This window comes from Diceros bicornis (genome assembly GCF_020826845.1).
Source record: "Diceros bicornis minor isolate mBicDic1 chromosome 1 unlocalized genomic scaffold, mDicBic1.mat.cur SUPER_1_unloc_3, whole genome shotgun sequence".
Classification (NCBI taxonomy): domain Eukaryota; kingdom Metazoa; phylum Chordata; class Mammalia; order Perissodactyla; family Rhinocerotidae; genus Diceros; species Diceros bicornis.
The window spans coordinates 2,109,270-2,181,358 of record NW_026690856.1 but is presented as its reverse complement, the minus strand read 5'-3'; the positions used below and the strand labels follow the sequence as shown (position 1 = coordinate 2,181,358).

At 39.4% G+C, this 72,089-nt stretch overlaps 1 long non-coding RNA gene across 2 annotated transcripts; it reads left to right on the top strand.

The window, feature by feature from the left end:
• The first annotated feature begins 23,739 nt into the window (after positions 1–23,739).
• Positions 23,740–51,900, top strand: LOC131401568 (uncharacterized). Of its 2 annotated transcripts, none has more exons than XR_009217756.1 (3): positions 23,740–23,775; positions 49,609–49,794; positions 51,685–51,900. It is a non-coding gene; the product is annotated as an uncharacterized LOC131401568 (long non-coding RNA). The 2 variants fall into 2 exon arrangements; XR_009217755.1 differs by lacking the exon at positions 23,740–23,775 and adding an exon at positions 23,831–23,884.
• Positions 51,901–72,089: the final 20,189 nt, after the last annotated feature.

Here is a 72,089-nt window from a genome sequence, read left to right as displayed (position 1 = left end):
TACATAAATAATCCATAACCAATGTATAAATCAAAATTGGGGTGAATTTATTATGAGCTAACTTTTGAGGACCATGGCCCTGGGCCTTCCTTCTATAAGGAAGGAAGGGCACTGAAGAAGTGGGGTGTACAGAGTGGTTATATACCGTCAAAGAACAAGTATCACATAAGATTGTAATGTCCCTTTTACAATAGCCACAAGATCGCCCTGCTACGTTGCCCTGCCAGAATAGCTATAGATGGAAACAGCGTGGAGCAGGTCTGCTGTCTCGTTGGGCATGGCTGGTGTCAGGTCTGTTGTCTGGAGCTGGGTGGTCACAGAATGAGTGCAGCAGTAAAATCCAAGCCTAGGGAGAAAGGCTTATCCTTAAGGCAATGTCAATGAGGGGGAAGTTGCATCCTTATGTTAAGGGCATTTACTCTTCTCTTTGAGACATGGCAAAGCAGATACACAATGCAGGCGACAGGCCCTTTTGGAAAAACAAACTCAGTCCGAATTAGATTTACCCCAAATGACTTCCTCATGTGCTCCAATATATCCTTTTGCTTGCCATTTATTTATCAAGCTCAGGGTGTGTCTTTCAAACAGAAAGCATCGAGAATAGCATGAAATAGTCACTTACCAACAGATGTCACTGTGGCGACAGAATATTAACAAGTGGCCTTCAAATATAATCTTTTTCCCAAATACTATATTTCACTGAGTTAATCCAAAAGGGATTCTTCTCACTTATACTGACAAATCTCCACTCTGAACTTAGCACTAGAGGTAGCCAATTTTGAATAAAGACCTTTAACATCAAAGCCAGCCAATAGATCCTATTAAAGCAAATCCAAACTCAGGAAAACTTTTGTTTTCAGTCACATGCAAACTCTCTCCAACTCAAGATAAAGTCCTGGTTTTGTGCAGATGGAGAAAAGCTTCTCTTCCTCTTTTTCTATTCAGATAGTGCAGGGAAGAGCCCAAAGTGTCTCCTGGTGGAACACTAACAGTTCTTTACGTTAGAAATGCATGCAGTGTTTCCTAGCTTCTTTTCTACGGGCCGAGACCTGACCTGCCCAGAGTAGCAAACTTCTAGGCTCCAATAGTAAATAAGACTGTGTGCAGTTTACCACAACAATGAACTACAAAGATGTATCAGGAAATATTTTGAACACCCACACCTAAGCTCTCAGTTTCCCTCTGTATAATTCCATGGCTACCTGAACTGAATTCATTCTCCATCCCCATCCCTTTTGTGATAGTTTTTATCTCCTTGAATCAGCATGTTATAACATCTAAGAGAAATTTATCAAAATACTCTGTTCAAAATAGCTAACTGAAGTATATGAATTGTAGAGTGTCAAGATTTTAAGATGAAAGTGATGTACGGAGTAACTGTAGTACCAAATAAAAAGAAAATGAATGAGAACAATAAGACAAGGAAGAAAAAATGCTAAGGAGAAGGAATATAATAGAGTAAAAGTAAGAAAGGGAGAAAAAGAAGAAAGTTGGTGTAAGAAAGAGAAAGAGTCAGGAGAAGCATGAGAAATGACAAAAAAGGGCACAAGCAGAGGGAAGACACCATGCTCAGAGCGAATGACAAGTCAACTGGCTTCTGAGCAGGGCTCAGGTCTAGAGTCATTGGGCAGCGCTTGAAAACTCCACTCAGTTCTAACATCCAGAGAATGACTACTGCTCATCCAAACACTGATGACACTGATTACCATCACTCTCCTCTCCCAGGACCTGCTGGAGCTTTGGGAACTGCTTCTCTCAGCAGCTCTGGGACTGACAGAGTCCCCATTAAATATTCATGAAGTAGGATTTTTTTTTTAATTACTTTTTTTTTAATTTTATTTATTTATTTGTTTCCCCCAAAGGTCCAATAGATAGTTGTATGTCATAGCTGAACATCCTTCTAGTTGTTGTATGTAAGATGCGGCCTCAGCATGGCCGGAGAAGCCAGTGCATCGGTTCGCGCCCAGGATCTGAACCAGGGCCGCTAACAGTGGAGTGCGATCACCTAACCGCTAAGCCATGGGGCCTGCCCAGGATGGTTGTTTTGAAAGAGTAACTCAGAGAGAGAGCTCTCAAGGGTACATATAATCCTGCCAAATCCTACACTCACCCATCTGAAGAATTAAGAAACTAAACTTTTTTTTTTAATTACTGTGAAGAAAAGTAGGAGAAAACTTTCTTGGCAAAACTTTAAATGTTCCATCTTTTTTGAAGTTACCTCACAAAATTCTGAGCATAATCTAAAATTCTGGGCTCCCTACAGTTCCAAATATGTTTCAGAAATAATCTCTTTATCATCACAATGTAAGCCTATGCCTTATAAAACAAAATAAACTTGAATGAGTTTTATCTTGGAGAGAGAGGGCAGCAAGAAAAAGAGTAAGATGTGCCTCTCTGCTATGAAGGAAAATAAATAAAATCACCAAAATATATAAAATATGCCTCTAAAACTGAATGAAGAGGTCTCTAAAGAGTTTTACATTTTAAGTAAAAATGCACCTATATAAAATTACACATCAGTTTGACTAAAATCTAGTCAACTTAATAGAAGAAGAATTCATTCAGTTTCATTTAAATAGCATGACTTATGATTAGCTGCATAATAAATGGTAGATATTTTAATTCTGTTATACCATGTCCTTCCACCAATGAAGGTTGGCTTAAACCTGTCATTTTCCTAAAAAGGGCCAACCAGATATTCTGCTTATTTGATTACTTAATAGTATGGATCTGCTCCTCATTGCCAACGAAGGATGTCTACAAACTGGCTTTAGCTTGCATATGTAATGGGAAACGCAGGCTGAGTTTACAAAAAGAAAAATTGAAAATGGAGCATTGCCTTGAGGAGACGTGATCAATCTGTTCAAGAACATTTTCTCACTTGATCAAGTGAAGAGCTGAGAGAGAATGCTGTTGGCCTCTTCCTTGGCCCCTTATAGAAATCTGCATTACCTCAATTGAACATGTCCTAAAATGTTTGAATTAAACTTGGAAATGAGTTGATGATACCGTATTTACATTATGTGACACAGAATCTCTTTCATTAGGTACCATTCAAAACACTTTTTGGGACATTAGAGACCAGAAAAGTTTTGCTTCTCTGAGAGACTGTTGCTTTTAATCTCATAGACATGAGATGATAGAGAATTGTTCCCATTACCCTTTCTACTTTAAACCTGAGGGATACATTTCCAACTATCTTTAAAAACTTCAGGTCCTTCCGAGCCGGCCCCAGGGCTTTGTGGTTAAGTGCATGCGCTCCGCTACTTGCGGCCCGGGTTCGGATCCCGGGCGCGCACCGAAGCACCGCTTCTCCCGCCATGCTGAGGTCGCGTCCCATATACAGCAACTAGAAGGATGTGCATCTATGACATACAATTATCTACTGGGGTGTTGGGGGAAAAAATAAATAAAAAGAAGGAAAAAAAACAAAGAAACCTGCAGGTCTTTCTGAAACACTTTTCAGTGTGCTGGCTTACTTCAGCTTCATTGCATTGTTCCATTCTAAACTCCTTTCAGTTTGATCTATTTTCCTTTGTAATCCTTTTGTATATCTAGGTATTTAAAAGCTGCTCAAATCTATATTGGAGAAATATTGGGTTATAGTACTTTCAGACAGCATGTAAACCCAATTTTTAAGGTTTATACACAAAATGTTTCTGCCATGTTTCTACCAGCTCTCCTTCCATATATTTTCCTCCAGGACTTCCTGTGACCAAATTGCCTTTCTAAAAATCAGTTCTCTGTTCATTCTCTTGGCCAGTGACATTTTCATAGAAACATAAAGGACTGGATTTTCCAAAGATGCAACAAGAATGATCAAGTCCTGATTCACACTTAGATATCCTGCTCCTGTTCTCCATGAATTTTAAAACTAAAGTTAATTATCTCTTTCATTTTATCTAAATCTATTGAGTAACTTTGGCACAGAGTCCCTAAACTGATCCACAGTCTGCTTTAGCAGTCACAAAACTCTCTTTCAAATGCTTGCATTCATGTGCTGAGTAGGTATTTTATTTATTTAGATCTTATTCAACAAATGAGCTTCATTTATTTACTCAAATACTTAAGTATATACTATGTGCCCAAAGGTCTTGAAATGTTGTCAGTCTGCAAGTAAGACAGATATGTATAAACAGATAAATTACACTACAGAAATAATTTGAAGGAAAGAGATATGAAGAAAATGCCATGGGACTCCAGGAAAAGAGCCACCATGGGTTGACATACAACTAAGATATATAGCAATGTACTGGTGCTTTGAGGAAAAAAACAACCACCATGGGGAGGTGGAAAGGTTTTGTACCATCTAGGTAAAGGAAAAGGAAGGGAGAGAAGATAAAGAGAAAACAAGATAAACGGAAATGTTTTCTTCTTCTTAATGTTTCTGCTACCAACTTTTGGAGCACACTGCTTGCAGATGTCCTTTCTAGCCAGTCTTATCTTTCAGCATGCTTCTATAGACTTAAAAATTAGATTGTACCAAGCTGAGCTCCTCCCTGGAGACAATGCCAACTATGTAGGGAGCCAGGAGGGGAGCAAAAGACTCACAGGAATCTGCAGCCCTTCTGAAATTCGCTGGTGGGGAGGGGCACCAAGGCTTCACCTTGGCCTCTGTCTCGAAGTTCATACAAAGGAGGGTCAGTTCCTTCCTTGATCTATGAAGATGGAGATAAACCTCTTTCACAGAAGAGATTATGGAAAAATTAAAGTGAGAGCCATGAAAAAGGCAGAGGAGGTAGCACCATGAATCTGAAGTAATTGGACGTGTGAATTAGTAACCAGTAGGAAGAAGAGCTGAAGACAAAAAAATAAAGGCAAAAAACCAGTACTCAATTTTCTAAGATGGAAATGCAAGTCTTTCTTCTTCAAAAAGAAAAGAGTCATTGAACCCTTTCCTTTAAAATAAAATCGAAAGTGGTCACATGTTGCAAATAATGATTTTAACCATGATGTCACTACACAATAATGGGTAACAATCAGTTGTTAAATGCACTGCAAATAGTTCAAACTTAACAATTATGTTATCAAAGTTTGCAATTGATGTATATATTTTAGTAAATAGTAGACTGTGTGCAAATTTGTCACTATATTATTGACAATGTCACTCTTACTACTGAAAACATGACTAGGAGGGAGAAGATAGTGTGACCTCAGATTGCTAGAGTCACAGTAAGAAAAGTCAAGAAAGTGCCATCAGGTCATTTGGACAAAAGGATGCTGTATGGCTGTTGGGTTTATAACAGATCAACTGGAGAAAAACAAGTCACTACATTAAACTATTTTCTACCTACCTCCATCACCCTCTCCAAGAACACATATTTTAAAATGAGACAAGTTATTATATTAAAAATTACTTGTTCTGTCATTTTGAAAACTACATCAAAAAATGGAGAAAAAACTGGGTTACAAACATCCTGGTATCAATTCCAACTACCATCTTTCACCAAACTAAAACTCTAATTATGACTAATTCACTTGCAATCTAGTGCTCCTCCAATACATAATATCAACAACTTAAAATGTTTCATAAATTTTTTAAAATTGCCCTAGAATTTAAACGATAATATAAACATATCTCTTAGAAAAATTGAGAAAGATAAAGACACTAGGACAGGAAAAGATGAAAATATTACCCTAATCGATGATGTAAAACACAAGATATGCACAACTGTTAAAAAGAATTCTCTATGAAATCGATCAATTCTACTATCTCTACACGTGGCTATTTCCTATCAGTAATTTGATGCATAAACAAATAGAATAGTGTATTTAATGGGATCAATTCTTTTAGTTGTGTGCTTTTCCTTGTAAAACTACATATGCTTTTATGTTCTTCCTTTATTTTCAGGTGGTGTCATATTAGAACACCCTCATCTGTGAAGATCTTTGCATTAAGGAACTCTACCTTGGCCCTTGATCAACTGTACTCTGCTTTATGATAAACTCAGAGACCTACATAGGACAATGTTTCCTACATCTTATCTCCCATGAGTTGTTCATGTCAGGGAGTATAGTCCACCAAGTAAACACCAAGCAGTGTTTCAAAAGCATCGGATACTAAAAGGAGGACATGCGGGGTTGGGTGTGGGCCCCCATTCAGTGCCTAGTGCAAAGAAGAAAGAGGTCAATGCATCCCTCCAGAGACTGGAATAAAACAGGAGTTTATAAGCACGAGGCTCCCTTTGCAAGCCTTTAAGCAGGGACCTAGAATAAAACTGTTGACACTGTGGATCATTGTTGGTTTTACAGGGAACTCATGAGGAATATAAGGAGATAAAATAATGATAATTATAATAACAGCAGCAAACACTTCTACTGAACCAGGCACGGCAATCTGAATGTTACTTCTGTGCTTGAACATACATGAACTCTTATATCCCTCAAAATATCCTGATGTAGTAGATGTTGTTCTTCTCACCACTTTACAGATGAAGAGACTGGGTACAGTGGCTAGAAAACTCAGCCACGTTACAAAGCTGATAAATGGCAGAGCCCAAGCTCAGTGCTCTTATGTTATGCTCTTTGACTACAACTCCAAGTTAAGTCTCTAATGACTATATTTCTCTCTATAATCCAATGGGGGAAACATCAAAATTCTTAAGTCTAACACCCATGCTACCATTTAAGAAAAGTTGGTGAAGGAGACATTTCTGAATAGTAACAATGCCCTTCTATTAACTCTTCACTTATAGATCAGACATCAATAGTCCTGCTCAGTCCACCAAGAAGAAACTGGGACTTTATTTAGCCAAAAAGAAGAAAAAACAAATAATAAAACAACCAAATTCCTTTATACATCATTACACAAATGTGATTCTTAATTCCGTGTGACAAATATAAAGTGCTTTCCTGGTTTACGGCTCCATATAAAGCTGATGTTAATCTCATGCTATCTTCCCAGCTAATAACACAAAATACTTTAAAACAACAAAAGGCACAAAGACAAAAAACAACCCCAAATAAAATTAAATATTACATCTGAATGCTGTACAATTTTTTAAAGATTACTTAAAAGTTAGATTTAGTAAAATTTTTATCTCTATCTTGCCTCTCCCAGTTATCTCTGAAGGTAAAGAAAAGGACTAAGAGAGGCACAAGGAAGCCAGTTAGGGAAGCGAGTCAGCGGGAAGAGGTAAGGTGGCCGCCCCTCTGCAGACGACAGACAGAAATCTCCCCTGGGAGCCGTCTCAGGCCTCACAAGATGTGGAGCTTTGACCTCGGGCAGTGGCTACAGCTGGACGCCAGCAGCAGTGCTTCTCAGACTTCAGTCTACACTGTAATAACTGGACAAGTCTAGTGTCCCCTTCCCTGGAATTCTAACTGAGCAGCATTGAACTTGGGACATGAGAATTTTCCATTTAACAAGCCTACTAGTGATTTTCCTTGAGTTATCTGCAGATTATGATCAAAGGCATACCTTGAAGAGAAGCACAAACTCACAACACAGTATGCACTGCACAGATACTTTGTGTCACACACTCTCAGACCATTCCCTGCTCCAGGGGTCCCACATGCCTCAGCATCCTTGGGCCTGTGTTCTTCATCAGGAGGTTCCAATGGTGGCAAAACAGACAGGACTCACCTGGGAAACTGCCCCTCTGTGAAATTCAGTGAGTGTGTGGGCTGCCTGCAGCCCAGGTGTAAAGTGGGTCTTGCTATATTGAAAAATAAATTTCTTTTTAATTTTATTGAGGTCATATAGCTTATAAGTGTAAATTTCAGGTCTACATTACTATATTTCAGTTCTGTATAGACTGGATCATGTTCACCACCAATAGTCTTTTTTCATCTATCACCATACATATGTGCCCCTTTACACCTTTCTCTCTTTCCCTCTGGTAACCACAATCTCTACTCCTTATCTATGTGTTTGTTTATTTTCCACATATGAGTGAAATAAATCAGTATTTTTCTTTCGCTATCTGACTTGTTTTGCTTAGTATAATACCGTCAATGTCCATTCATACTGTCACAAATGGCATGAGGTTGTCTTCTTTATGGCTGAGTAGTATTCCACGGTATATATGTATATATATCACATCTTTATTATTTCATCCATTGATAAGTACTTGAGTTGCTACACAGTGTTGGCTATTGTGAATAACGCTGTGAAGAATATAAGGGTGCATACATTTTTTTGAATTACTGACTTCATATTCTTTGGATAAATATGCAGAGGTAGAATAGCTGGATCTTATGGTATTTTTATTTTTAATTTTTTGAGAAATCTCCATCATTTTTCCCTAGTGGCTGCAGCAGTTTGCGTTCCCACCAGCAATGTATGAGGGTTCCCTTTTCTCCACATCCTCTCCAACACTTATTATTGCCTTTTTAATAATAGCCATTCTGATGGGTGTGAGGTGATATCTCATTGTAGTTTTGATTTGCATTTCCCTAATAATTAGTGATGTTAAACATCTTTCATGTGCCTGTTGGCCACCTGTATAACTTCTTCGGAAAAATGTATTTTCATATCCTCTGCCCATGTTTTGATCAGGTCGTTCATTTTTTTGTTGTGGAGTTGTATGTGTTCTTTATATATTTTGGAAATTAGCCCCTTGTCAGACTTATGATTTGCAAATATTTTCTCCCAGTTGGTAGGTTGTCTTTTCATTTTGTTGACAGTTTCCTTTGCTGTGCAGAAACGTTTTAGTCTGATGTAGTCCCACTTGCTTATTTTTTTCTTTTATTTCCCTTACCTGACAAGAGACAAAGACAGACATTATATAAAGATAAAAGGGACATTCCACCAAGAAGACATAACACATTAATATACATGCACCTAACACAGGAGCAACAAACTATATAAAGCAACTATTAACAGACTTAAAGGAAGAAATTGACAGCAAGACAATAATTTTAGGAGATTTCAACACCTCACCTACATCAATGGATTGATCATCCAGACAGAAAGCCAACAAGGAAACAGTGGCGTTAAATGAAACATCAGACAAGATGGTCTTAATAGATATATAGAGAACATTTCATCCCCAAACAGCAGAATACACATTGTTCTCAAGTTCACATGGAACATTCTCAAAGATAGACATATGTTGGGAAACAAAGCAAGCCTCAATAATTCTAAGAAGACTGAAATCATATCACGCATTTTTCTGACCACAATTGTGTGAAACTAGAAATCAACTACAAGAAACAGTTGGAAAAGTCACAAATATTTGGACACTAAACAACATGCTACTGAACAACTATTGGATCAATGAATAAAGCAAAGGAGAAAACAAAATATTAGTAGAGAAAAATGAAAATAAAAAACAACATATGAAAACTTATGAGATGCAGGAAAAATAGTACTAAGAGTGAAATTTATAGCAATAGAAGCCTACGTCAAGGAATGAGAAAAATCCCAAATAAACAATCTAACATGGTACCTAAAAGAACTAGAAAAAGAAGAATAAACAAAGCCTAAAGTCAGTAGAAGGACAGAAATAACAAAAATCAGAGCAGAAATAGATGAAAGAGAGGCTAGAAAAAGAATAGAAACGTTCAATGAAACTAAGAGCTGTTTCTGTGAGAAGATAAGTCTCTTTCTTTAGAGGTAGAGATGGCATATGGGCAGAGATTATAAGATCAGAAAATCCAGACACTCAATCGGAGAACTCCCTGAAATTTAAGCATCTTTTAAGCAACTTTTTAGCATCTTTAATACATTCGAATATGCTGTACCTTTAACATCTGTTTGAATACGTGTGGCCAAGTCAAAGGACAGCCTATACTAGGCACCACAGGATGATAATAGCCTCCCTGCCTTCAACAACAAAAGGTCCAGGAAACTGACTTATCTTGGGTCCAAGTTGGGAACTATTTGGGAGAAATATAGTGAAAAATTAAATAAACCAGACAAGAATATAAGAATTAGACAGGGATCTGATGGTAAAGAATACTTTTCCCAGCTACAGACCAATAGAATCTTGACAGAATGAGAAGGCTCATAACTACACCTGGCACCATGAAGTAAAGTGGAAATCTCACAAGGGAGGCCACTTTGAGGCCTATAAACACCTTGCAAAACTACTCATTAGGATTTCAGAACAACAACATGTTTAGGATGTGTGTGCTCAATATATGCATGTCCCGGGTTCTCCTCATGATATTTTACTTACTTCTATGTATATTTCCCTAAACCTTTGTTGATTATAAAGCAAAACGAAGAGAATAACTGTGTGGCAGAGGGAAAGAGCAAATTAAAAACAAAAAACATACTGTAGTCATCGTGTTGAGACTATAAAGCAAACTGAATTAACTGATGGACAGGAGATGCTCTTTCTGAAATTTTTTTAACTAATTAAAAAACTCATAAAATATTCTTCAGCATTGACGGTAATATACAATGCATAGATCAGTTAGTTCAAGCTTTACCTTCAGGGAGAGTCATTGACCATAATAGAGAATTCAGATTCCAGGAGTCAGCTAGTCTTATATCAGAAAGTGTCACATTTCAGACCTGGCTGTGCATTTCAGCTATTCACGTCTCTTTAAGCTAGTCATATCTTGATAAGCACCAGAGGCTTTGCTACTTGGCTTACTGAATATCAGAAATAGCTTTTCACTGGTGAAATGAGTGGTTCGTTTAATTAGCATGAATTTAGAAATGAGCTCTCATTGGTGAAACTGAAGGGATTCCATATATGTGGATTGGCCGAAACATCAGAGAATATCCTCATACTTAGAGGAAGAAGGTAAGAGTCGAGCAAGAGAGGATGTCAGGTGTGATGTCCTGACAGTGCTGCACCAGCTGCTGGTTTAGGAAAATGTCTCCTTGCCTGTTGCCAGCCTTTAGGCACAGGATCCTGCCTCCTTCACATCTGTATCATGTGAAACTTTCATGGAAGGTGTAGCCGGGCATCTATCCGGGTAGCGAGCTGCACATCCCCCGATTAAGGGACTCTTGCCTAGAGTGCTTCATCATCCTAACACAATGCCACTCAGTCTTGGACTTCACTGGCTCCATATAAAACAGGCAACACCAATAGCCAAAGGGATAAATGGTTTCACTTAGGATTCCATGTTCATCCCAATACAATGTATGCTATAAGCACTCTATACAACCCCATAAATCTATATATATATGGAAAGTTCAGTTGGTCCTCCAGGCTTTCAGCCACACCCCAGGACTCTCACATATTGCAGTGCTGTGATGTAATCTCAAAACCTCTCCTTCACCTCATGGATCCAGTAGCAGAATATAAGGAAAACACATTTTCTTTCATGGATTTTTAGTGTCTACACATGCCATCTCTTCAACCAGACTATCACTTATGTTTTTCTACATGCCTCTCGTCCACCCCCCAAATTCGTCTCTCCCTGTTTCCTGAGTCAAGCTCCACTCCACTAGAAGGCCCTCCCTGGTCCTCCCCTCACAGAGTCTCATCAATCACTAAAGTCAGGTTGAAGCCCCAGCTCACGTGGACCACTCCGGAATCAGCACACAGACACGGCACGCCTGCACCCCTCGTTTTGACAATAATGTTATGCTGTCTGGAAGGGTGGCGGCTTAACACTTTCCTGAGTGTATTTCATCTTCCCTCAAATGCACTGAAAGTCTCTTCAGCACGAGAAGTGTGCACACTTGTCCTGTCAATCCACCCACTCTTGACAATGTCATGATGACTGCATAACAGTCACTTAATGTCTATTGAATGAACACGCTTCTCAGGTAGAAAAATAAATGAAATGGCTTGTCAATATGAGCAGCAGTCGTAGCTGGTAATATCATTTTCCTCATTTGCTTAAAAGGTACCAAAAGACACCGACAAAATTTGTGAGTTTCATTTGAAAAGCCGAGGTAACAAGTTATCAGTTATATCGAAACCTAATGGCAATTACAGAAGATAAATAAAAATAGGGAGTAGACAAAAATCCTAGGATATCATCAATACTGGGGCCCAGACAGATCTCCTAACTTTACAAGTCCTCAGCGTTCTCACCAGGAAATCAGGAATGATACCTGCCTTGGCCCTGTTCATAGGCAGGTGTGACGCAGGAGCAACTACTATGCGGAAAGAGCTAAGACAATGACAGCTGTTATTCAGAAATAACCCACCAGGAGTACCACTTGTTTTGAGATTTTAAAAATCTATGTTTAGTTATAATAATCACACATTATTTCCTGTGTTTAAAAAATCCTCTTCAGGGTCGGCCCCGGGGCTTAGCGGTTAAGTGCACGTGCTCCACTACTGGCGGCCCGGGGTCAGATCCCGGGCGGGCACCGACACACCGCTTGTCCGGCCATGCTGAGGCTGCGTCCCACATACAGCATCTAGAAGGATGTGCAACTATGACATACAAATATCTACTGGGGCTTTGGGGAAAAAAAAGGAGGAGGATTGGCAATAGATGTTAGCTGAGAGCCGGTCTTCCTCAGCAAAAAGAGGAGGATTAGCATGGATGTTTGCTCAGGGCTGATCTTCCTCACAAAAAAAAAAAAAATTTTTAAATCCTCTTCAGAAGAATTCAACGTCATCACCATATGTCCACATCAAGGTCTCTCCAGAACCAGTGCTCAATCTTTGCTTTATTATGAGATGCTAGTTGAGCAAACTTGAGTCTCCAGAGCTTTCTTGACATTTGTGCTGATTGTCGCTGTTTTGCATTCAATTAATAACTTTGCTGTGGCATTTCCTCGACCATCGAGGCATGTCTTTTTCTCTGCTGTATTTCTGTTTAGCATTTCAGAAAGGTAGTTATTTTCCAAGTAGGGTTATATGCTCCCTGTCTCCAGGCACCATATGGTATGACCCCTGTTTTCCCCAGGATATTACATATTCTATATACATAACAGACACACAATGAGTACTAAGGAACTGATAAATAAATGGCAAGCAATAGGATATATTGGAACACATGAGGAAGCCATTTGGGGTAAAACTAATTTGGCCAGAGTTTGTTTTTCCAAAATGGGCTGTCTCCTGCATTGTGTATCTGCTTTCCCGTGTCCCAAAGAGAAGAGTAAATGCCCTTAAGATAAGGATGCAACTTCCCCCTCATTGACATTACCTTAAGGATGAGCATTTCTCCCTAAGCTAGGATTTGGTTGCTGCAGTCATCCTGTGACCACCCAGTTAGAGACAACAGACCCGACCTAGCTAAGCCCATCTAGATAGCGGACCTGCTCCCTGCTGTGTCCATCAATAGCTATTCTGACCAGGTAATCTGACAGGGTGATCTTGTCTCTATAGTGAAAGGGACAATACAATCCTATGTGATACATGCTCTTTGATGGTATATAACCACTCTGTACACCCCACTTCTTTGGTGCCCTTCCTTCCTTAGGGAAGGAAAGCCCAGGGGCACAGTCCTCAAATCTTGGCTCATAATAAACTCACTCCAATTTTGATTTATAGATTGATTATTGATTATTGACGTAGACATTTGTTGGTGTAGTCATGGCAGGATTTCAGAGAAACCCACCAGAGACCACCTGGAATCTACACTGAACTGGCATTGGGTACTAATAGGGGCCCATTGTGCCCCCCAGATCACTGCATTTTTCAGGTGATCCCTGTGAGTTCTCCTGAAACCCGGACCTCCTTATTGTAAGTCAACAGTTCAGAGTTTATTTGAGCTGTTTTCCAGTCTTAAAGCTAGGTGTCTTAAGGCGGTACCGGTACATACCCTGGGTCAGAGAAACCTAGGGGAGCATTCTTAGGAAAGAGAAACCCAGGGGGTATTTCCTAGACCAGAGGAGCCTAGAGGGCACTTTTGGAGTGAATGAGGCAGGCTGAACTTTTTAATTTGGCTTAAAATTGGAAAGAATTGTGTTTATAAGGTCTGAACAAAACTGCTTGATAGAGAAATGAGAGACTGAATCTGTTCAGCTGCAAAAAAAGGGACATTGCTCCTCCCAGCCTTTTGTGCATTCTGAGACCTGAAGTTGTAAAACTTCTAGAAGAAAACATAGGGAAGAGGCTCCTCGACATTGGTCTTGGGAATGATTTTGTGGATATCCCACCAAAACTGCAAACAACAATATAAAAAATCGACAAATGGTACTACATCAAACTTAAAAACTTCTGCCCAGCAAAAGAAACAACGAAGAAAATCAAAAGGCTGGGAGAAAAATTTTACAAACCACGTATCAGATAAAGGGTTAAATATCCAAAATTTATAAAAAACTTTTACAACCCATAAGAAAATGTATAAAGAACTCATACAACCCAATAAGAAAAAAGCAATCCAATCGAAAAATGGGCAAAAGACTAAGTAGACATCTGTCCAAAGAAGACATCCAAACGGCCAACACATGCATGAGAAGGAGATCAACGTCACTAATCATCAGGGAAATGCAAATCAAGACCACAGAGAGCTATCACCTCACACGTGTAAGGATGGTGATCATCAGAGACAAGAGATACTAAGTGTTGACAAGGATGTGAAGAAAAGGGAACTCTTGTGCGTTGTTCATGGGAATTTAAATTGGTGCGGCCACTATGGAAAAGACAGTGGAGGTTCCTGAAAAAATTAAAAATAGATACACTTCAGTGTATTTATCCGAAGAAAATGAAAACACTAACTTGAAAAGATATATGCACCCCTGTGATTATTACAATATTATTTATATAGCTAAGATATGGAAACAACCTAAATGTCCATCAATAGATGAGTGGATAAAGAAAATGTAGTATGGGCTGGCCTGGTGGCATAGTGGTTAAGTGCATGTGTTCTGCTGTGGTAACCTGGGGTTCAGATCCTGGGAGTGCACTGCCTCACCACTTGTCAGGCCATGTTGTGACGGAGTCCCATATAAAGTGGAGGAAGATGGGCACGGATGTTAGCACAGGGCCAGTCTTCCTCAACAAAAAGAGGAGGATTGGCACATGTTAGCACAGGGCTGATCTTCCTCACAAAGAAAAGGAAAGAAAATGTGGTACATATTTACAATGGAATATTATTTAGCAATAAGAAAGAAAAAATCTTGCCATTTGCAATGTCATGTATGGACCTTGAGGTCATTATGCTAAGTGAAATTACTGAGACAGAGAAAGACAAATACCATTTGATTTCAGTTATACATACAATCTGGCTCTTCAGTTTCTCACCAAACTGCCACTGGCATGTCAAGTTGAGTACCGGTTTTCTTTTTTTTTTGTGAGGGAGATCAGCCCTGAGCTAACATCCGTGCTAATCCTCCTCTATTTGCTGAGGAAGACCAGCTCTGAGCTAACATCTATTGCCATTCCTCCTCTTTTTTTTCTTCTCCAAAGCTCCCAGTAGATAGTTGTATATCATAATTGCACATGCTTCTAGTTGCTGTATGTGGGACGCAGCCTCAGCATGTCCAGAGAAGCGGTGCGTCAGTGTCCGCCCGAGATACGAACCCGGGTCTCCAGTAGCAGAGCTTGCGCACTTAACCACTAAGCCACAGGGTCAGCCCCAACATCTGTCTCTTCTTTATATGTGTCTCTCTACATGTATGTTATATGTATTTTACCTCTGGAGGGTATGGTCAAAATTAAAATCTCTATTCAATTAACTTGAAGTAAGTGCTTAGAAAAGTTATTTCTAAATCCAAAGGTTTTTCCAGTTAACATGATATGAAATAATATTTGGTAAATAAAAGCTTATTTAAGCTTGTTAGTTTTCAGCATTGGATATAAGACAGACATACAGACTTTCTTTGTCAGATAGACAATCCTGATGAAGAATAAATTGATGAACTCACACGTCTCAATTTCAAGATTAATTACAAAGTCAAGAGACTGTGATATTTTACAATACTACAATAATCAAGAGACCGTAATATTTTAAAATTAATAGACACGGGTAAATGAAAAAACATGGAAAGTCCACACATAGACCTCTGCAAGTACAGACAACTTAATCTTGGTCATGACAATAAATGCACTCCAACATAAAACATAATAGATTTTTAGTCTTTAGTCTTTTAGTCTGTAGTCATCATCAACCATGGTGATGATACAAAAGGACGACCCTATGGAAATAAATGAACAAAGACACAAATTTTGCACCTTAGAAATAAATGTACTCAAAATCGCTCATCAACTTAAATATAAAATACAAAACTATAAAAATCATACTGGGAAATAAGAGAAAATCTTCATGATTTATAGTTTGATGATTTGTTTTCATATACAATACAAAAAGCACAATCCATGAAGAAAAGAATTGATCATGTGGACTTGGTTAAATTTAAATTCTCCAATCTAGGAAAGACAGCATTCACAGAGTGGAAATACAAACTCCTGACTAAGATAATACATTTGTAAAACACATATCTGCAGGAAGACTTGCATGCAAATTATTCAAAGAACCAGTCAAACGCTGCAACAAGAAAACAAACTCCCCAAATTAAAATAAATAGACCAAAATATGAATAGACAAGTTACCAAAAAAATATATATATACATGGGAAATAAGCAAATATAAATTGCTCAACAACAAGGAATTATTGGAAAATAAAATCCATTGTGCATTAAGAAAAAGCTAATTATAACACCAATGAGATACTCTACTCTTCTAGTAAAATAGCTAAAAACCAAAAACTGACAATACCAATTACTGGTGAGGATGTGGGACAATAGGAAATCTCATTCATTGCTGATGGGAATACACATAGTATAACCTCTTAAGAAGACATCTTGCTAATTCTTGTGAAGCTAAGTACAGTGTCACTATATGATGCACCAATTGTGCACCAGTATATTTCTCCAACTACCATGAAAATATACATCCACACACAGACCCTTAAGAACATCTAAAAAGCAACTTTATTCACAATGACCAAAACCTAGAAGGAACCATGATATCCTTTAACAGGTGAATGACACCCAAGTGTGGGACACTGGGTGAAGATACTTGAGGAACACATGGGCTACAGGCACAGGGTAAGGAAACACACGAGTTCAGACAGCGCCTAGAGTAACAGTAGATGAAAATACTGGTTGTCTAGATGGGCTGGAGGCATAGAGAATGCAGACAAACACGAGCTGGCATGGGCTGAAGCACAGCTAACAGGCACACTCAGGGATGGAAAGGGATGCAGACACGTGGAGTGAGAGAGACATGTGAGGTCTGGTATCAAATGTGGGCACAGGAGATAAAGACACTCGAGGAAAGATACCCACTGCAAGTACGTGAGAGAATGAAATTAGGTGTCTGTCATGGGTTTTAGAGAGATGGAATGGAGACTCATATGGGTTGGCATGGGCTACAGGAACAAGGAATTGAGACTTTTGAGAGGTAGCATGGACAGAGGGGAGAGAAAACCTTGACAACACAAAAGGTCAGACACGGGCTGCAATCATATGAGATGGTGACACTGGACAGAAGATATCAGCTTCAGGTAGAGGGATGGAGACACACAAAGGCTGGCATTGTTGCAGGCTCATGGGCTGGAGATCCTATGGGACAGACATGGCTTGCAGCACAGAGTTTAGAAATATACTAGAGAAGACAAGAGATACTAGCTACATCTGTGCTTGCAAGACAATGGTGTGTAGCCTTAAATGAATGTATGAATATGGAAGATAGACCAGGAAATCCATAATCTCAGCTTCTGTCTTAAGAATTAAAAGAGAATCACACTGGAAAAAGTACAGAATGGAAACAATAATAAAGATAAGAATCAATGAAATAGAAAAATAGTAAAGAAACAAATCAGGCTAAAAGTTATTTTTAAAAATATTAATAAAGTTAATAAACCACTGAAATGAAACACAAATCACCAGTATCAGAAATCAAATAAGAACTTTTGCGCCCAAGGTGGGGCTACACTGGCTAGCAAGTTGCCTTCTCTGCCTGGAAGAACTGCCTTCTCCCTGGATTACTACAGCGGATGAAATACAGGAACCCCTGATGAAAGCCGGCAAAATGTAAGACTTCTTACCACATCGACCTCCCGGAATCTCTACCTGTGGAGTCCGGTGGAAGGAAGTGGTGAGAAATATTTTTCTCTTTCTAAATTTAGATTGGCAGGAGAAAATATTTGGGAAACTAGTTTCTTGTGCTTTTAGTGACTCTGGTAAATTTGATAGAGTACTCTTGGTTTTGATCTTGATCCCTTTTCCTCCCAGAGATAGTCTCTGTTTTTTTTTTTTGTCTCTGTCTTTTGTGTCGTGTGTCATAAGAAGGAAATACTATAGGGTAGGACGCAGGCATAGGTCCTATGAGCCTACTGTCCGGGCCGGCCCCACAGACTGGTGAGTTTGCGGGTCTCACCAGACTGTCGTCTATTTAGACAAACTTTGCTGTGGGTTAATATGCACATGAAGTGAAGGCCATTGCCAAGGGCATCTTGGAAGCCAAAAAGGCAGCAAATTTGGTGGGCACGGGTCGAGCAGTTAAGAGCCATTAGGGCGCTCGCCACTTTCAGAAGACTCCCGTGACAGGATAATTTGAGTCACAGAACAGGGTAGATGACACAGGTCTCCCGCCAACTGCAAGAAAATGTCCATGCAACGACGTGGTACTCTGCAAAGCACACAGTCCCCAACCCCGTGGCACCTCCCCCCCTAGGTATTATTCTGACTCCAAGAGACCTAAGGCGTGGCTAAAGCTGTCATTGTGCACATAAGAAAAAAACCGGATGAAGTTTTTCCTTCTGTCTTGTTCTGTGTCCTGAGACAACTTGGCTTTGTGACCAGTGAGAATATTCTCCTTGGTCTCTACCATACGGAAGGTGCATTTACCGGGGTTCCGCTTGGTGGACAGTCAAGTACACTGGGGTTCTGAACTGTCTCTTTGTCCTGCTGTGCCAAGCTCTCAGGGGAGTTTGTCATAAAGGGCCCAGTCCATAAGGGCTTTTGTCGTCTTAACATTTGTTGTGTGGGAGATCAAGATTTGGCCACCCTGAAATGTATCTCTTTGCCTTGATTGTTTTCTCTGAGGGACATTTGACCTCCCCCACTAGCTGCCTAAAGAATTTGACATGGTGGTTCCTTCCTGGAACAGATCTATCAAGATGGCTATAAAGATAATGTAAGGTGCAGATTACAATAGGAAAGGCACCAACAAGCCCCTCTTATCAGAAGTTCTGTCTCTCTGGCCACATTCTCTGGATGACCCTGCGAGGAGTTGCCAGACAATCATTTACATTTATAAGGGAAATCTCCATTTGTAAAGGTATCTCCCTCTCTGTTTTGAGAAGAGAGGGGGATGGCCTCATTTCTAGAGGCTTATCAATGTGGAAGTTGAGGCCTTAAAGCTGCATAATAACCTTAATCTTGTTTACTGTGCTTTAGTGGTAATCTCCTGTAACTGACTCCCATCACCCCCAAAATCCTCTTTTGTCATTGGCTGAACATGGTATTTAAGACGAGAATTTCTGCTATTGTGTTGAGAAACGCAGTGTCCCTGCTTTCTCCCATGTATACATGTTATTAAACTTGGTATTATTTTCTCCTGCTAACCTGTCTTGTTGATTATTTGGCCAGCCATAAGAACCTTAAGGGAAAAGGCAGAGGGAGATTCTCTCTCTTCCCCCGACACTACCTAATAAGTTGAACCTAGAGAAGAACTGGAGAAAAAAAAGCACTACACATTAAATATTTTTAACACAGTAAAGAAACTGAGGTTATCTAAACTGAAGAGGAAAATGCTAATAGGGAACAATTCCCATCTTCAATGTATGAGGCCAGAGAAGGCGAATTTTAAAAAGTGGATATAAAGTGAAAATTATTTAAATAACACAAAGAAAAATTTTATTATATGGCAAAGTAATATAGCAAACAATCAACCAATAAATGAAAAGACAATTAATGTATATCATTGATTAGAGATATTAATAATCATCAGAACTGGTTTCTGGAGGTTGTGGAGTCTTTGTCCCTGGAAATTTGTCAGAAACAAACACTAAGCCATTTGTCCTGGATAGACTTTAGACCTTCTCCTGCTGGGGCTCAAGATCCCTTCAAGTTTCTTCTGTAATTTTAATCTACTGCTAAATTAAATGAGAGAAAACATGGTGAGGTCAATTATGAGTGTGCTTTGGGGGGTTCCTTAGAGGAGTTGTGGAGAAAAAGTAAACACACCTGAGATCCCGTAGGGTTCTGAGAAGCAGAGAAATAAAAGTATGTAAGGGGCTTGAGACATATTGGGACCTTAGTAAATAACCATTGTTATCAGTAATAATTCGTTTCCAACAGTGTAGATTAAGTTAGCTATTCTGTCAAAAAAACCTCACTCAAAAATGTCTTAATTCACTGAGGATTAAATAATCAAAGCTGGCTTTGTTTTTAATATTCTTTCTTAGCCAGGTAGGGCTCAAGGGAAGTAAGCAAAGGAATTGTGTGACACTTAGGAGAGTCACAAACCCTGAACTCAGAGTAATGTTTGCTTTAGCCCCTGAAAATTCAGGAGCCTCTAGATCCAAATGCCAACACATTCAAGTTGTTGGTGAATCTTGATTACGATTTTGATACTTTTGGCTGTCTGCTCAAGCAAAGCATCCTTTGAAACCTAGGGTTTCTAAGCCAGTGGTTCTCAATGTGTGGCTGGTCAGCAGCATCACCTGGGAAACGGTCAGAGACGTAAATTCTCGTGTCCCCCCATCCTGCTGGATCACAAACTCTGGGATGGGCTCAGCACTCTGTGTTGTAGGGGACCTCCACACGGTTCTAATGCACACTGGAATTCAGGAACCACTGTCTTAAGAGAGACCAGTCCTAGGTACAACATAGGGTTAGCAAAGATTCCTCTCTCACGAGGGCTTCTCCTGAGGCCACATGGCCAAAATAAGGATTCCCCTTTATGGCCATAGGAAGAACTCCTATGGCTCAACTCCAGGCAGCCGTCTTCAGGAATTTTTCCAATATGACCAGGAGCTCTGAAATTTGGATTCAAAAAAGAAAAAAATATAAACAATTGATTCAACTTTCAAGAAATTTTCCTGCTTCAGATTGAGTGTGAAGTAGCTGAAAGAGAGAAAATTTTCAAAGAACACTGATCTGTCATTTCTTGATGGAAACTACTGAGATCTTTCAGTGGAACTAAACAATGACCAGGAAGGTTATGGTTAGTCTGATGTGTAAGAGGAGAAAGAAAACACAAAGATAAAGAATAAAACAAAGAAACAAACAGGAGAGAGGGAGAGTAAGGAAGGGAGATAGAAACAGGGACCATCAGTCAGAGGTAGTGAGAGGAAGGGGAAAGGAATAGAAGATGCAGAGGGACAGAAGCAGGTGCCTCTCAGTAGGAAACATACCTGTGGACACTGTGCACGTGTGGCTTTCATAGAAAGGTGTAAGATTTCTAAAAAGCAAAGAAAATAAAAACAAATCCATCCGATTTAGTAATTTGTCCTAAATTTATTTGATCAGCTCTGATCACTCTGATGTCTTCCTTCTCATTTATTTCATCCATGTCTCAAATTCTATGTCCTGCCCTTGTCTAAGGCTTCAGAAACACACCACAATTCAAACCTTCACAAGGCGAACTTTTTAAATCATTTCAACTTCTTCTTTGCCCTTCTGCACAAAATAGATGCCCTACAGTGTTAGCTTACCTTTCGGTGCCTTTCAATAAAACTTTAAAAAACTTTATTCTTAAGAGTACAGTTTTAGATTTACAGAGAATTGAACAGATAGTACATAGAGCTCCATACACCCAGCGCACTGCCTCTCTCCTCTCTCCCAAGCCCCGTTTCCCCTATTATTAACACCTCGCATTAGTGTGATACGATTGTTATAATGAATGAACAATATTGAAACGTTGTTATGAACTACAGTCTCTAGTTTAAGGGTCACACATTGTGTTGTACAGTTCCATGGGTTTTGACACACATATAGTGACATGTAACCACCATTATGCACAGAACAGTCTCACTACCCTAAAAATCCTCTGAGCATCAGATTAGTTCTTAGTGGCTTTTTAATATATTAACAATTGTCAGAATAACGTAAATTTTTATGATGAAAAATGTTCCACAAGTGCTAAGTTTTGTTAGTCTCACTATTATAATCACTATTAGAAATAATGAAAAAAATGAACCCTATATAAATAGAAAAATCATAGAATTTTAAAGATAAAAAAGATCTGGAAGATTAGGAAATCCAACATTCTTCAAGACTCTGCCCTCCAGTCTCTCAACATTCTGTGTCATCTATCTGCCGACTCCGCTGAGGAGAAAGAAAGAAATCGATAAAGAAAAACAGAGCAAAAAACAAATTTGGGCTCTAAGTAGTCCTCTTGAGCCAAATTTAATCACGCATGGATTCTTATTTATTGCATATTTGCATCAGGAACATAATTACTAACTAGAGCCTAATTTGAGAATATTCGTTACGAATGAAAGATGTCATATGTAAGAACAGAATGGAATTCACTGAGGTTTTTCTCTTGGGACATTTGTAGGATTAAGTCAGGACATGCTGTGAGAGTGATAAATAAGTTCTATATATTTTTATTCTCCAAGACCATGGATTTCAGCCACACTTTATACCCATGTACTTTGCAACAATGAAAAACAATTAAACAATGATCTTGAATATTTTGCCCTCAGATTCATTAGTTTTTAAAATATAAATTGAGCAATTTTAATCTAGATGAGTGAAAGACTATGGAGACTTCTAGAATGTCACGTTAAGTCCTTTGGAAGTGAAGAATTGACTTTATAAAGCATTTCTATTCCTTCTCATACCTTGACAATAGTGCCACTGTGACTCTGTTTTAAAGAGGATAATGGCAGGCTTTACTTAGATTTGCACCTTTTTGTTTTTAGTACATTTTCTTAATATTTCTCAGTCTCTTGAAAACTTTTATCATTAAGGTCAACCTTCATTTAAATCACCAGATCTATTTGATGAAGGCGACATGAACATTTACTAGCAAACTCCTCAGAAAATTACTAATTTAACCTTCAGATCATCCATTGTAGAACTCAAACTGGATTTTGCAGGCTCCTCAAAATGGCTCATAACTATGTGTTTGTACATTTATCTGGGAAGATATTATCTAAGGGTAATTGTTCTTCCCAAATGCTTTCTTTACCTCAAACAGCAATATTCCCAAAGTTTTAAGGAAAATGTGTCCAATTTGGTGACAACCAAGTGAGTTGTTTGTTTTAGCATGCCAATGAGATTAAGAAAATAAGTATTTTAATTATTGTTATTGATTATAAAAACCAGAAATTAAGCAAACAAACTTCTTTGTCCAAAAACATTTCTGCGAGTGAAATTGTCGGGAAAACTGACAGCTAGCCTCCCATTTTAACCACTAAATCATAAGAAATGTAATACCATGGGCAAACACTTGAGCGTTGTCACCTGCACGAGTCCCCAACGTTATAGCCCGACCAGGGCCACAAATCAGGGGAAGGAGCCGGCAGAGGGGAGACAGCTGTGCCCTCAGCAGCCTTCCTTCCTGGGTCAGAACACGGTCCCAGCTGCTTGCTGTCTAGTTTTCTGGGGAAGCAGAGAATTCTTCTGGGGACTCGACACATCAGGTGTTAAGGATGTCATCGTTCTTTTTGAAACAAGTGTTACTTCATGTGATGCATTTCTCAGGACAGGAGGAGCCACCTCAAGGGAAGGCAGATCTTCTCCAGGAGCTGACGGTCATCCAGGGAGAGCAGAGTCAAGAGCTGCAGAGGGAAAGCCCGCTCCCGCTCTCCCTCTCAAGGACATCTCAGTCCCCAACCGCTCCTGGCGCCCACCCCAGAGGTTCCCATTGTATCCTCAGAGACTCCCGAGCATGAGCAGGACTGGCGCTCAGAGCAGCAGAGGGGCTGGCGAGCTGCAGAGCCCCAGAGCGTGTGCACTGGAGGGGGGGGTCCCTGGGGTGGACGTGGCTGCCTCGGAGGTTTGTGTGGGGGGATTGATGGTTTCTGGATCCTTCCACCAGGATTTTCAGCCTTGGGTAGCTTGCCTTTCTGTAGTGTGGAGGAACGCTGGGCAGGAGCGGCGCCGAGGTCGGCAGTGGGCAGCGGGCTCGGTGTGGAGATGTCCGCTGCAGATGGCGGGAGCGCAGTGTCGTGGGCGGGGGCCGGGGCTGCTGGCGGGCTGCTCCAAGCAGAGGAGCCCAACTTTGTCCCTTGGAGGAGCAGAGGAGCGCCGCCTCGCAGGCCGGTCCCTCTGTCTTGGCGGGGCCCCACCACAGCGGGGCCTCCTGCCCACCCAGCAGAGGTGCAGGGAGCGGCAGGGAGTCGCCTGCCCTCTGTACAAGCCCTTGAGTTCCTGCCACCCGGGACCCTGTCTAGGCCAGGTTGGGATATCTCCCGGTGAACACGGCCCTTCATAAGATGGCCTGTGGTCAACGCTCCTCTGTCTGACTCTGCTCAGGCTATTGGGTTCCTCATTGCATTCTTTAAACAAATAAATATTCCTACTTCCTTGGGACCACTTTTATAGAAAAGCCTAATCCCATTAATAGTTTCTGATAATTGACTGTATATTTGCAAGGCACACTTTGAAGGTATGTGAATTATTGTAAACTGCATTTAATGAAAGGAGCTTTAAACAATCTTTGGTGCAAATTATGTAGCTTTCTAATAATAACTCACATTCTGTTAACATAGACTGATGACTGATCAATTGATGATTGACATAATGTGTAGGGAATTTTGGTATCAGTGGAAAGATTTTTCTAGGTAGTTGGTGATAGAATTAAAATCGGATAAGGAGGAGGTTTTTAGAAGTAGTATGTAGTGTGTGTTTTGTCTCCATATTCATTTACAGTTGTAAGAATTTAGATTTGGAAAGCTCATTGAACAGGAATTTTCAAATTTTGATTAGACTGATAGGGTGAAAAATCAAAAGGCCAAATACGGTAGGATTTCATTTATATGATATTCTAGAAAAGATAAACCATATGGAAAGGAAACAAGTCGTTAGTTGCCATTGATTTTAATATTTAGTTAATCATTTAGTTTAATCATTAGTTTTAATATTTCTGATTAAAAAATTCATTTTAATGATAGCATCCTAATTATGCTTTCGGATGATACCAGAATTTAACCTATAAAATTCTCCAGTAGGAACAAATGATATGTTGGTTATTAGTGTCTTTGAAGTGTAAGTATTGTTGGTAATGAATATAAATGAGCTTATTCGGATTGTGAACTACTGATTTTTTTACTAGATCCTGTTGGACGTGGCATATTACAAGCTTCAAAAGGCTCTTTAAATTATTGTAGCAGGCTGAAGCTATTAAATTGTAATGTAAGATCTTTATAGATGAAACAGGCAAAAATACAAAAAGCCATTCATCATTTTATCTTTGTTAAAAAAATGAAGTAAATCTTACCATATACATAAATGACTTTTGGCTAGATAGACCTGAACTTGACAAGATGGACTCATTAGTATGGTGAATTTGTTTTGGAATGTTAAAATGGGAGAGGACATATGTGTTACCTGAGGGTGACCCAAGTCAATATGGTAGGTTTCACTGTTTATATGCTCTTTCTGAGTTACGATCTTGATTAAACAGCTAGTCATAGATGTACCAATAAATTTGGGCCATTTTTTGTATCAATATTTTAAGATGTCCTATTTCCCTGATAGTTTCTGATTTCAGGGTGTCTGGGAAAAACAGTTTCTCAACATAGGTAAATTGGAATATAATTTTTGATTGTTGACATTGAATCATAGAATTGTGGAGATGGAAATAATTTTAGTGGTTGTAGAGCCTAATCTCTTCATTTTCCAGGAAATGGAAAGTGAGGTTTCTCAAGTTAAGTCATCCATAGTCTGACTGCTACTTAGTGGCAGAGTTGGAACTAAATTCTCAGATGCCTGTCTGCAGATTCCTAGTACAGTGCTCTCTGTGCTACGTACTATTAAGTAGACAAACACATGAGTTACCTTCCCAGATCATATATGTAGCCAGCAGGGTTGATTCTTTCCCATATGCATTTTTTTCCTTTCTTTTTTAAATAACGACTAACCACAATTAATTCATTCCCCTACCATGTTTAATGACTATATTTTGTGTGTGGCTCCTCGAGCGCATGTGGACTCCTTAGAAGTGACACCTGAATGTGATTGGATTGCTAGGCCAGAGGCTGATGTGTATCTGCAACTTGACCAGCTGCAGCCAAATTACCCTCTGAAGTTTTAACAATTTCCATTCCTACCAACAGTGTCTGAGTCATCCTTGCCATGGGAATTGTCAGATCAGCATTGTCAGATTTTTAAATTTTTGTGAATCTGATGAGTGAGAAATGATGTATTTGTTTTCCTCTTTGTACGTTAGTTTTGACAAATGCATAGAGCTGTGCAACTACCAAAATCAAGATACAGAACAGTTCCAGCACCCAGAACTGCCTTTAGCTGCTCATTTGTAGTCAACTCTTCCCCCACCCTTAACCCCTGATGGCTAATGATCTGTTGTCTTCCCCTATGGTTTGTCTTTTCTAGAATATCATATAAATGGAATCCTACAGTATTCAGCGTTTTGAGTCTTGTTTCTTTCATTTAGCGCAATACGTACATTTGAGTGTTCATCCATGTTGTTGACTGTATCAGCAGTTCCTTCCGTTTTATTGCTGAATGTAGTATCTATTGTATGAATGTACCACAGTTTATCCACCCACCAGTTGAAGGACATTTGAGTTATTTTCGGTTTTGTCTTTTTTGACTATGAATAAAACTACTATAAATCTTTGCAAACAAGTTTTTGTGTGAACATTCGTCTTCTTCTCTTGGCTAAGCACCTAGAAGTGAAATTGCTGGGTCATATGGTATGTGTATGTTTAACTTTATTTTAAAAACTGTTTGTGGTAGTAAAGTCATGTCCCACAAAGATGTCCTAATTCCTAAACCTGGGAATACGTTAGTTTACTTGGCAAAGGTGAATTAAATTTGCAGATGGAATTAAAGTTGCTGATCAACTGCCTTTAAAATAGGGAGATTACCATGGATTATCCAGGTGGGCCCAGTGCATCACAAAGGCCCTTAAAAGGGAAAGAGAAGCAGTAGAGTAGAAAAAATTGCAACAAGGGAAGCAGGACCAGAGAGATGCCGAGTTCTTGCTTTTGAGGGTGGCGGAGGGTCGCCATAGGCTAAGGAATGTGGTGTTCTCTAGAAGCTTGAAAGGGCTAGGAAATGGATTAAACTTTATAGTCCCCCCAAAAGAACCTAGTTCTGCCAACACCTTGATTTTAGCCCAAGAAGACCCATGTCAGACTGCTAACCTACAGAACTGTAAAACTATAAATCTGTGTTGTTTTAAGCCATGAAATTTGTGCTAATTTGTTACAGCAGCATAACAAACTCCACTTTAAAACTGTTTTTCCAGGGGCTGGCCCCGTGGCTTAGTGGTTAAGTGCGTCTGCTCCGCTATTGGTGACCCGGGTTTGGATCGTGGGTGCACACTGATGCACCACTTCTCCAGCCATGCTGTGGCCACGTCCCACATACAGCAACTAGAAGAATGTGCAACTATGTCATACAACTATTTACTGGGGCTTTGGAGAGAAAAAAAAAAAGGAGGAGGATTGGCAATAGATGGTAGCTCAGAGCTGGTCTTCCTCAACAAAAAGAGGAGGATTAGCATGGATGTTAGCTCAGGGCTGATCTTCCTCACAAAAAAGTAAATAAACAAATAAAACTGTTTTCCAAAGAGGCTGAACTACTTTGTGTTCCCACCAGCAATGTAAGAGTGTTCCAGTTACTTTCCATCCTCATTAACACTTGGTATGCTCAACCTCTTTAATTCTAGTCATTCTAATAGGTACAGAGCAGGATCTCAATGTGGTTTTTATGTGCATCTTTCTCACGATTAATGACGTTGAGCATCTTTTCATGTGCTTACTTGTCATCTGTGTATCTTCTTTGGTGAAGTGTCCAAACCTGTGCCCATTTTAAACTAGGATTTTCTTATTGCCGAGTTTTGAGCGTTCCTTATAGTCCTGTCAGATATGTGATTTGCAAAGGTCTTCTCCCAGTCTGTGGCTTGCCTTCTCCATCCTCTCACCAGTGTCTTTGGAAGGTCTGTGTAACATAACTCAAGAGGTTCCACATGACTTTATTTTCCTTCATTGAGAAACAGAGTGAGGTTGGAGCACCTGAGTCCAATCAGACCTTGATCAGAGTTGGGGCTGGGTCTCACTTTTAGTAAACCCAGCCCTTCCACTTTCCCGTTCCTGTTTGCTGTGCTCCCCTCTCTCGCACAGGCGTCTGGTTCTAAGTCTGGTAGATTTCTGTCTCCTCAAGTTTGGAAGCCCATAGACAATTCAGCTACACCCTTCAGACATCTCAGCACAGCTCTCCAGCCTCCTACCTGATATCGCTTCACAATATGGGAAATTCCCTGCAGATCAGACTAGCGGTATGTTGGACTTAGGCCACTTCCACCACTTCTGGAGGTTTCATTTTGTTTTGTGGAAGCTTTTGGCCTACTTCCCCAGATTCCTGTATGGCACCAAAACTTAGCACAAGTGCTGCGAGAAAGAGCAGTAGTGTGTCTGAAAGCCCTCAGGTTTCATCTGCCACAGCAGTCCTGCAGAATCGCTACAAGTTTGGCTAGTTTCTCTTTTCCCTAGCCGAGGATCTGGCTGAGCAGGCCAGATCCTCGGCAACCACCCAGAATCAGAAAACGCCTGCAGGGCTCACATAAAAAACTTTTTCGTCTTTCTGGAATTTTAGTTGGTTGATTCTGACGTTCTCTGATGCTCTAAATATATATTTATAATTTATCTGGCTTTGTCCAGTTTTGCAGCGAGTGCTTTCCTGTCCTGGTCTACTCTATAACAGAAGTTCCCTTGTCATTAGTTTTTAACTCCATCAGTTACATATTGTCAATATTATGATTGTTTGGAAAAATCATGCTTTCAATGATTTATTCCGATGTTTACCCTTTTTTATCTTCACAATCCATTTTTACCTCTTACCATTTCTTCTTCTATCAGTTTGTTTCTTCTTCCTTTTTTCTTTTGTGAGGAAGATCAGTCCTGAGCTAACATCCATGATAATCCTCCTCTTTTTGTTGAGGAAGACCAGCTCTGAGCTAACATCTATTGCCAATCCTCCTCCCTTTTTTTTTACCCCCAAATCCCCAGTAGATAGTTATATGTCTTAGTTGCACAGCCTTCTAGTTGTTGTATGTGGGACATGGCCTCAGCATGGCCAGAGAAGGGGTGCATCGGTGCGCACACAGGATCTCAACCCAGGCCACCAGTAGTGGAGCGCACACACTTAACTTCTTACCCACGGGGCTGTCCTAGTTTCTTTCTTCTTAAAGTACATTCTTTTTTACTTTTTAAGTCTTTTCCTTGAGGAAGATTAGCCTTGGGCTAACATCTATGCCAATCTTCCTCTATTTTCTACGTGGATCATCACCATAGCATGGTTGATGAGTGGTGTAGATCCACGCCTGGGATCCAAACTCATGAACCCAGGCCTTGGAAGTGGAGTGTGCTGAACTTAAACCACTACGTGAGGTGGCTGGCTGACCCCCTTAAAGTACATTCTTTACAAATTCCTTAATGAGCATTTGTTCGTGGTAATACCCTTAGTAAATGTTTGCATACAAATATCTTTAAGTCACCCTAGTTATTGAGATATGGTTTGATTGGGTATACACTGAAAGTTATTTTCTCTCTGTACCTTGAAGATTTAATCCAACTCTCTCTTGCCTTCCATTGTTAAGTAATGTATCATAGGTCTAAATGTGTCTCTGTAAGTGTTCTGTTCCTCTGAGGGGCTTTGAATATCTTCTTTTGTATTTAGTGTGCTTTGGTTTCCCTGAATGGATCTGGCTCTAGAATTTGGTTTTTTTTTTAATTTTGCTTGAGATGTATTCAGCTGCCTGAATCTAGAGTAGAAGTCTTTTATCAATTCTGGAAATTTCTGTTACTATATCTGAATTTTCCTTTAAATCATATATATATATTTATATTATTTAATTCAAATATATATACATATACACATTCAATATATAGTCATTAAATATATATTTATATTATTTAATTCAATATATGATATTATTCAATATAGTGATTTTTATTATTGAAAAAATATACTAGTATTATTTATATATATATAGTTTCCTGTACTTGGCCAAACTCAAGCCAGTCTCCTTTGAGCATATAATAACTTAGCCTATAATAACTACAGCCTCTCAGCACAAATGGTTTCACATTCCCACACATATTATAAGACTTAAACACTTACACAGTTTCTAATAGCTCAAATCAACATCCTTAGGATGACCCCTGCCCCCTTAAAGTGCCTGCTTGAGAAAGTTCAAGGGAGCCAACAGAATTGACTATTTGTTCTGGCCAACACTCGATCATTGGCCCCTGACATCCCTTTCTTAGAGCATTTACCCAAAAGTGCTTACAACTGTGAATCTTTCCTCTGTCCTTTAGAGTTGTAGGTGTGTCTGCTATAACTCAGGAGTGCATTTCTCAAGGTCCTGAGAGCCATTCCTTGAGATGAGGACACGGTGTCTGTCTCCCACACGCTGTGAGAGGAGAGAAGTGAAACTTTGATTATTTCCAACTAGCAGACACAACTGGCCAGATCATCCTGCACTGACCAACATTCTGTAACTTTTCCCTCCATGACTCTACTGAGCCCCTGCTCACCCCTCTGCCTGCTCCCTCATTCTCCCTTTCAAATGCCCAGTCACATCTGTACAAATTAAATTGAGTTCAGTTCATCCTGTTCCTTCTTCCCTATTGCAGTGGTATATGCCTGAATAAAATCTGTCCGGACCACTTTATCTAGAATCTGGCTTTCTGTATATTCCACATTTAACACACATACAGATAATCTCATGCATATGCATAGATGCGCATATACAAATGTAACCATGGGCCCTCCAGGACCAGTTCAACTGACCCCATCTTATGAAAAGAGTAGTTAGTTTTCTTTCAGGAACTGAGACCCCTCTTCCAGTTCAGACAAGTTGGGACCGCCAACTCATCAACTGGGAGTTCACAAATGCTTTATATGTGACCTTTATGATATCAAGGAGTTAAAATCTCCATTCTCTGATCATGGTAACACTGCCAATTTGTGACCACACATCTGATGAAGAGCTGCAAAGCTTGACTTTGCTTGCGCAGGTCATCAATTACCTCACTTCTCCTTACTTCCAATCATCTACCTCCACATGTCAGAACACCCTGCCCTTCATCGCATAAATTGTGCCCCAAGACCTGGATCAGGGAGACAGATCTGAGACAGACACATGCCCCCGGTCTCCTTGCAGCTCAATCTCACAAAATAAAGTTACACTTCATTTCCCAAAAGCTGATGCCAGAATAATTGGCTTTTTTAATGTGCATTGGGCAAGAGAACCCCAATATTGTGCAGTAACATCAATACATGTATATACACTTACTGGTTGTTTTATTTATTTTATTCTCTTTGCTTAAGAGGAGTCACCCTGAGCTAATATCTGTTGCCAATCTTCTTTTTGCTGAGGAAGATTCACCCTGAGCCAACACCTGTGTCAACCTTCCTATATTTTGTATGTGGGTTGCCACCACAGCATGGCCACTTGTGAGTGGTGTAGGTCCATGCCCAGGAAATGCACCTGGATCACTGAAGTGGAGTTTTCTTAACTTAACCAATAGGCCATGGGACCAGCCCATGTCTAATTGCTTTGAAGATGTTACTAGATATGCAATTGAAGTTTCACTATGATCTCTGGATTTCCTTGCTGTTCCTTTAGTCCCTCACTTCAGTGTATATGTTTCTGGCTACATCTTTCATGTTAGAGGAATTCCTCAAATATCAAGTGGTCCTTGGCTACCTGTTCATATTTCTTTGATGGGAAGGAAACAGCTGAGTAAGATCTCTGTGGGCCTAATGGGGTCTGTGAATGTCTGGACTCAATGTTTCTTCAAGGGTGTTGAGAGTTGAACTAGTAACAGGCAAACAATGTTGGTGCCCACACTGATCTCTAACAACATACTTATTCTACTCATTCCCACAATGACAGACATCCTCTGAACACGTGGAAATGCTGACAACACACACCCACACACACACACACTATTTGCAAATGACCAGCAGCCTTCAGACCGTAAACTACACATGATAATGCACACTGATACTCAGAACATACACGCAAACACGCACACATACAGACCACTCACTGTCTCAGAGCCCACAGTGACTTGAACTCTCTAAACACACACACATCAACAAAACACACATTCACATAGAAGCCATAATAACCATGCACCCTGTGACCATACAGAATTGCTGAACACACACACATCCACAAAACAAGGCACATGGCCGTGCACATCGGGGCTTGATCAGGAGTTGTTTCACACCTCAGCATCAACATGGACACCCCGGGGCGAGAGGGAGAGGCAGAGGGCACAGGGAGAACATGTGGGTAGCAGTCAGGTGACACTTGCATAAAGCAAATATGGTACCCGAAAAGCTGGTTGCTAAATGACATATGACTCAAGGGTATGAAGAGCCAAGGGGATCTGAAATGGTACAAAGGAGGTGACTGATACAAACCCATCACAAGATATTTAAAAGTAAGGAACAGTGATATTTTAAAAAGCACTGAAGAGAGTGCATCAAAGCTTAGACATAATTCCAAACAGTGAATGACATTGAATTCTGGCCAAAGAACAGCCATTATTGCTGTTAAAATTCCTATTTAAATGTTTCTTATAAAATTATAGAAATACTCCTTGACAAATGACAAATAGTCATTGGTTTAAAATGTTTAAAACATTTCAGGATAAAGTTACTTCAGGTTCCACTTTTGTTGAGTAGCTTTTCTTGGCCAGCTAGAATAGCTGGAGAAAGCACACAGAACAGCTGTTTGAAGGGTTGTAGAACATCCTGTGGAAACAAGACTTGAGGGTCTACAATCTCTGAGACTAGGGAAGCACAAGATTGTGAGCACCATCTCCACGTGGCTTCTCCCCTAAGGCATTTGCTATTTCAACAGTGAGAGAAGAGAATCTGAGCAGAATGAGGAGGAAAAATGAACTGAAATTTGGTTCCAGCCAGGTCCAGTAACTTCTGCTTCTAGTCATGTGTGGTAAAGGCAGAGTAACAAATAACATTGATTTAATAAATCCTGTCTGTTTGAAAACACCAAAGGGATGTAGAAGCAAACAGGACTTAATGAAAGAAAATTTCAAAAGGGAAAGAGCCTTTTTAGGTGAGATTGCCACACATGCCCTCACCCGGGGGAATTTGCTTAATCTGGACTCTGATAATCAGACCTGTCTTACCAGAAGAGAATTGTAAGTACAGTCTGTCATAATTGATCTATGTTAGCTTTTAAATATCACAAGTTTTGTTTGGCTGTTAATTTTTACTCCCTCCACTAGAAGACTCTATGGAGGGAAAGACATTGTGTCATTTGCCACATGATCTCCAGATCATTCTTCAGTTTGGGCTGTATGACTTCTATAAATATTTGTTAATCGTTGGTTTCATGAATGCTATGGACTGAATGTCTATGTAATCCAATTTCATACAGTAAAATCCTAATCCCCGACCTGAGGGTATTTGGAATTGGGGCCTTTGGGTGTTAATTAGCTTAGATGAGTCCATGAGTGTGAAGCCACCATGATGGAATTAGTGCCCTTACAAGGAGATGGAGTGCCAGAGCTCTCTCTGCCAGATGAGGGTAGAGCAAGAAGCTGTCCTTCTGCAAAACAGGAAGAGAGCTCTCACGAAAAGTAAATCAGCTTGAACCTAGATCTTGAACAACCCAGTCTTCAGAACTGTGAGGAATGCACTTTTGTTGTTAAGAGTGCCCAGTCTAGGGATGGCCAGGTGGTGCAGTGGCTAAATGTGGGTGCTCCGTTTCAGTGGCCCCAGGGTTCACAGGTTCAGATCCCGGGCATGCACCGATGCACTGCTTCTCAAACCATGCTGTGGCAGCGTCCCATATAAAAAGTAGAGGAAGGTGGGCACAGATGTTAACCCAGGGCCAATCTTCCTCAGCAAAAAAGAGGAAGATTGGCATCAGATGTTAGCTCAGGGCTGATCTTCCTCTCTCACACACACACACACACACACAAACACACACACAACCCAGAAATGCCCAGTCTAGGGCTCTGCCCCTTGGCCTAGTATTTAAGTTCAATGAGCTCCTCTTCGGTAACATGAGTTCAGTTCCTGGACAAAGACCTATACCACTCACCAGCAGCCATGCTGTGGGGGTGACCCATATACAAAATAGAGAAAGACTGGCACAGATGTTAGCTCATGGTGAATCTTCCTCAACAAAAATATAAATAAATAATGTATCCCGTCTATGATAATTTGTTACAGCATCCCATAGTGACTAGGACACTGAGTGTGTGAATAAGTTCATTTAGATTGACAATCCTTCTTCTACATGAAACATTACTGCCAATGATTCCTAAATTGGTGTGAGTCAAATTTCCCTTAAGGATCATAAAGATGTTAAGGCCCTTCTCCCTAGTTATGCACATATTGATACATATGAAAACATGTTGCGTCAAGTACTTTATTGACACCTTAGTCTCACACCTGATCCCACTGGCCTTCAGTGAACTTCAGTGTTGCAGTCAGTCTATTCCCCAAAGGTCAATAAAGGAAAGTTCCTAGAGTGAAAAGGGTCGGTATTCATCGTGTTGCTCCTGTCCTCTGCCCAGCCAGCTCTAGAACACGGTCAATTTACAAGATAGGCTTTTCTCCAGGCAGCTCTGTCTTTCTCCCAACATGTTCTCATTTAGGATGATCTCACCAGGAGGAATGAGTGGAAATTTGGAGAGAAGAGCTACAGAAGGCATCTGCCAGGGGAAATTCTTTGTGGTTACATGACCTAGAATATGGACACCTGGCTGCTCTAAGTTGTCCTGAAAATGGAACCCTTCCCATGTCTGCAATATCCTTCCATGTCCTCTTTCCCCTCCATCTCTCTGTTCTTGGTGGCCAAATTGCCTTGGCAATGACAATAAAAGAATGAAAGTAGGGAATGGCCCATTTCTAGTCTCAGAATTCTGTGAAATTTTACTGCCTATCCCCAGTCTTCCAGGACTGACACTCTTTTTATTCTTTTAAGATTAGATTACATTTTAATCTCCTTGAATCAGAGTTATCTCTCATCCTTGTTATGTATATACATGTTCTGATACATAATATTGAAAACATTATTTTTGGCCCTACAATCTCCAGATTCACTCATAGTTATTTTCTGATGGATGCATGCCTTTGTAATTATGTTTATAACTCCAGTAACTATAGAAATTGACTAAATGCTGAGTAGTAATGTACGAATACAGGAAAATAGCCCATTTTTTTAACATAAAGTTTCATGTTTTCATCAAAACAAATACATGAAGACTTAATTGTTCAGCAAAAACTTTTACTATGTACATGTAAGCAATTATAAATCTATTTGAGTTGGTTTACCTTGTCGATTATTCCTTTTTTCTGAATTGTGCATTCAGCATTTCCATGATCACTTTAGATTTCTGCATCTTTATCCTACCATTTTATTTTTTTGTTATAATTTTTATTAATTTATTTTTCCCCCAAAGCCCCAGTACATCGTTGTATGTCATAGCTGCATATCCTTCTAGTTGCTGTATGTGGGAAGCTGCCTCAGCATGGCCAGAGAAGTAGTGTGTCGGTGCGAGCCTGGGATCCAAACCCGGGCCACCAGCAATGGAGCGCACTCACTTAACCGCTCAGCTACGAGGCCGGCCCTATCCTACCATTTTAAATACTAGGTCATCGACAAAAGTCCACATTACTCATTCAGTTGTGTGTTAGTGGATCCTTTTTAGGGTGTCTTCCTAGGTAAGTTTTGACGTGGTCATCGACAAAAGTCCACATTACTTGTTCAGTTGTGTGCTACTGGGTCCTCCGTAGTGTGTCTTCCCGGGTACATTTTCCAATGTGAACTCCAGCTGATGGCCTTGTGACACTGATATAAATACTAGTGTCTCCACAGATCATGGGGCCAACGATGTGTGGTCTGTTATGAGAGGTTCGGGGATTCGATCGGAGATGTAAAAGACACTTTCCACTCCAAACAAGTGGACTGAAGGTATATTTTATTATATAGAGGATAGTAAAGGCGAGAGTCTGCAAACAGATCCGAATAGGTCAAATATTAAGAGGGAAAAAACGTCAGCCCGACTGGAAAGGGAAAACATCCTCATCGGCTGAAGAGAAATGACACAAGTCAACCGGAAAGAGAAACACCAGGTTGACCGAAAAGAGAACACATCAAATCAATTACTTCATATCAAATCAATTACTTCACATCAAATCAATTACTCACAACATCCACGCCCCACTTCCGGGAAAGCCCTGTCAATCAACGCAGCTGGGCAAGGATCACACGTCCTGGACAAGGTGTCCCTTCCACAGGTGGAACTCATACCAGGTCTCAATCTCCAGCAGTTTATATAAGCAGTTACAGAGTTTACAGAGCACGCATCTAGTGTTCCCATGCACAAAATGGTTATCTGTGGCGTACGTGCACTGAGCCCCTTAGCTTACGTCCCAGCTCAGTAGTTGTGTACGTGCATTGTTCTCTTCAGTTATCGTCTTAGCTCTGCACAGATAGCCAGTCCATCCCACGCTACGATGCTCCAAGAGCCTTGAAATGTTACAACTTTCAACTCTCTTCATGGGAGAAAGGCCAGGTCTCAGGAAAAGGCCAGTTCCCACCACACAGAAAGCAGCTTTGTATTTCTTTGTGTGCTGGTGGCTATATGTCGATGCAGCAGCCAAACATGGCTGTACTCACGTCAAGACAGGTCCTTTACAGAGTCATATACAACCTAATAATTTTCATTCAATTAGTGTAAGGAATGCTATGGAAAGTAGATTGATGACAATTAATAAAAGATGATTGATTATGAACATGCTGTTAGGGAGAAAAATTGAACCTCTGGGTATAATGGTTTACTTTTTATGCAATTTTTCAGCCACCCTAACAAACCCCGTTTATAAGCAGGTCTATATACATATATATATTAGATTAAGATTATATCATCTATTAGTTTGAATGTGCTTTTGTAAAGTATGTCTTGTTTCTCTTGTCCTTTTATACTGGGAGAAATATGGAATAGATAGAAACTGACTGGATTACTCTGGTCTGAACTCAGATCAGGTAGGGCTTGAATCATTCAACAAATGAACAATTAATGACAGCTACACCACTGGGATCTCCTGATCCAACATCACAGACATACACCCTATTGTGGATACAGAGTGTAGAATAGGATTGTGCTGTTATCCCGAGGGTAACGTGTTCTGTTGATCAATATTTTGGATCAATAAGTGATAAAATATGTTGACCAGCTGGTCTAGATTTTAATCACTCAGAGGTTATTTTCTTCTCTGAGGTCACCCCAACCAAAAGTGTTAGTCCATTTAAGTTTTGTTATCCCTTGATTTGGTTTACCTTTGTTTTTTTTTAATTCATTGAAGCTCCATAGGGTCTTCTCGTCTTATTTTGTCATTCCCGCCTCTTCAGACAAAGGTCAATTTCACTGTTTAAACGTAAGAGAGAGTAAAACCCTCGAGTGGCCGTTCATACAAGTTCTCATTTAGACAACAAGTGATGATGTTGCCTTTGCAAGGTCTGGTCACCACCGAGTGATTAAAATCTAGACCAGCTAGTCAAAATATTTTATCACTTATTGATCCAAAATATTGATCAACAGAACACGTTACCATGAGGATAACAGCACAATCTTATTCTAGAGTCCATATCCACAATAGGGTGTATAACCGATGTTGGATCAGGAAATCCCAGTGGTGTAGCCACCGGTAATGGCTCATTTGTTCAACGATTCAAGCTCTATGTGCTCTGAGTTAGGACCAGAGTGAGCCAGTCATTTTCTATCTATTCCGTATTTCTCCCAGTATGAAAGGGCAAGAGAAACAAGGCATACTTTACAAAAGCCCATTCAAACTAATGAATGATATAATCTTAATCTAATATATATATGTATATAGCCCTGCCTATGAACGGGATTTGTTAGGGTGGCTGATTAATTGCATAAACATAAACCTTTATAGCCAGAGGTTCAATTTTTCTCCCTAACAGCATGTTCATAATCAATCTTCTTTTATTAATTGTCCCCAATCTACTTTCCATAGCATTGTTTACACTGATTGAATGAAAAGTATTAGGTTATATATGACTCCGTAAAGAACCACACACCACTGGTGCCATGATATGTGGAGACACCAGTATTTATATCAGTGTCACAAGACCATCAGCTGGAGTTCACATTGGAAAACGTACCCGGAAAGACACCCTACAAAGGACCCATTAGCACACAACTGGATAAGTTATGTGGAGTTTTGTCAATGACCTAGTATTTAAAATAGTAGGATAAAGATGCAGGATTCTAAAATGTTCATAGAAATGCTGAAGGGACAATTGAGAAACAAGGAATAATCGACAAGGTAAACCAACTCCAATAGATTTATAATTGCTTACATATACACAGTAAGAGTTTTTGCTGAATAATTAAGTATTCGTGTATTTGTCTTGATGAAAACATGAAACTTTATGATGAATAAAAATGGGCCATTTTCCTGTATTAGTGCATTACTACTTATCATTTAGTCACTTTCTATAGTTAATGGAGTTATAAACATAATTAAAAAGGCATGCATCCATCAGAATATAGCTATGAATTAATCTGGAGATTGTAGGGCCAAAAATAATGTTTTCAATATTCTGTGTTAGAAAATGTATATACATAACAAGGATGAGAGAAAACTCTGATTCAAGGAGATTAAAATGTGATCTAATCTTAAAACAGTTAAAAGGGTGTTAGTCCTGGGACACTGGGGATAGGCAGTAAAATTTCACAGAATTCTGAGACTGGAAATGGACCATTCTCTATTTGTATTTTTATATTGTAGTTGCCAAGGCAGTTTTACCACCAAGAACAGAGAGATGGTGGGGAAAGAGGACATAGAGGGATATTGCAGACATGGGAAGGGTTCCATTTTCAGGATACCTTAGACCAGCCAAGTGTCCATATTCTAGATCATGTAACCACAAAGAATTTCTCCTGGCAGATGCCTTCTGTAGCTCTTCCTTTCCAATTTCCACTCATTGCTCTTGGTGAGATCATCCTAAATGAGAACAGGCTGGGAGAAAGACAGAACTGCCTGGAGGAAAGCCCATCTTATAAATTGATCCTGCACTGGAGCTGGCTGGGCAGAGGACAGGAGCTGCACGATGGATACAAGCCCCTCTTCTGTCCAGGGACTTTCCTCTATTTCCCAAAGCACTGGTTGTAACACTGAGGTTCGTTGAAGGCTAATGGGATGAGGTGTGAGACTAAGGTATTGATAAAGCACTTGATGAATGTTTTCATGCATATCAATATGTGCATAACTACGGAGAAGGGTCCTAACGTCTTTATGATCCTTAAGGGAAATTTGACTCACACCAAATTAGGAATCATTGGCAATAATGTGTCATGTGGTAGAAGGATCATCGATCTAGATGAACTTATTCACACACTCAGTGTCCTAGTCAGTATAGGATGCTGTAACAAAAATACCACAGACTGGGTTCTTTATTTATATTTTTGCTGAGGAAGAGTCACCATGAGCTAACATCCATGCCAGTCTTCCTCTATTTTGTATGTTGGTCAACCCCACAACATGGCTGCTGATGAGTGGTGTAGGTCTGTGTCCAGGAACCAAACCCAGGCTACTGGAGAAGAGCTCACTGAACTTAACTACTAGGTGGTGGGGCAGGCCCCTAGACTGGGCACTTTTGGGTTTTTATGTGTGTGTGTGTGTGAGGAAGATCAGGCCTGAGCTAAGATCTAATGCCAATCCTCCTCATTTTTGCTGAGGAAGATTGGCCCTGGGTTAACATCTGTGCCCATTTTCTTCTACTTTTTATATGGGACGCTGCCACAGCATGGCTTGACAAGCGGTGTGTCAGTGTGCACCCGGAATCCGACCCTGCAAACCCTCAGGCCGCTGAAATGGAGCACACACACTTAGCCGCGCCACTGGGCTGTCCTTAGACTGGAAACTTTTAACAACAGAAATGTATTCCTTACAGTTCTGTAGACTGGGATGTTCAAGATCTAGGTTCCAGCTGATTTGTTTTTGGTGAGAGCTGTCTTCCTGTTTTGCAGAAGGACAGCTTGTTGCTCTACCCTCATCTGGCAGAGAGAGTTCTGGCCCTCCATCTCCTTATAAGGGCACTAATCCCATCATGGTGGCTTCACACTCATGGCCTCACCTAACCTAATTAACTCCCAAAGGCCCCACTTTCAAATACCATCGCCTCAGGGATTAGGATTTTAACTTATGAAATTGGGTTACATAGACATTCAGTCCATAGCATTCATGAAACCAACAATTAACAAATATTTACAGTAGTCATACAGCCCCAACTGAAGAATGTTCTGGAGATCACGTGGCAAATGATACAATGTCCTTCATTTCGCAGAGTCTTCTAGTGGAGGCAATAAAATTTAACAGGGAAACAAAGCTTGTGATATTAAAATGCTAACATAGATCAATTATGACAGATTATACTTACTATTGTCTTCTGCTAACACAAGTCTGATTACCACAGTCCAGATTACGCAAATTCCCCCGGGTGAGGGCGTGTCTGGCAATCTCACCTAAAAAGGCTCTTCCCTTTTTGAAATTTTATTTCATCTAGTCCTGTTTCTTCCACATCCCTTTGGTGTTTTCAAACATACTGTATTTATTAAATCAATGTTTAATTGTTGCTCTGCCTTTACCACATCTGACTGGAAGCAGAAGTTACTGGACTTTGCTGGAACCAAATTTCATTTCATTTTTCCTCCTCTTTCTATTCAGACTCTCTTCTCTCACTGTTGAAATAGCAAATGCCTTAGGGGAGAAGCTGCATGGAGCTGGTGCTCACAATCTTGTGCTTCCCTCATCTCAAAGATTATAGACCCCCAAGTCCTGCCTGCACAGGATGTTCTCTGACCCTTCAAGAAGCTGTTCTGTGTGCTTTGTCCAGCTCTTATAGTTGACCAAGGAAAGCCACTCAATAAAAGTGGAACCTGCAGTAATTTTATCCTGAAATGTTTTAAATGTTTTAAACCAATGAATATTTGTCATTTTTCAAGGAGTATAATTTTATAAGAAACATTTAAATAGGCATTTTAACAGCAATAATGGCTGTTCTTTGGCCAGAATTCCATGTCACTCATTGTCTGGAATTATAGCTAAGCTTTGATGAACTCTCCTCAGTGCCTTTTAAAATATCACTGTCCCTTACGTTTCAATATCTTGTGATGGGTTTGTATCAGTCACCTCCTTTGTACCATTTCAGATCCTCTTGGCTCCTCATACCCTTGAGTCATATGTCATTTAGGAACCAGCTTTGCAGGTATCATATTTGCTTTATGCAAGTGCCTCCTCTCTGCTCCCCACATGTTCTCCCTGTTCTGTCTGCCTCTCCCTCTCTCCCCGGGGTGTCTATGTTGATGCTGAGGAGTGAAAAATCCCCTGATCAAGTCCACACGTGCACGGTCACGTTCCTGGTTGTGTGGATGTGTGTGTTCAGCAATTCTGTGTGGTCACAGGGTGCATGGCTATTATAGCATCTCTGTGAAGGTGTGTTTTGTTGATGTCTGTGTGTGTTTAGAGAGTTCAAGTCACTGTGGGCTCTGAGACAGTGAGTGGTTTTATGAGTGTGAGTTTGTGTGTATGTTCTGATTATCAGTGTGCATTATCAGGTGTAGTTTACAGTCTGAATGCTGCTGGTTATTTGCAAATAGTGTGTATGTTTGTGTGTGTCTGTGTGTGTGTGTTGTCAGCATTTCCAAGTGTTCAGAGGGTGTCTGTCATTGTGGGAATGTGTGGAATAAGTATGTTAACTTATTTAACACAAAAAGACAGAGAGCGTGGGTGCCAACATTGTTTGCTTGTTTATGTCAACACTCTACACCCCTGAAGAAACACTGAGTCCAGACAGACACAGGCCCCATCAGGCCCACAGAGATCATACTCAGCTGTTTCCTCCTCATCACAGAAATACGAATGGGTAGCCAAGGACCACTAGATATTTGAGGAATTCCTCTAGAATGAAAGATGGAGCAAGAAACACATACACTGAAGTGAGGGACTAAAGGAGCAGCAAGGAAATCCAGAGATCATAGTGAAACTTCAATTACATCTCTAATAACATCTTTAAAACAATTAGAGATGGGCCAAACCCATGGCCTAGTGGTTAAATTCAGAAAACTCCATTTCAGCGGCTCAGGTTCAGTTCCTGGTATGGACCTACACCACTCATCAGTTGGCCATTCTGTGGTGGCAACCCACATACAAAATAGAGGAAGGTTGGCACAGAGGTTAGCTCAGGGTGAATCTTCCTCAGCAAAAAGAAGAAGATTGGCAACAGATATTAGCTCAGGGTGAATCCTCCTCAGCAAAGAAAAAGAAAAAGAAGATAAAACATCCATTAAGTATATATATATGTATTGATGTTACCGCACAATATTGAGGTTCTCTTGCGCAATCTACATTAAAAAACGCAATTATTCTGGCATTAGCTTTTGGGGATAGAATTGTAGCTTTATTTTGTGAGATTGATCTGTAAGGAGACGGGGGCACGTGTTTGTCTCCGATCTGTCTCCCTGAGCCAGGGCTTGGGTTACAATTTATGGGATGAAGGGCAGGGTGGTCTGATGTGTGGAGGTAGATGAGTGGAAGTAAGGAGAAGAGAGGTAATTGATGATCTGCACAAGCAAAGTCAAGCTTCATGGCTCTTCATCAGATGTGTGTTCACAAATTGGCAGCGTTACCATGATCTGAGGATGGAGCTTTTAGCTCGATGTCAAAAAGTTCACTTATCAAGCATGTGTGCAGGCCCGGTTGATGGGTTGGTGGTCTCAACTGGCTTGAACTGGACGAGGGGTGTCAGTTCCTTAAAGAAAATGCGGAACTACTCTGTTGATAAGATGGGCTCAGCTGAACTGATCCTGGAGGACACCTGGTTGTGTTGGATATGCATATATGTGCATATGCATGAGATTATCAGAATGTGTGTTAAATGTAGAGTATACACAAAGTCAGAATCTAGTTAAAATGATCAGAACAGATTTTAATCAGTAATATACCACTGCAGTAGGGAAGAGGGAACAGGGCTGAACTCAATTTGATTTGTACATAGGTGACTGGGCATTTGAAAGGGAGAATGAGGGAGCAGGCAGAGTGGTGAGCAGGGGCTCAGTAGAGTCAGGGAGGGAAAAGCTACAGAGTGTTGGTCAGTTCAGTGTGATCTGGCCAGTTGTGTTGGCTAGTTGGAAATGATCAAATTTTAACTTCTCTCCTCTCACAGAGTCTGGGAGAAAGACACCCTGTCCTCATCTACAGGAATGGCTTTCAGGTCCTTGAGAAATGCAGTTATAGGAGACACATACACAACTCAAAAAGACAGAAGAAAGATTCACAGTTGTAAGCACTTTTGGGTAAATTCTCTAAGAAAGGGATGTCAGGGGCCAATGATCGAGTGTTGGCCAGAACAAACAGTCAATTCTTTTGGCTGCCTTGAGCTTTCTCAGGCAGACACTATAAGGGGGCAGGGGTCAGCGTAAGGATGTGGATATGAGCTGTTAGAAACTATGTCAGTTTTAAGTCTTTAATGTGTGTGTGTGGGGTGAAACCATTTGTGCTGAGAGGCTGTAGTTATTATAGGCCAAGATCAAGGCCTAGTGAAGAAGAGGGCTCAAAGAAGCCTGGCTTGAGTTTGGTCAAGTAAAGGAAACTATATATATGAATAATATATGTATTTTTTGAATAACATAAATCATTATATTGAATATTATTGTGTTAAATAATATAAATATATATTTAATGAATATATATTGAATGTGTATAAATAAGAATGTGTATATATATTTGAATTAAAAATATAAATGTATATATGATTTAAAGGAATATTCAGACATAATAACAGAAATTTCCAAAATTGATAAAATTCTTCTACTCTAGCTTCAGGCAGCTGAATACATCTCAAGCAGAATTTAAAAAATAAATCTAGAGTCAGATCCATCCAGTGAAACCAAAGAACACCAAATACAAAAGAAGATATTCAAAGCACCGCAGAGTGACAGAACACTTATGGAGACTTACATTTAGTCCCATGATACGTTTCTTAACAATGGAAGGCAAGAGAGAGTTGGATTAATTCTTCAGGGTACAGAGAGACGATAACTTTCAGTGTATACCCAATGAAACCATATCTCAAGAACTGGGGTGAATTAAAGATATTTTTATGCAAACATTTACTAAGAGTATTACCACCAACAAATGCTCATTAAGGAACATCGAAGGAATGTACTTTAAGGGGGCCAGCCACCTGGTGTAGTGGTTTAAGTTCACCACGAACCACTTTGGTTGCCTGGGTTCATGGGTTTGGATCTCAGGTGTGGACCTACAGCACTCATCAGCCATGCCGTGGTGGTGACCCACATGCAAGATAGAGGAAGATAGGAAAAGATGTTTGCCCAGGGCTAATCTTCCTCAAGGAAAAAATTTATAAAGTGAAAAAGAATGTGCTTCAAGAAGAAATTGATAGAAGAAGAAATGCTAAGATGTAAAAATGGATCGTGAGGATAAAGAAGGGTAAACGTCTGAATAAATCATTGAAAACATGACTTTACCAAACAATAATAATATTGACAGGGTATAACTGATGGAGTTAAAAACTAATGACAAGGGAACTTCTGGTTTAGAGGAGACTAATACAGGAAAACACTCTTGCTGCAAAACTGGACAAAGCCAGATAAATTATAAATATATTTTTAGAGCATCAGAGAACTTCAAAACCAACCAACTAAAATTCCAGAAAGAAGAAAACTCTTTTATGTGAGCAGGGATTTTTATCTTTCTTTCTCCTGCAGGCATATTCTGATTCTGGGTGCTTGCCGAGGATCTGGCTTGCTCAGTCAGAGCCTCTGCTAGGGAAAAGAGAAACTAGCCAAACTTCTAGTTTGGTGTGGCAGAGGAAACCTGAAGGCTCTCAGACACACAACCGCTCTTCCTCACAGCATCTCTGTTAAGTTTTGGTGCCACACAGTAATCTGGGGAAATAGGCCAAAAGCTTCCACAAAGCAAAGCGAAACCTCCAGAAGTGGTGGAAGTAGCCTAAGTCCAACATACTGCTAGTGTGACCTATTGGGAATTTGCCATATTGTGAACAATGTAAGGTAGGAGGCTGGAGAGCTACGCTGAAATGTCTGACGGGCGTAACTAAGTTTTCTGTGGGCTCCCAAACCTGAGGAGACAGAGATCTACCAGACTTAGTACCAGACCCCTGTGCGGGGAAGGGGAGCACCGCAAACAGGAACAGGGGGAAAGTGGAAGGCCTGGGTTTACGAAAACTGAGACTCAGACCCAAATCTGATCAAGGTCTGATTGGACTCAGGTGCTCCAACTTCACTCTGTTTCTGTATCTGAGGGAAGATAAGGTCATGTGAAACCTCTTGAGTTACGTTACACAGACGTTACAAAGACACTCGTGAGAGGCTGGAGAAGGCAAGCCACAGACTGAGAGAAGACCTTTGCAAATCACATATCTGACAGGACTATAAAGAACTCTCAAAACTCGGCAATAAGAGAATCTAAGTTTAAAATGGTCACAGATTTGGACACTTCACCAAAGAAGATACACAGATGGCAAATAAGCACATGAAAAGATGATCAAGGTCGTTAATCATGAGAAAAAGCCACATAAAAACCACAGTGAGATCCTGCTATGTACATATTGGTATGACTAGAATTAAAGAGGTTGACCATACCAAGTGTTAATGAGGATGGAAAGTAACTGGAACACTCCTACATTGCTGGTGGGAACACAAAGTTGTTCAGCCTCTTTGGAAAACAGTTTTAAAGTGGAGTTTGTTATGCTGCTGTAACAAATTAGCACAGATTTCATGGCTTAAATCAACTCAGATTTATCGTTTTACAGTTCTGTAGGTTAGCAGTCTGACACGGGTCTCTTTGTTCTATAATCAAGGTGTTGGCAGAGCTAGGTTCTTTTTGGGGGACTTTAAAGCTTAATCCATTTCCTAGCCTTTTCAAGCTTCTAGAGACCACCACATTCCTTACCCTATGGCCCCCCTCCTCCACCCTCAAAACCAAGTACTCGGGATCTCTCTGGCCCTGCTTCCCTTGTTCTATCTTTTTCTCTACTCTACTGCTTCTCTTTCCCTTTTAAGGGCCTTTGAGATGCACTGGACCCACCTGGATAATCCAGGATAATCTCCCTATTTTAAAGTCAGTTGATCAGCAACCTTAATTCCGTCTGCAAATTTAATTCACCTTTGGCAAGTAAACTAATGTATTCCCAGGTTCAGGGATTAGGACATCTTTGTGGGCCATGAGTTTGCTATCACAAAGAGTTTTTAAAATAAAGTTAAACATGCACATACCATATGACCCAGCAATTCCACTTCTATGTGCTTACCCAGGAGAAGAAGACAAGTTCATACAAAAACTTGTTTGCCTTCTCAAATCATAAAGATTTATAGCAGCTTTATTCATAGTCAAAAAAGACAAAACTGAAAATAACTCAAATGTCCTTCAACTGGTGGATGGATAAACTGTGGTAAATTCATACAATGGATACTACATTCAACAATAAAACAGAAGGAACTGCTGATACAGTCAACAACATGGATGAACACTCAAATAAATGTATCATGCTAAATGAAAGAGACCAGACTCAAAAGGCCAAATACTGTAGGATTCCATTTATATGATATTCCAGAAAAGACAAACCATAGAGAAAGACAACAGATCATTAGCCACCAGTGGTTAAGTTTAGGGGAAGAGTTGTCTACAAAAGAGCAGCTCAAGGGAGTTCTGGTTGCTGGAACTGTTCTGTATCTCAGTTTTGGGGGTTGCACAGCTCTATGCGTTTGTCAAAAGAGGAAAACAAATACTTCATTTCTCACCCATCAGATTGGCAAAAATTTAAAAATCTGACAATGCCAATCTGACAATTACCAGGGGAAGGATGACACAAACACTGTTGGAGGGAATGGAAATTGTTAAAACTTCAGAGGATGATTTGGCTGCAGCTCGTCAAGATGCAGATGCACATCAGCCTCTGGCCCAACAATCCAATCACAGGCAGGTGTCCATTCTAGGGAGTTCACACGTGTGCTCGAGGAGACACACACAAGGATAGTCATTAAACATGGCAGGGGAATAAATTAATTGTGGTTAGAAGTTTTTTAAAAAAGAAAGGAAAGAAATGTATATGGGAAATAATCGACGCTGCTGGCTACGTATATGATATGAGAATGTAACTCATTGGTTTGTCTACTTAATAATACGTAGCACAGAAATCACTGTACTAGGAATCTGAAGACAAGTATCTGAGCATTTAGTTCCAACTCTGCCACTAAAGTAGCACTCTGACTGTGGACGACAACTCAAGAAAACTCACTTTCCATTTCCTGGAAATTGAAGAGGTTAGGGTCTAAACCACTAAAATTATTTCCAACTCAACAGTTCTATGATTCAATAAGTCAACAATCAAAAATTATATTCCAAAGTACCTATGTTGAGAAACAGATTTTCCCAGACACCCTGAAATCAGAAAGTATCAGAGAAATAAGACATCTTAATATATTGATACATAAAATGGTCCAATTGTCTTGGAATGTCTATGACCAGGTTTTTAATCAAGATCATAATTCAGAAAGAGTGTAAAAGCAACTGAACCTGCCATATCGACTTGGGTCACCCTCAGGTAAAATTTATATATCCTCTCCCATTTTAACATTCCAAAAGAAGTTCCCCATACCAATGAGTCCATCTTGTCAAGGTCAGGTCTGTCTAGCCAAAAGTCATTCACGTGTATGGTAAGATATACTTGATTTTTTAACAAAGATAAATTGATGAATGGCTCTTTGTATTTTTGCCAGTTTCATCTATAAAGAGCTTACATTATAATTTAATAGCTTCAGCCTGCTACAATAATTTAAAGAGCCTTTTAAAACTTGTAACATGCCATGCCCAACAGGATCTAGTAAAAAATCAGTAGTTTAGAATCCAAAAAAGCTCATTTAAAAGTTTCATTACCGCCAATACTTACACTTTAAAGACACCAATAACCAACATGTCATTTCTTCCTACTGCAGAATTTAATAGGTTATGAACTTCTGGTATCATCCAAAAGCATAATTAGGATGCTATCATTAAAATGTATTTTTTAATAAGAAAAATTAAAACTAATGATTAAACTATTTAACTAAATGATTAACTAAATATGAAAACTAATGACAACTAACGATCTGTTGTCTTTCCCTATGGTTTATCTTTTCTAGAATATTACATAAATGAAATCCTACCATATTTGACCTTTTCCCTTGTCAGTCAAATCAAAATTTAGAACTTCTTGTTCTATGGGCTTTCCAAATTTACATTCTTACAATTCTAAATGAGTATGGAGACAAAACAGACACTACATACAACTTCCAAAATCCTCCTCTTTATCCGATTTTAATTTTAGCACCAACTGCCAAGAAAATCTTTTCAACTGAAACCAAAATTCCATACACATTACGTCAATCATCAATTGATCAGTCATCAGTCTAAGTTAACAGAAGGTGAGTTAGTATTAGGAAGCTACACAATTTGCACCAAAGATTGTTTAAAGCTCCTTTCATTAAATGCAGTTTACAACAATTCACAGGCTTCAAAGTTCACCTTGCAAATATAGAATCAATTATCAGAAACCAGGAATGCGATCAGGCTTTTCTATAAAGGTGGTCCCAAGGATGTAGAAACCGTTCTTTTGTTTAATGAAGGCAATGAGGAGCCCAATAGCCTGAGTGGAGTCAGGCAGAGGAGCGCTGACCACAGGCCCTCTTCCGAAGGAAAGCTTTCACCCAGAGATGTCTCGACCTGGCCTAGACGGAGTCCCAGGAGGCACGAACTCAAGGGCAGGCACACAGGGCAGGAGACTCCCTGCCACCCCCTGCACCTCGGATGGGTGGGCAGGAGGCCCCACCGAGGTGAGGCCCCGCTGGGTTTAGGCGCCGCCAATGCACAGGGACAGGCTGGCCAAGCTGCGCTCTTCTGCTCCTCCAAGGGACAGAGGTTGGGCTCCCTCGCCTGGAGCAGACCGCAAGCAGCCCCAGCGCCCGGTGCCATCCGCCGCCCTGGACATGGCGCTCCCGCCATATTCGGTGGACATCTCCACGCTGAGCCTGCTGCCCACCGCCTACCACAGCGCTGCTCCTGCCCAGCGCTCCTCCACACTGCAGAAAGGAGAGCTCCCCGCGCTGAAAATCCTGGAGGAAGGATCCAGAAACTGCCCGAGCCCCCCCACACAAACTCCAGTGGCCACCAGTTCCGCATCAGGGACTCCGCCCCCAGTGCATGCACCCTGGGGCTCTCCAGCTCAGTGGCCCCTCTGCCACTCTGAGCACCAGTCCTGCACTTGCGACGGACTCTGTGGATACAATGGGAACCCTTGTGGGGGCACTGGGAGGGGTGTCGGGGATTGGGGACCGAGGTGTCCATGAGATGGAGAGCAGGAGCGGGCTGACGCTGTGCAGCCCTTGACTCTGCTCTCGCTGGGTGACCTTCAGCTGCTGGAGAAGTTCTGCTTTCCCTTGAGGTGGTTTCTCCTGTCCTGAGAAGCCCATTACACGATCTAACATCTGTTTATAAAAGAACGATGACATCCTTAACACCCAATGTGTTGTGTCTCCAGAAGAATTCTCTGCTTCCCCAGAAGATGAGACAGGGAGCAACTGGGACCGGGTTCTGACCAAGGAAGGAAGGATGCTGAGGGCACAGCTGACTCCCCTCCACTGACTCCTTCCCCTGATCCGTGGCCCTGATGGGGCAACAGCGCTGGGGACTCCTGCAGGTGACAACGCTCAAGTGTTTGCCCACGGTATTACATTTCTTATGGTTTAGTGGTTAAAACGGGGGGCTAGCTGTCAGTTTTTCAGACAATTTCATTTACAGAAATGTCAGTGGACAAAGAAGTTTGTTTTCTTCATCTCTGATTTTTAAAATCAATAACAAGAATTAAAATACTTATTTTCTTAATCTCATTGGCATGCAAAAACAAAAAAAAGTCACTTGGATTTCACCAAATTGGTCACATTTACATTAAAACTTTGGAATTATGGCTGATTGAGTTAAAGAAAGCATTTTGGATGAACAATTACCTTCAGCTAGTATGTTCCCAGACAAATGTGCAAACAGAGTTATGAGCCGTTTTGAGGGGGCTGGCAAATCCAGTTTGAGTTTTACAATGGGTTGTCCAGAGTACAGATTAAATTAGTAATTTTCTGAGGAGTTTTTGAGTAAATGTTCATTTCGCCTTCATCAAATAGGTCTGGTGATTTAAATGAAGGTTGAGCTAAAGATAAAAGTTTTCAAGAGACTGAGAAATATTAGGTAAATGTACTTAAAAAAGGGTGCAAATTAAAGTAAATCTGCCATTATCCTCTTTAAAACAGATTCAGAGTAACATTATTGTCAAGGTATAAGAAAGAATAGAAATGTTTTATAAAAACAATTCTTCACTTCTAAAGGACCTAATGTGACATTCTAGAAGTCTACATAGTCTTTCACTCATCTAGATTTAAATTGTTCAATTAATACTTTAAAGACTAATGAATCTGAGGGCAAAATATTCAAGATCATTGTTTAATTGTTTTTCATTGTTGCAAAGTAGATGGATATGAACTGTGGCTGAAATTCATGGTCTTGGAGAAGAAAAATATATAGAACTTATTTATCACTCTCACAGTGTGTCCTGATTTAATCCTACACATGTCCCAAGAATAAAGCCTCAAGGATTCCATTATGTTATTAGAAATGACATCTTTCATTCACCATGAATATTCTCTAATTAATTCTCTAGCTAGTAATTATGTTCCTGATGCAAATAGGCAAGTAAAAGAATCCATGCCTGATTAAATTGGGTTCATAACATGTATACGTGGGAGACACATGAGAAATGGAGTCTCTCAAAAGAATGGCAGAGATGCTTCTCTTAAATACTATCTTCAGATAAGACAAAGGAGGAAGTTGGGGGTGGAGTTTGGGATGTGAGAGTGGCAGAAGACAATTCTCATGGAGAGGGACATGTAAATGTTTGTCTGAACCAACTCCCCTGCACTGGGCTCTGGTCATGAAGGGACAACAGGGAGGTGACCAGGAACAGGCCTCCCAGTGGTGGTGCCTTCCCACGGGTGTCATGGGGATGCTGGGGGAAGGGGGATGGTGTGTGACATGGCACCAGTGGTGGAGTCAGCAATGCAGAGGTCAGGGATCTCTCTCGCTCTCTCACTCTCTCTCTCTCTGTCTCTCTCTCTCAGGGACCTGAGAAGAGGAAGTTGGCACAGCCTGCGGCCCTCGCATACCTCTCTCATGGGCCCTTCTTTCTCTGGCCGCTATGGGAGCCCTGTGGCCTTGGTTTTAACCCATGAGGCCAAGGGCACATGCACAGCCACCGGGGGTAGGGGGGGCCTTGGGAGTCCTCAGTGAAGGCCCCACCTGCCCACGAGGACTTGACACGGTGACACCACCTGAAAATAAAGCAAACACATATAAGCATATGAAGTTTTAAAAGGAAAAGCACACAACTAAAAGAATTGATATCATTACATACGCTATTCTATTTGTTTATGTGTCAAATTACTGAGAGGAAATAGCCCGGTGTAATGATAGTAGAATTGATCAATTTCATAGACAATTCTTTTAACGGTTGTTCATATCTTGTGTTTTACATCATTGATTAGGGTAATATTTTCATCTTTTCCTTTCTTAGTGTCTCCATCAATCAGCGTTGAAGTGGAACTGAGTACATGCTTTTCAGAAGCGGCATCATTCTCTACTCAGCCAGAGCATTGGGCCTGAAAATAGCTGGATCCAGCAGAAAACTGGACACTCTAGGAGATGTCATGTGGAGATGTGCCTGGCTGGACTAATAGTCACGTGGTTATGATTTTTAAAAAAATCTCTCAGAGCTTTCCTAAAAGCAAATAATATTCTTCAGTTGCTTTAGTAGACGAGACATTAGCTAGTGTCTTTTTAATTTCCACAGAAGCTTTTTTTATGTTACTAAAGAAACTAAACTTTATCTCTTTTTTCTTGTTACCAAAATGGACTTAGTATTAAAAACAAGAAACCTACAAGAAAGGAAACACTCATATGGAATAGAAATTGTGGGTCACGGCTTTTAATTTTATATAAAATCATGTTTTATTTATTTACAATTTCTCTCAACTGTGCTTTTGAAAATAGCTTAGTATTAGAAATTACCAGTAAGAAGAGGGTGTGCTCCCTTGAGTGTGGTCCAGTACAAGTCAGGTGACTCAGACCTGAGTTCTAGGCCCAGGTCTGTTTCTGGTTAGTGTGTGACAACGTACTTAGGCTCTCTGGAATGTAGTATTCCTTTCTGTAAAATTAAAGAAAACCTGGAGAAAAGTATTCTGTACTATCAACAAGCACAAAACATGTACAACATTGCTCTATATATTAAGAGTTCAGCTGTAATAGTCAAGACATATTCGTGTGTGTAAAATTATAATGATTTTCTTATTTTCTCCAGCTGTGAACCATGTTAAACTATATAGTAATAAGCAGAAAACCTGAAGAACTAGGTGATTTAAAACACCTGTTGTTACAGCTAGGCCATTCAAGGGTGAAATTAATTTCACACTTCTCCTTTCCTTGTAGCCAGTGAAGTGTCTGGAACACAGAAAACACATAAAATTAATTGAGAGTTAACAGTATTTGGAGGCAGTTGAGGTTAAGCACTCAACAATGATGTCCCTTACTCCAGGAGCAATTGACTCTTTGTCATAAGTTTACTTTATACAGGGGTTCTATTCTTAGTTTATCTCTGTATGTTTCTTAGAAGAGAGACAGGGAAGGAGAATTAACTCAATCTACTGTGCGCCAGTTCCTTTACTGTATTCCCTCATGCAATTCTTACAGTAATCCTTTAAAGTAACTGTTATAATTCATATTTAACTGATAAAGAAAACCATGTTTACAAAATTGATCAAGGGTAAGAGGGAAGATCTGAACATCAGTTCATTGGGCTTATGCCTCATATTCTCTCCACTGTGATAAAAATGGTGCTTCAACATGGGTACTCACCATCTGGCTATTTAATACCCGCTCCTGCCGACAGCATTGGATGAGATGAGATGAGAATTTTGTTTCCAAAGTTATTCTATAATATTTAAACTCTACTATGTATGAGTCGGATGTCAAGACATGTTTTAGAGGCATAGAGAGCAACTGATTAGTTCAGCTACACATTTTTTCAGGTTTACTATAAGTTTCGTGTGCCACATTGTCTCAACTTTACCAACTTTAGTGCTTCACTGTTCTGTTTTATAAAACTCAGAATTTCACTTTTCATGTAAAGCATTTTGCTGCTCTCTTAGTCACTAGAGGGCAGTTCTGTATCTCTGTAAATTACCACTGCAGCAGGAAATGAGATGTCTTAAGCCAGTTTGCTCTGTAAAAATGATGGACATAGGAGGACTTCTGGTCCATCAAGGCTGCCTGTGTTATTTGTGGCTGTAACAGGGATGTCCAGGGCTGCTTAGTCAGAGGCACAAAGCAGAGTCAGAAAGCATCCTCTAAGTTCTTCAGATGTGAGTTCAGGCACCTGTCTTCTCACCTGAGCACATTGGAGTTTATTGAATGTGTTCAGACTCTTACTCTCTCCCTGTAGTTAATAAGTCTGGGAGCTCCATACCCCAAGAAAAAACACATGACACATAAAGTCTTTTCTCAACTAAACAGAGTTGAGGGCTATGGTGTTGCCCGGGAGTTTGCTGCTTAAAGAAAATACAGCTGGTGCTCAGGTGGAAGGAAAGAGCATCAGCTACTGCTGGAGGGCTTTTATTGATGCTCCTATGGAATGAGCAAGTTTAAAATAAAACCACATCGCTTAAACCTCACTAACTGATTGTTTTATTTTCAAGTAATATGCTCTGAAAATCTGCTGTGTCTTAAAAGCTATTTCATAAAACTGAAACAGTTCTGTTTTTTATTCTCTGGTATTTGAAATACTATTAAAACTGTAAATCCTTTAACATTCTACAATATATAAATAGGCAAATATCAATTATATTCTCTAAAAATGTCTGCTCCCATGTTAAAGTTTAATATATAGCAGCAAAATTAGTTACCACCCAATTTTTAACTCATATTTTGCTTTTGAAATTACATATAAAATTTGTGTTTTGAAGTATTTTCCTAAAACTCAGCATCTTTCTGATATAAATAGACTAGTGGAAAGGTAACTAGAATGAAGTTTGATCTTTAAAACTTTAGCTTTGCGTAAGAATTGATAACAAGAGGCAGTTGGGTCTCTCTACTTTATGATATTTATTAATTGTGAATAGCCACATCTATTACAAAGTGGTGAATAATAAAAAGAAATTAAACAATATCAGCACTCTCTTACCCCACACGTACAGTTTATATGCAAATAAATTCTCAAAGGTCAGAAAAATGTTTATGATTTCAGATAACTGTTAAAATACTATCTCATTCCAGTTTTAACTTCATTTGAAATTGACTTAAAACTCTTCTCTTAGATTCCTGCTCTGATCAGTGCCCCCATGTCCCCTCAATGCCTCATTTGATTGCAAACTTATCTGAGGAATTGAATATTCTTTTCCATTTGTTCTCTTTAAGGTATCTGTATAGTGCTTTTTATGCAATGACCACTTGGTACAATTCAGTATTAGCTTCAGAAACATCTTTAGTTAGGAACAAATCAAGGAAACAGATGTGAGGAATGTGAGGATGCCTAGCTGATGGTGCTTCAGGGATTCCTCACATGAGTCTTGTCATAGAAAAGTTTAAAGAGTAAAGCAGCATTGGTCAGTTCAAAAATGTGGGGTGAACATAATTCTAAATAATGATGGAGACGTAAAAAAAAGAAGCCACTTGAATTTCATTGAAAGGTATTAGACACATCAAAGGGATGGGATAAAAACATTGTTTAATGTAAGTTCTTTCTAAATTCTAAGGCAACAAGTAATATGAATTTACATGGTAATTATAAACCACAAAACAACAATTCACAAGACAAGTAAACAACTAAAGTAGAAACCAGAGTAAGAAAAATAGAAGTTAAAGCAGAGATGGAGAGTGATGGTTGGGGTCAGAAACCATGGCTTAGTCATCCGTGAAGTCTCCCTCAGACTCTGATCATTCATAGTGCTCAGTAAACAATTTGACCCCATGAGTCTGGGGAGGGCCAAAGTGAGAGGGGGTTGGGAGGGGAGACAATGCAAGGATACCCTTGTGGAGGCACTGACATTGAAAATCAGTGACATTTTTGCCAAGGTGTTTATCATATTAAAGATTATTCTGGAAAAGTTAAGGATTTTTCTGGAATGTACATTTTCATTTTATGGAAACTCCAACTAGCCCAGAGAACGATTTAGACATTTTAGCTTTAGAAAGAGAGAGAGGGGCCAGCCCAGTGGTGCAGCAGTTAAGTGAGCACACTCCGCTACAGCAACCCTGGGTTCAGAGGTTTGGAACCCGGGCACACACCAATGCACCGCTTGTTGAGCCATGTTGTGGTGGCATCCCATATAATGTAGAGGAAGATGGGCACAATTGTTAGCCCAAGACCAATCTTCCTCAGCAAAAAGAGGAGGATTGGCATTGTAAGTTAGCTCAGGGAAGATCTTTCTCATAAAACAAAAAAAGAAAGAAAGAAATAATGAGAAACTTTTTGTCAGTTTTTTTTTATTGATGTTTTAATGGTTTCTAACATTGTGAACTTGTGGGTTGTACATTTTTGTTTGTCCATCACCACATATATGACTCCCTTCACCCCTTGTGCCCACCCCCCACCCCCACTGCCCTGGTAACCACAGTCCAGTTTTCTCTGTCCATGTGTTGGTTTATATTCCACATATGAGTGAGATCATACAGTGTTTGTCTTTCTCTTTCTGGCTTATTTCACTTAACATACTACACTCCAGGCCCATGCATGTTGTTGCAAATGGGACGATTTTGTCTTTTTTTATGGCTGAGTAGTATTCCATTGTATATATATACCACAATTTCTTAATCCAATCGTCAGTCGAGGGACACTTAGGTTGCTTCCACTTCTTGGCTATGGTGAATAATGCTGCAATGAACATAGGGGTGCATAAGCCTCTTTGGATTGTTGATTTCAGGTGCGTTGGATAGATTCCCAGTAGTGGGATGGCTGGATCATAGGGCATTTCTAGTTTTAATTGTTTGAGGAATCTCCATACCGTTTTCCATAGAGACTGCACCAATTTACATTCCCACCAGCTGTGTATGAGGGTACCTGTTTCTCCACATCCTCTCCAACATTTGTTGTTTTTTGTCTTGGTGATTATAGCCATTCTAACAGGCGTGGGGTGGTATCTTAGTGTTGTCTTGATTTGCATTTCCCTGATGATTAGTGATGTTGAGCATCTTTTCATGTGCCTATTGGCCATCTGTATATCTTCCTTGGAGAAGTATCTGTTCATTTCCTCTGCCCATTTTTTGATCAGGTAGTTTGTTTTTTGTTGTTCAATTGTGTGAGTTCTTTATATATTACGGAGATCAACCCCTTGGCAGATGTATGTTTTGCAAATATTCTCTCCCAGCTGGTGGGTTGTCTGTTCATCTTGATTCTGGTTTCATTTGTCTTATAAAAGCTCTTTAATCTGATAAAGTCCCACTTGTTTATTTTTTCTTTAGTTTCCCTAGTCTGGGTAGGCATGTCATCCAAAAAGATTCCTTTAAAACCAATGTCAAATAGTGTGTTGCCTATATTTTCTTCTATGAGTTTTATAGTTTCAGGTCTCACCTTCAGGTCTTTGATCCATTTTGAGTTAATTTTTGTGTATGTCGATAGCACATGGTCCACTTTCATTCTTTTGCATGTGGCTTTCCAGTTTTCAAAACACCATTTGTTGAAGAGACATTCCTTTCTCCATTGCATGTTCTTAGCACCTTTGTCGAAAATTAGCTGTCCGTATTTGTGTGGTTTTATTTCTGGGCTTTCAATTCTGTTCCATTGATCTGTGTGTCTGTTTTTGTAACCCTACCATGCTGTTTTGATTACTATTGCTTTGTAGTATGTTTTGAAGTCAGGACTTGTGATGCCTCCTGCTTTGTTCTTTTTCTTTAGGATTTCTTTAGCTATTCGGGGTCTTTTGTTGCCCCATATAAATTTTAGTATTCTTTTTTCTATTTCTGTGAAGAATGTCATTGGCATTCTGATTGGGATTGCATTGAATCTGTAGATTGCTTTAGGTAATATAGACATTTTAACTATGTTTATTCTTCCAATCCACGTGCATGGCATATCTTTCCATTTCTTTACGTCATCGTGGATTTCCCTCAATAATGTCTTATAGTTCTCATTGTATAGGTCCTTCACCTCCTTGGTAAGATTTATTCCTAGGTATTTTATTCTTTTTGATGCAATTGTAAATGGTATTATCTTTTTGAGCTCTCTTTCTGTTAGTTCATTATTAGCATATAGAAATGCAACTGATTTTTGTAGATTGATTTTGTACCCTGCAACTTTGCTGTAGTTGTTGATTGTTTCTAACAGTTTTCCAACAGATTCTTTAGGATTTTCTATATATACAATCATGTCATCTGCAAATAGTGAGAGTTTCACTTCTTCGTTACCTATTTGGATTCCTTTTATTCCTTTTTCTTGCCTAATTGCTCTGGCCAAAACCTCCAGTACTATGTTGAACAGGAGTCGTGAGAGTGGGCAGCCCTGCCTCGTTCCTGTTCTCAGAGGAATGGCTTTCAGTCTTTCCCCGTTGAGTATGATGTTAGCTGTGGGTTTGTCATATATGGCCTTTATTATGTTGAGGTACTTTCCTTCTATTCCCATTTTATTGAGAGTTTTTATCATAAATGGATGTTGTATCTTGTCAAATGCCTTCTCTGCGTCTATTGAGATGATCATGTGGATTTTATTCTTTGTTTTGTTGATGTGATGTATCTCGTTGATTGATTTGCGGATGTTGGACCATCCCTGCGTCTCTGGTATAAATCCCACTTGATCATGGTGTATGATCTTTTTAATGTATTGTTGTATTCGGTTTGCCAATATTTTGTTGAGGATTTTTGCATCAATGTTCATCAGCGATATTGGCCTGTAATTTTCTTTCTTTGTATTGTCTTTGTCTGGTTTTGGTATCAGGGTGATGTTGGCCTCGTAGAATGATTCAGGAAGTGTTCTATCTTCTTCTATTTTTTGGACTAGTTTGAGGAGGATGGGTATTAAATCTTCTTTGAATGTTTGGTAAAACTCACTGGAGAAGCCATCTGGTCCTGGACTTTTATTTTTTGGGAGGTTTTTGCTTACTATTTCAATCTCTTTACTTGTTATTGGTCTATTCAGATTCTCCATTTCTTCTTGGTTTAATTTTGGGAGGTTGTATAAGTCTAAGAATTTATCCATTTCTTCTAGATTGTCCAATTTGTTGGCATATAATTTCTCATAGTGTTCTCTTATAATCCTCTGTATTTCCATGGTATCCATTGTAATTTCTCCTCTTTCATTTCTAATTTTATTTACTTGAGACTTTTCTCTGTTTTTCTTAGTAAGCATAGCTAAGAGTTTGTCTATTTTGTTTATCTTCTCGAAGAACCAACTGTTTGTTTCATTAATCCTTTCTACTGTTTTATGGGTCTCAATATCATTTATTTCTGCTCTGATTTTTATTATTTCTCTCCTTCTGCTGGCTTTGGGCTTTGTTTGTTCTTCTTTTTCTAGTTCTGTTAGGTGTAATTTAAGGTTGCCTATTAGGGCTAGTTAAGCTGGGTTTGTATCGCTATGAGTTTCCTTCTCAGGACCGCTTTTGCCGCATCCCATATGGTTTGATATGGCATGTTATCATTTTCGTTTGTTTCCAGATAGTTTTTGATCTCTCCTTTAATTTCATCAATGATCCATTGGTTGTTCAGTAGCATGTTATTTAATCTCCACATTTTTGTCACTTTCCCACTTTTGTTTTCCTGGTTCATTTCCAGTTTCATAGCCTTATGGTCTGAAAAGATGCTTGTTATGATTTCAATCTTCTTAAATTTATTGAGGCTTGCTTTTTTTCCCAACACTTGGTCTATCCTAGAGAATGTTCCATGCACGCTTGAGAAGAATGTTTAGTCAGCTGTTTATGGATGGAGTGCTCTGTATATGTCTACTAGGTCCACCTCGTCTAGTTTTTCATTTAAGTCTAATATTTCTTTATTAACTTTTTGTCTGGATGATCTATCTATTGCTGTAAGTGGGATGTTAAGATCCCCTACTATTATTGTGTTGTTGTTGATTTCTCCTTTTAGGTTTGTTAATAGTTGCTTTATGTACATTGGTGTTCCTATGTTGGGTGCATATATATTTATAAGTGATGTGTCTTCTTGATGTAGTGTCCCTTTTATCATTATATATTTCCCTTCTTTGTCTTTCTTAACCTGTTTTATCTTGAAGTCTACTTTGTCTGATATGAGTATGGCAACACCTGCTTTCTTTTGTTTGCCATTAGCTTGGAGTATTGTCTTCCATCCTTTCACTCTGAGCCTGTGCTTGTCTTTAGTGCTAAGATGTGTTTCCTGAAGGCAGCATATTGTTGGGTCTTGCTTTTTAATCCATCCTGCCGCTCTGTATCTTTTGATTGGAGAGTTCAACCATTTACATTTAGGGTAATTAGTGATATATGCGGGCTTAATGTTGCTTTTTTGTCACTTATTTTCTGGTTCTTTTGCATTTCCTTTGTTTCTTGTCCCATTTGTTTTGGACTGCCAATTCAGTTTGGTTGTTCTGTCTTATGATTCTTCTAATTTTCTCTTTGTTTATCATATGTGGTTTTGCTTTGATTATTTGTTTAGTGGTTACCTTGTGGTTTGGGCAAAAAATCTTGTGTATGAGATAGACCATTATCTGATAGCCTCCTATTTCCTTATACTAAGTGAATTCAGTCACTTTCCTCTTCCCCTTCTAAGTTGCTCTTGTTATACCTTTTTCTATCTTGTGTTGTGGCTGTGTGTTTACAGTGATGAGGTTGAATTTATTTTTGGTGAATTTCTTCCTTTGATCTTTGAGTTTAGTATTTAAGTGGTTGCTAACCTATTCCGGTAAGGATCTACTATTTCTCTGATTTTGTCTACCTACTTTTCTCCTTACTCCAAGCTTTGTGTTCCCTTTCTCTTCTTTTTTTCAGGCCTGAGGGCCTTCTTGAGTATTTCTTGTAGTGGGGGTGTCGTGGCCATGAACTCCCTTAGCTTTTGTTTATCTGGGAGAGTTACTATTTCTCCATCATATTTGAAGGATATTTTTGCTGGATAGAGTATTCTTGGCTGAAATTTTTTGTCTTTTAGTATTTTGAATATATCATTCCAGTCTCTTCTAGCCTGAAAAGTTTCTGTTGAGAAATCCGCTGAAAGCCTGATGGGAGTTCCTTTGTACGTTATTTTTTGTTTTTGTCTAGCTGCCCTTAATATTGTTTCTTTGTCGTTGACCCTGGCTAGCCTTACCACTAGGTGTCGTGGTGAAGACCTTTGTCTGTTAATATATATAGGTGTCCTGTTGTCTTAGCTTACTGATATTTCCTGCTCCTTCCCCAGATTTGGGAAATTTCATCTATTATTTCCTTGAATAGTCTCTCTGTTCCTCTTTCCCTCTCCTCTCCCTCAGGAATACCTATAATTCTTATGTTACATTTTCTAATAGAGTCGGATATTTCTCGGAGTCTTTCTTCATTTCTTTTTAGTCTTAGTTCTCTCTCTTCTTCCATCTGGAGTATATCTGTATTCCTATCCTCTAAAGTACTAATTCTTTCCTCCATATTGTCAGCTCTGTTCTTTAAAGATTCCAGATTCTCCTTTATCTCCTCCATTGTGTTCTTCATCTCCATCAGCACTGATTGGTTTTTCTTTATGATTTCAATCTCTTTTGTGAAGAAACTCCTAATCTCATTGAATTGTTTGTCTGTGTTGTCTCGTATTTCGTTGAGTGTTTTTATGATAGCTATTTTGAAATCTCTGTCATTTAGTTTATGGATTTCTGTGTCTTTGGTGTTGATTTCCGGGTGCTTGTCATTTTGTTTCTGGTCTGGTGATTTCATATATTTTTGCATTGTGGTTCCTGTGTTGGTTTTGTTTTTCCTCATCCTGGAAGTCTCTGGTTGCAATTTCCACCTGCCGCCACTGTCTGGTGGTAAAGGGCTGTGTAGTCTAAGCCCCCTGCACTCTGCTCCGGTTTTTCTGCTGTGATCCGCAGTTTTGTTTTTTTTTTTTCCTGCTGCGATCCACGGGTCCAGTCGTTTGATCAGGTCTGTCTCGGATCGCTAGGTCTGGTCTGGTCGAGCTGCAGACTCAGGGTTGCGGGGATGGGGGAGCTCTCTCTATTGCCCTCTGGGTTCCTGACGTGGGAGGCTTCTCGTTTTCCCCACTTTATCTGCTCTCTGGGGTGCTCAGATGTTGATGGTAGCCCTGTGGCTCCTCTGAGTCCTCTGTGCGGGAGTATCCCACTGGCTGAGAGAGTCCGAAGAGCCACGGTTTCCCCGCCGAGGGACGCCCCTCCCCCCTCTCTGGGAGCCGCGCGGACCGGGATCGCTGATCTGATGGGGAAGGAGCGGAGTTCTCCTTTCCTCTCCTCACTTCCTCCGGGGTCCCAGCACGTTCCACTCTCAGATTTGCGGCAGTGTGGATCCCTCCGCTCTAGGTTTTCACTGTCTGGAATTCCATTGTTTGTCTGTGGCTGTTGCTTTTGTTGTATCTTGTCAGGGGAAGAGTTCACAGGAAAGCTCACTCCGCCATGATGCTAACGTCACTCTTTTTTGTCAGTTTTAATAATGAACACCAATTAGCAACTGGGAAACAGCTACAATTTGAGATGAGAATGTGAAGAAAGTATTAGACGTCACATGTTTTTGCTTTTCTCTGGGGCAGTAAGGCTTGCAAGGGGAATGAAGTTCCATCTTTGCTCTATTGAGTTTGAGAAGGTGTAAAATTCATTTGTGCTGGGCAACACTGTTGACCTGTGGAGAAAAACAAATGGTTCAAGCAGCTGATCTAAAGAAATAACTGAACTCATAAAAGTTTTAGCTTATAAAGTGTGCTTCAACTCTATTTAACTTTACTGGACATCCATTGACCTCTATGTGCAAGTTATTTGTGATAGGTATTGAAGGAAATATAAAGAATTATAATGTTCCAAGCTCCTCCACATACATGAAATTGTTTGCAAGATATAATTTGATTCTCTCAAGGTATTTAATGTATGTTGTATTACAGAACCTTAAAAAAATGAGAAAGTTATTGAGAAATTGTAATTAAGGACAGCTTCTAAGGAGATGTGGACTAGATCAAGTCCTCAAAGGGACCACTTTTGAGCAGGTGGAGGGAAGAAAGAGTGAGGATTTCAAATGGGAGAAGAGAGGAAAGGTATAGAAGTAGAAAGGAACATGGCATTTGGGCATGGGGCTGGGGGGGCCATGACAGGCACAGTCTTCCCGTGACTGAGAGGCATCTCAGTTTCCTCCTGCAGGAGCCCAGCATTGCTTCCCACCTCCTGGCCTCCTCCACCTGCAGACTCCGTGCTTGAGCCAAGGCCTATCTTTTCTAATTTTGTGAGGAGATCAGCCCTGTGCTAACATCTGCCAATCATCTTCAAAAAAAAAAAGAACCAATGAATTAGAAAAACGATTCCAACACATCACTATGTCCAGGTAAGCTGCAAGGCAGGGAGGTGGTATTTGTTTGGAAGATAAGATACATTTTATTTATTTATTTTTTTTGGTGAGGAAGATCAGCCCTGAGCTAACATCCATGCTAATCCCCCTCATTTTGCTGTGAAAGAACAGCTCTAAGCTAACATCCACTGCCAATCCTCCTCCTTTTATTTTCCCTCAAAGCCCCAGTAGATAGTTGTTTGTCATAGTTGCACATCCTTCTAGTTGCTGTATGTGGGATGCGGCCTCAGCATGGCCAGAGAAGCGGTGGGTCGGTGTGCGCCCGGGATCCGAACCCGGGCCACAGGTAGCGGAGCGTGCACACTTAACCGATAAGCCACGGGGCCTGCCCAAGGTGCATTTTAAGTTTCAGGAAATAGTAGTTCAGCATCTGTTTCATCGGAAGGATTCCCGGGATGCCATTTTAGCTCTCTGGTGTAAAGCTCTTTTCTCCACAATATGTTCTCTTTTAGAGAGCCTGTGGTAAGTTATTTACCACTTCCCACATGTTCTGAGAGTCTCTTCTTTCTTGAAATCCCCTTTCAGACTTGAAAACCTACTTTATTTTTGTGCATAATCTCCTCTATTTAAAATCTGGATTTCTCTTCCTGTAGGATCCTGTGTGGCACATGTAGCCTTACTGTAATTTGGAATGCCATTGATTTGTTCCAAAACCTTAGAATGTTTTAGAACTTAAAACCTGATGACTAGAGAATTTATATGCTTCTGTTTAGGATTCATATTTTTCAGATGTCTCGAGGTATCCCACTTGCCAGTAATGTGGCTTTAGGTTTAGCAGAACTTGAAAATCTGAATAGACTAGAAAATAAATTACATCTCTCATACTAACATTTACAAAATAAATGATCACAATGTTAACTTACCAATAAGCACTTTCTATATTCTAGGCTCTATATTATGCTTACATAATAAACATGATAAAGTTTCAAACAGGAGCCAATTAACTTTTGAGCAAAAGCTTGACTTGAGTGTATCTTGGATTCATTTTGACAGTTGTAGCCTTAATGTTACAGTAATGTTTTCTTTTTCTGGGAATCAGATAATCTTGTTGTTGGGAGAAGAGGGAGAATCTCCCTCTGCTCTTTCCTTTAAGGTTCTTATGGCAGGACAAATAATTAACAAGACAGGTTAGCAGGAGAAAATAAAACCAAGTTTAATAACAGGTATACATGGGAGAAACTCAGAAATGAGCAACTCATCCCTCTGTCTAAGCTGCCTACTTAAGTATTGCAGTTAAAGGCAAGGAACTCGTTGGGGGTGGGTAGTGGTCTGGGACCTCAGAGAGCAAGAGGCAACTCACATGGAGATAGAAATGCAAATGTTTGCCTGACAACTCCTCTCAGGGTCATCTATAGATAATGTGGTCAGGGAGAGATAGAGTTTTTGATATAAGGGGCTTGGTGTCTTTCCTGTTGTAACCTCTATCCTATGTTATCTTTACAGCCATCATGATAATAACTCCTTCCTGAAACAGATCTTTTGTTTTAAATTCTTTAGGTAGTTTGGGAGGGGAAACTCAAATATTCTTCCTGAGTTCTCTGAGTCTTTATTGACTTCAGCTCGAAATAATCTGCATACCAGAGTGGTGCCTCCTGGGGTAACTTGCACTGAGCACCATCAGTTCCCTCCCCTGAAACTTCCCTAGAAGTTTCACAGTCCTTTTGAAAATTAAAGAAGTTTCATAGTCCAGAAGCTGAGTTGGTAGATTGTTTCATCTCACTGAGCACATTTCTTAGTTCTGATAATAGATAGTTCAATTACGTACATTTTAGAAGGTGGTGATGCAGGTGGGTTCTCAAGGTTACACTTATATAGTGGAGGCAAGAAATCAAGTATTTAATGGAAAAATTTCTATGTAAACAAAAGAAAAACAAGGTTAATGGTTGGAGCAAGTTGTAAAGCAGTTTCTGAGTTTAGAGGACGGCCAGATAAGATTTTTAGATGTCAGCGTCAAAGCAGCTTTTGCAGTTTAAAATGTCTCTGATGATGTCATCGGGTAATCTCTTAAGTTTATATCAAGTCCATCAGCTTCAGTTTGTAAGGCTTCAGGAAAAAGGGCAGGTTCAGTTTTCAGTGATTCCAAATGAAAATGATGGAAAAAATGAAAAACGTTAGTTTGGACATGTGTAGCCAAATATTTGAGGAGACTAGAAGATATCGGGGTCCAGTAAAGTCAACAATATAAAACAAAAACTTTAAAAGACAATTAACAAAACTAGGAACTAATATCCGCAAATGTACACTATAGTTTTTACTGAAATATAATTTTTCTTTCTAAAATCACCCTCATTTTTATCAAAGATAGACAAATTAAAACTAAGTAGTTTGCAAAATAAGTCTAGTTCCAATAGAGTTGGCACAATTATTTACATAAGTACAGCAAGAATAGCAATTGATCACATAGGCTCTTTTAAATCTGATTTGCTGGAACTTTTTATAAGGAATCTCACATTGAACTTTAAAAGCCTCTCCGGTCCAGGAAAGCCAAGCCAAGGATTTTGTTATCATAATTTGCCTGTAATACCTACAGATTTAGGTGACTTCCTCTCCTCCGAGGTTCCCCCAAAATATTTCGAGGTTCCTTGTACCTGCCAGATAAGTGACATTCTTTACTTATCCTGGTAAGTGCTGCTTGGAACATAAGGTACCAGGCCAATATTTCCACGTGGCTTTATTCCATAAAGTCCAATCTTCATTCCTCAAAAGCTGTATGGTTATATCGCAAATATGATGTTCCAGTCACAACCTTGGTAATATAACCAGTGTTTCCAATTGTGTCCTGTTATAAGGAGAACAGATTCTTATTGAACTTATGCAAATAACTATATTGCCATGAAAACAATACTCACTTACTAAGAGTTTCCAAATTCGAGGGATCAGATAGAGAAAGAAAAATACTTCAATTTTACTTACAAAAATATCATTTACCAAATTGTTATAAGTCATAGCTAGCTTAGGAGAAAAGAGAAAAAGTTTTCCTTAAATCTAAAAAAACAAAACATTAAAAATTCAGCAATACTTCAAATGAAAAATCATAAAAATTATAATTATCCTTATCAGTTCATTCAGTCCTGTGTAATCCATTCTTGATCCCAATCTTTTTGTTAGCAGCTTCATGAAGTTATCAGTCTTTCCATCAGATTTCTATAATTTCTTACTAAGTTCAGTTTTATGATCAGAAAGTTTGTCAGAAACCTTTACTCCAGCCTAAATGTCAGAGTACTTTCCATGATTTTTTCGGAAGTGGAAACATTTTGCAAAAGCATTAGAGCAAAGAAATAAGTCTGTAAACAACAAGACCTCAAAATGGCAATTGACAGAGAAATTTGGTTAATTTTGTGACATACAACACTTTAAAATAATAATAACCAGAAATATGACTGATAATCAGGACAGATCAGAATTTCAGTAATGTTATACAATTTTAAAACACCTATGTCAATAACATTTGCCCACATAAAAGCACCTAAGCAGACTTATCATCACCTGTCTGACAATGTTTTCCATGTAATTTAACATACTGAATAAGCCTAATAAATTTAGTATCTTTCCCCTTATAGGAAGAGAGCAAATTTCTTTGAGAAGTTCCAGGACCCTTTGAAAATTCTCAAAGAAAAAAGGTAAAAAAAAAGACTTTATTTATATGAATTTTGGGGAGCTTGTCAAAAATATAAAATGTTAAAGCAAAGAGAGCATTGACAGTCCAAAAACCTTGATAGAGAGACCTCAGTCTTTTGAACACAGGAAATTATTTTAACAGTTTTTTTTTTCTGTCTTTTAGGTAGACTTACCCAAAGGTAACGAAAAATATTTTATAACCTCTTTATCAAGTTCAAGAAAATTATCCTTTTAAGAGAAATAAGACCAAATTATAATTTTGTACCTGCTTCCTTCTGATAGTAAAACTCATTTACTTAATTAAATTCATTTCAATCTGTGCCAACTTGACCATACAAAAACACCTTTTCCAGAATTCCTCTTCCACAAACCTATAACTTTCTTTTTACATTCAGAATTTGTCCCATGTCTTTCTTTTCCCTCCTACTACTTGAAGACAAATTTATCTTTCTTAATCAATCAAATAAAATATCTCCATTCTTTGTTCCTTCTTTATACATCTTACTTTCCTTGTACACAGACATAATTTTCTTAATATTTTGTAGCTTCAATCACATATACTAATTAGAAATTTTAACTCTTAGAAAGCCCAATTTGTAATTAAAAACAAAGTAAACAATTATAAACTTTCTTTTACACTAGGATCTTGTGGCTTGGAAAATTTATAAAGACTTCATAACTTCTAGAAATATGTTACTTTATAGTACAATCTTTTAATAAGACACACTTTTACCAATACACCCAAAACGCCTTTTAGTTTTCCTGTAACGAAAAGCCAAAAGTAGACAAATGTAAGTTTAGCAATCAATGTCTAATATCTTATTTTATTTGGAAATGATGATACTCAGTGAATTTTTATCACAAAATTTAGCAAAACTCTAAAGTTTTATGTCACCAAAAAGAGTTTGGAAGCTGTAACCACCATAACACATAATTATTATTTAAAGTTCACCCAACATTCATCTTTTTCACAACTATTTATTTGTTCCCAATAATTATTTAGATTGTCTATAAGACTTCATAAGACATTAGATAAAATTAGCCATCATTTAAATTACTATTTTTGTTAACCAGTTCTGTAATAGAAATAACATCAGTTTTTTGTACAAAAGTTCATGTAAATTTCATCACCTCTTATACCTTTAAACATAGTTATCATTAAGACTTTTATTAATAGGCTTGGTCTTCTGATTTTGGACAAGGGAAGAATTCCCAGTCAGACATTTTAAAATATAATCAGGCAAAGTTGATGTAACCTCTTTATATAAAATTAGCTCAAACATTCCAACCTTTATAATCTTATCAACACTTACACTTTTACATGTTCTCAATTCAATTGTAACCTGAGTCAAGGTCTTAAGGCTATTTAAATTTTTCCCTTCCTTTTTCTGGCTCTTTTCTAGGTACCAATTAAACAATTGTGTGAGAGCTCTCAAAACATATTTTTTTCCCCCAATTTAGAAGTTTTCCCAATTCAAAGAATCCGTCGTCTGGTCATTGACAAGTAGGATCTTCATTTGTATATTTATTCCAATAATGACTAGATCTAATAAGACTTTTTAAGGAAAGACCCAGAGGTAACTTCCCAAGCTTAGAATAAATTTTTACCATGGACGCAAGAGGCATCCCTGGTGAGGGCGCAGATGATGTAGCCCCCATGTTCCACAGAATTAAATATCAAATATATTCAGAGAAAGGAAAGACCTTCATTGCACAGGCGGTAAGGATGGTATAGTGAAACCCGTGTCTCCGGTCTCCCACAATAGTGTGGGACGCCTCCAGTCACAGACTCGCTAATCTGTGACACCGTGCAGGCGATAATGGAATGGGATTTTTCCAGCACTAACAAGCAACGAAGGTTAAGACGACAAAAGCCCTTATGGACTGGGCCCTTTATGACAAACTCCCCTGAGAGCTTGGCACAGCAGGACAAAGAGACAGTTCAGAACCCCACTCCACTCGACTGGCTACCAAGGGCACCCCAGTAAATGCACCTTCCGTATAGTGGAGACCAAGGAGAATATTCTCACTTGGCACAAATCCAAGTTGTCTCAGGACACAGAACAAGACAGAAGGAAAAACCTCATCCGGTTTTTTTCTTATGTGAACAATGACAGCTTTAGCCACGCCTTAGGTCTCTTGGAGTCAGAATAATACCTAGAGGGGGAGGTGCCATGGGGTTGGAGACTGTGTGCTTTACAGAGTACCTCGTCATTGCATGGACATTTTCTTGCAATTGGCGGGGGAACTGTGTCATCTACCCCGTTCTGTGACTCAACTTATCCTGTCACGGGAGTCTCCTGAAAGTGGCGAGCGCCCTAATGGCTCTTAACTGCTCGACCCGTGCCCACCAAATTTGTGGCCTTTTTGGCTTCCAAGATTCCCTTGGCAATGACTTTCACTTCATGTGCCTATTAACCCACAACAACGTTTGTCTAAATAGACGCCAGTCTTGTGAGACCCGCAAACTCAACAGTCTGTTGGGCCGGCCGGGACAGTAGGCTTATAGGGCCTATGCCTGCGTCCTACCTTATGGTATTTCCTTCTTATGACACACTATACAAAAGACAAAGACAAAAGAGAAAAACAGAGACTATCTCTGGGGAGAAAAGGGATCAAGATCAAAACCAAGAGTACTCTATCAAATTTACCAGCGTCACTAAAAGCACAAGAAACTAGTTTCCCAAATATTTTCTCCTGCGAATCTAAATTTAGAAAGAGAAAAAAATTCTCTCCACTTCCTTCCACCGGACTCCACAGGTAGAGATTGTGGGAGGCTGACGTGGTAAGAATTCTTACATTTTGCCTGCTTTCGTCAGGCGTTCCCGTATCTCATCATCTGCAGTAACCCAGGGAGAAGACAGTTCTTCCAGCCAGAGAATGCAACTTGCCAGCCAGTGTAGCCCTACGTTGGACACAAAAACTGTTGCGGGAGAGAGAGTATCTGCCTCTGACCTTTTCTTAAGGTTCTTATGGCTGGCCAAATAATTAACAAGCCAGGTTAGCAGGAGAAAAAAAAACCAAGTTTAATAACAGGTATACATGGGAGAAACTCAGAAATGAGCAACTCGTCCCTCTGTCTCAGCTGCCCGCTTAAGTATTGTAGCTAAAGACGAGGAAGATGTTGGGGATGGGTAGTGGTCTGGGACCTCAGAGGGCAAGAAGCCAACTCACATGGAGATAGAAATGCAAATTTTTGCCTGACAACTCTTCTCAGGGTCATCTATAGATAATGTGCTCAGAGAGAGATAGAGTTTTTGATAAAAGGGGCTTGGTGCCTTTCCTGTTGTAACCTCTATCCTACATTATCTTTACAGCCATCATGATAACAATTCCTTACTGAAACAGATCTTTTGTTTTAAATTCTTTAGGCAGTTTGGGAAGGGAAACTCAAATATTCTTCCTGAGTTCTCTGAGTTCTTATTGTCTTCAGCTCAAAATAATCTGCATACAAGAGTGTTGCCTCCTGGGTTAGCTTGCCCTGAACACCATCACCTCCGTTTATAAGGATGCACCCATTATATAGATTCTGTACAAAATTGCAAAGATCACTTTTTCCTTTTAAAAATTTATTTGTTTTAACTTTTAATAGTGAGAGCCTTAGTGTTGGTTAAACTGCTGCACAATTACTGGACATGCTGAGAGTCTTTTTGAAAAGTGTAGAAGTCTAAAGATAATGAAAAGTACATTTCTCGAATGTCAACTCCCTTGATGATTTGATAGGCATCTGTCTAGTTGTACCAGGAAGAGATGGAAGATTAAACACCAGCACAGCACACAAGGAAACAGGCTGCAAACTTGAGGGCTTCCCATGGACTACAGAGTGCCTGATTGACTCTTGGAGATTAAATCTGGACTTTGTCCATGGGTGGACCCTGAGAGGAATATTTTGCTTTAATGACCAGAGACTAGACAACATTTTATGTTGATAATAATACTTACCATGTAAATTTCTTTGTAAATCTCTGAATAAAATTAAAAAATATAACCCGCATAGAAATCAACTCTTACTGACAAGCCCCACAGCCTTCTCTAGAGAGCTCAACAGAAAATATCTCCACTGATTGTGAATTGCTCTTCTCTGAAAGCCAGCCAGCACTTCACTGATAGCCCTGGATAAGGAAGGCCAGATACAATTCTTTGAAGATTTTTAGCTGAATTCAGAACCAAAAATCCTACCTCCAGTTCGCTCCTCTGTGAGAATGGATGGCCGGCCTTGTTTCACAGCCTCAGTAATTGAGGTTTCAGATGAGATAAATTGCTCTGTTCCTCAGGGATGGAAAAGCTGGACTGTGACATCAATTCAATGCTGAGATTTTGCAGGTAAAGATAGGGTCATAGAGGGGAATAAAGATTTCAGCAAATTGGAGTTTTATTCTCAACAGTGGAAATAATTTAAGAAGCAGATAGTCTCTTACTCCAACTTCTCTTCCCTGTTCTCTATCTGTCATATCACTGTAAAAATTCTCTCTATGAAAATTTCAATCATTTTTCTTTGCAGTGTGTTTATTATCATCTTTACGAATTCTTTGACTTCACCACCTTCCTGGCACCACAACATTAGCCATTGAAATATTATTATAGATTCAGTTTTGTAATTTCATCCTCTTATCTCTATTTCCTGTGCCATTTCGTAGTTTTAATTCTTATTGTATCATATGCTTGAAATCATTTGAAGCTTACAGTGTGTAACAGTTCCTTAATTTCTCAAATTTTTATCTAAGTGCCCTCAGCTATCACTTTTTTTAGAAAAGAAGTGAAATACATAACAGAACAATACACTGTAATAAATTGACCACTTATAAAATTAAGTTCAACCTGAAATCCCTCCTCACTTAACAGAGACCACCTTTTATAATTCACAATGTTTTAGTGTGGGTAGGGTCAGTTTATCAATGATTTTTGGCTGTTTTAAACCACATGAGATGAATACAATATAAGGTAAAATTGTTAATCTTGCAGAAGTTGTAGAATTTCCTGAGGCTTAGGGAAGTTGATGGTGGAGAACCTGAATCATAGGAAAAGTAGTTGATTAATTAGCACCTGAGTTTGTTAATTTGGTAAGGATGATGATGAGACATACATGTTGAAAAGATAACTTTGCATATCAGAGTATTGTCAGAGGCCACTGGGAAAATTCATAATATTCTCAAATACTACAAAAAATGATCATTTTTTCATAAAAGATGTCATACATGATGACATCATATACTTTTGTCAGAAAATTTGCAATGAAGAAAATTAACACTTCAGTCATTTTAATTCTAACAATTTGTTCATGCTTACTAGTAGGTTTAAAAACTTTTTAGAAATAAAGTAAGTGATGTACTTGCTTAATTTTTAATTTTTTTAGTAAGAAAACTTTTTCATATTTTTAAAAAATATTTATTTGTATTTATTTAATGCTGAATTTATTCCTGGGCCAAAGACTTTTTTTTCAATTAACTAACACCAATTCTTTTCAAACTATTTCAAAAAGTTGAAGAAGAGAGAATACCTCTAAAGTCATCCTATGGGATTAGCACTACCCTGATATCAAAGCCAAAGACACTAAGAGAAAAGAAAACTATAGATCAAAATCCTAAATGAATATTGATATAAAAATACTCCATAAAATAGTAATAAACTAAGTTCATCAGCATATTAAAAGGATTATACAGCATTTTTAAGTGGGATTTATTCCTGGAATACAAGGATGTTTCAATATATGAAAATGAATCAATGTAATAAACCACATTAACAGAATGAAGGAAAAAAAACACATGATCATCTCAACGGATGCAGACAAGGCGTTTGACCAAACTAAACATGCTTTCATGCTAAAAACACTAAA